The sequence below is a fragment of the Somniosus microcephalus genome, chromosome 12 (assembly GCF_052327205.1).
Source record: "Somniosus microcephalus isolate GS21.2 chromosome 12, FLI_Smic_1.0, whole genome shotgun sequence".
Taxonomy (NCBI): Eukaryota; Metazoa; Chordata; class Chondrichthyes; order Squaliformes; family Somniosidae; genus Somniosus; species Somniosus microcephalus.
Window position 1 is genome coordinate 20,296,156 of NC_140998.1, and position 72,089 is coordinate 20,368,244.

The following is a 72,089-nucleotide window of genomic DNA, read 5'->3' on the forward strand; positions in this document are numbered from 1 at the left end:
CTGGAGCCCGCAGACAAACTTATCCCATAAGGTGTCTGCCAGTCCTGCTCCGAACTGGCAGTGCTTCGATAACTTGCATAGTTCCGTAAGATAGTCAGCATTGCTCTCATCTTTGTGCTGGTTTCTTTTATGGAACTTGAATCTTTCTGCTATCAGCAGTGGTGTAGTGTTTAGGTGTTCCTGTAAGATATGAACAATCTCCTCAAAACTTTTCTCCATTGGTTTAGCTGGGGTAATTAAATTCCGCAATAGGCCGTACGTACTCGCACCCATCAGATTTAATAATACCGACATCCTCTTTCCATCAGCCACCTCATTTGCCTTGCAGTACACTTCAATTCTTTCCACATACGTGGTCCAGTCTTCTACCTCGTTGTCGAAAGCAGTGATACTGCCACTTTTCGGCATCTTGGGCGATTTAAAATGGCGCCTCCCACGCTTTTGCTTCTTCCCCTTACTGCCACGCTGCTCCTAGCATTCTACGGGGTAATGGCGGCAACCTGCAGCTTCGGCACGTCTCGCTTTCCTTCCCCCCCGTTTAGTTTCTCTCCGCTGTCCTGTTCTCGAGCACCGACTGCGCCCTGTGCGCTCCACCCTCTTGTTTTCTTTTCCCGGTGACGCTGCGCGGCCCGATTTGTAGAGCCGCTCGATCGAGCTTGAGCCCGCCGCAGTCCAGAAGGGTCAGCGCGCTGCCTGCTACCAGCACGATTCGCTGGAACCACAGTCTCTCCCGCAATTCTCCAAACACCGATGGATTCTTTGGGCGGTTGCCCTCGGTCGATGCCCGTTGCTCAGACTACGACCTTCCAGGACCTTCCTTTCAGGCGAGATCCCCGTGAGATGATGCCACACTGCAGGTGAGTTCGAACTTACTCGTCGCCACTGTAGAGTCCGCGCCTCAATAATACACGGACTTCGGGAGAACAGTTTAACAGGTACTTTACTGAACAAGAGGCAGCTTGAAACTGAAACTACAGAAGCCTGCTAGGGCCTTTTATACAGGGGTGGTCACTGCCGGCACTGCAGTCTAAGACCAGTTATTCCCTTAAAGGTACATACACAACACTATCTTTCTATTTTTCTATGTTTCTAATGGTTACGGGACGGTAAATCATTCCCCAGCATTTTCGGGGGGGCCACCGCCAGGGGGGAGGCCTCAACATTTCCCGCCCCCAGCCCCAAGAGTTGAGTTCCATTCATTCTCGGGATGTGGGCGTCCCTGGCGAGACCAACATTTATTGCCCTTCCTTAGTTGCCCTGAGAAGGTGGTGGTTGTGATAATAATAATAACTTCCGGGAAGTTATGTCATCACTTCCTGTGAACTGTGAACTATGAACTATGAACTGTATACATACCTCACTTCCTGTCATATGTCACTTCCTGTTGGACTGGTATAAATACTGGACTGTTCAGTATTGTAAGAGGCTTCTGCCAGAGGCATGGTAAAGACCTCTCTTGTATATAGTGTGTTTATAAATTACTTAAAGCTTACTTTAAAGTTACTTGATGGTAAGACTCCTTTTTCTTACATCAATTTAAGTAACTTAGTATTTACACTCACAAATACTAGACCTTCGGACAAACTCGGAGTTAAGGATCCAGGGAACCACCCATCATGGAGAGAATCCTTAGACCTATTCGTCTGGACTTGGACCCGAATACACCAGCAGCTGGCAGGGTATGGAAGCATTGGTACCGTACTTTTGAGAATTTTCTGGATGAATGTAAAGCGGATGCTCCTACTAGATTGAGGATACTTATCAACTATGTGACCCCAAAAGTGTTCGAATATGTTGATGAATGGGATAATTACGATGAGGTGATTCGGGCACTTAAGAAACTGTATGCCAAGACCCCAAATGAGGTCTATGCTAGACATCTACTGGCCACAGCCCAACAAGGGCCAGGGGAATCAATTAACAAATTCCTGCAAGAACTTCGCAGGCTCAGCATAGATTGTAACTTTCAGGCAGCCTCAGCTGAGCTGTACAGCGAAGAAATGATTCGTGATGCTTTCATCTGCGGGATTGCCTCTCCATTTATACGCCAGCGTCTACTAGAAAGTAAAACACTTGAGCTACAAAAAGCTTTTGACCTAGCTTGTTCTCTGGATTTGGCAAAGAGAAATGCAGACCTCTATCAGCTGCCCAGATCTCGATCTGCTGCTGTAACTGCAACCAGACAATTCAAGCGGTCTCAGGTGAACCCTATCATGGGGGAATCTAATTCTGATAATTCTGATGAAGAAGAGGAGGATGACCCCACTTTAGCAGCCTCTTGGCAATCTAGGAAGGACTGCTTCTTTTGTGGAGATGCTTTTCACCCTAGGAAAACCTGCCCTGCTCGCAATGCAATCTGCAGTTATTGCAAAAAAAAAGGACACTTTGCTAAAGTTTGCCTATCAAGGGCCTCTACGAGGGCCAATCCAGCTAAGGCCTACCGAACTGCCCCAATTAGGGCCTATCAAGATGCTCCAGCTAGGACCTATCAAGCTTCCTCTCGAGCTCTCTCCCGAAGAAGCACACCGAGAGTTTTAGCCACTCTCTGTGCAACGACACCAATTACTGCTGCTTGCCCACAGAACCTGTCTCATGCAGCCACAAAAATTTCAATTAAAGGGCATACCTTAGATGCCTTAATTGACTCAGGAAGTACTGATAGTTTCATTAAGGAACAGATTGTTGCGAAATTGAAACTACATGTCTTCCCATCGGACCAGGCAATTGCGATGGCTCAGTCATCACTTAATACCAGAATCTCCGGCTTTTGTGTTGTTGATATGACACTTCATGGTCGTATGTATCCCTCCACCCGACTTTCGGTGCTCAAGGACTTATGTAGTGATCTCCTCTTAGGGCTGGACTTCCAAAAACAGCATAAGAAACTCACCATTGAGTTTGGTGGATCCAAACCCGGACTTACTATTTCTAATATACCGTCTAAATTACCGTTTTGTGCATTGTCAGCAGCTTCACTTGATGAACCCTCATTATTTGCCGGTATTCCGCCTCGATGCAAACCAATAATAACGAAATCGCGGCGCTTTAATCAGGAAGACCAATCTTTTATTGCGGCTGAAATCTCTCGACTTCTAGCAGAGGATATCATCGAACCATGTTCGTCGCCCTGGCGGGCTCAAGTCGTCATTGTCAAGAACCCTCTAAAACCTCACAAACAGCGACTATGCATCGATTATTCGCAAACCATCAATCAATATACCGACTTGGATGCCTACCCATTGCCACGCATTGATGATATGGTTAATAAACTGGCCGAATACAAAGTGTTCTCAACTTACGATTTAAAAAGTGCCTATCATCAGGTACCCTTGAAGGTCTCAGATAAGCAGTACACGGCCTTTGAGGCTAATGGACGGCTGTACCAATTTCGTCGCCTCCCATTCGGGGTTACTAATGGAGTGGCTGTCTTCCAACGGGCAATGGATGGCCTGGTTAAGCAGGAAAACCTAAGGGACACTTTTCCCTATCTTGATAACATTACCATTGCAGGTCACGATCAACAGGAACACGACGCCAACCTCCAAAAATTTCGGGATGTTCTCCATCGCCGTAATTTGACCCTGAATGAATCCAAATCTGTTGAGTCGCAACCGACCATCAACATCCTTGGCTACTGCGTAGGCAATGGTATCATTAAGCCAGACCCAGAAAGACTTCGCCCGCTCCAAGAGCTCCCGTCACCTAAGAATCCGGCTTCTTTACGTCTGGCTCTCGGTCTGTTTGCATACTACGCTAAATGGATTCCTCATTTTTCGGACAAAATCCAACCCTTGCTGCATGCTAGATCATTTCCACTGGGAACAGCGGCTGTTGCAGCCTTTAACCTTCTCAAAAAACAGTTGGAGAAAGCGGCTCTTCACTCCATCGATGAGAATCTCCCTTTCGTGGTTGAATGTGATGCCTCGGAGGTGGCGATCTCAGCTACTCTGAATCAGGAAGGTCGTCCTGTAGCATTTATGTCCAGGACCTTACAAGGTGCCGAGCTACATTATCCTCCGGTTGAGAAAGAAGCCACAGCCATCATAGAGGCAGTACGGAAGTGGAACCATTTTCTAGCTCGCCAGCACTTTACATTGATCACGGACCAACGATCAGTCGCCTTCATGCTCGATAATCGAAAACGAACCAAAATTAAGAATAATAAAATACAACTTTGGAGGATGGAACTGGCCTCTTTTGGTTATACCATTCTCTATCGGCCTGGCAAGGAGAATGTGGCCCCGGACACCCTCACACGGGCATTCTGCTCCACTATGTCATCCTCTACTCTCACGGATGTCCACAATGGATTGTGTCATCCTGGCGTTACGCGCATGCTACATTTCGTACGATCACGGAATCTCCCTTTTTCCACTGGAGATGTAAAGAAAATATGCTCAGAATGCCGGCTTTGTGCGGAATTAAAACCTCAGTTCTTCCGCCCCTCAGATGGTATACTCATACATGCAACCCAACCGATGCAACGACTTAGCATCGATTTTAAGGGCCCAGTGCCCTCTTCAACTCGGAACACATATTTGCTCACCATGATCGACGAATATTCACGTTTTCCATTTGCCTTCCCCTGCTCCAATATGCTGGCGTCCACAGTAATCTGCTGCCTTGAGCAGGTATTTTCTCTCTGTGGCATGCCGGCTTATATTCACTCAGATCGGGGTCCATCCTTTATTTCAAGGGAACTCAAGGACTACCTCTCAGAACGGGAAATTGCTACAAGCAAAACAACACCATACCATCCCATCGGAAATGGGCAGGTAGAGAGGTATAACGGTATCATCTGGAATTCCGTACATCTTGCTTTAAGATCTCGGGGCCTACCAGACCAGCAATGGGAAACAGTGCTTCCGGATGCATTGCGCTCTATACGGTCCCTGCTTTCTACAGCCACAAATACTACACCTCATGAGCGGTTCTTTGGATTCCAGCGTCGCTCATCTCATGGGACATCACTCCCGTCATGGCTAACTACTCCTGGACCTGTATTACTCCAAAGATACGTTCGGACGTCTAAAAATGACCCTCTCGTAGATGAGGTCGAACTAACCGATGCCAACCCCACCTATGCAAACATACGATATTCCGACGGCCGAGAATCTACCGTATCATTATGGGATCTGGCTCCCTGCCCACCAGGACCTAGTGGGACATCGGGTGATGGCATTTCACCAGGAAACTCTTGGGACCTATTGGGTACCCCTCTCCAGGATCCTGATCGGACACCAACTAGCTTGGTGCCGGTAGAACCCCTTACTCAAGGCTGCGGCCCTCCCAGTACCGCGCATGAAAGTACTGATCCGCCACAGACCAGCTCTGCACCTCCCTCTGAACAGAGGCAGTCCGACTTTGAACCTATTGGGGCTCGTACTCGAAGCCATGATCTCCCCGACCCTTCACAGGGCAATCCAGGCCACACAGACTCGGACCAATGGCCAACCGCATGTAAGCGGACCAGCGACCCTCTACGACGGGAATCCAAACGGGTGCGACTCTTCCTTGTTCGGCGGCTGCGGAACAAAAGGTAGACCACAGCCTCCTAATCCTGCAGGAGGGAAGAATGTGATAATAATAATAACTTCCGGGAAGTTATGTCATCACTTCCTGTGAACTGTGAACTATGAACTGTGTACATACCTCACTTCCTGTCATATGTCACTTCCTGTTGGACTGGTATAAATACTGGACTGTTCAGTATTGTAAGAGGCTTCTGCCAGAGGCATGGTAAAGACCTCTCTTGTATATAGTGTGTTTATAAGTTACTTAAAGCTTACTTTAAAGTTACTTGATGGTAAGACTCCTTTTTCTTACATCAGTGGTGGTGGGCCTTTCCCCTTGAGCTGCTGTGTCACGGGGCTGATATACCTGAGTACATAAGAACATAAGAAAGAGGAGCAGGAGTCGGCCATTTGGCCCCTCGAGCCTGCTCTGCCATTTAATGAGATCATGGCTGGTCTGATCTTGGGCTCAGCTCCATTTCCCTGCCCGCTCCCCATAACCCTTAACTCCCTTATTGTTCAAAAATCTGTCTATCTCCACCTTAAATATATTCAATGACCCAGTCTCCGCAGCGCTCTGGGGCAGAGAATTCCACAGATTTACGACCCTTCGAGAGAAGAAATTCCTCCTCATCTCAGTTTTAAATGGGAGACCCCGTATTCTGAAATTATGCCCCCAGTTCTAGATTCCCCCACGAGGGGAAACATCCTCTCTGCATCTACCCTGTCAAGCCCCCTCAGAATCTTATATGTTTCAATAAGATCACCTCTCATTCTTCTAAACTCCAATGAGTATAGGCCGAACTGTGCTCAACCTTTCTTCATAAGTTAGCCCCTTCATCTCAGGAATCAACCTTGTGAACCTTCTCTGAACTGCCTCCAATGCAAGTATATCCCTCCTTAAATAAGGAGACCAAAACTGTACACAGTACTCAAGGTGTGGTCTCACCAACACCCTGTACAGTTGTAGCAGGACTTCCCTGCTTTTATACGCCAACCCCCTTGAAATAAAGGCCAACATTCCATTTGCCTTCCTGATTACTTGCTGTACCTGCATGCTAACTTTTTGTGTTTCATGTACAAGGACCCCCAGGTCCCTCTGTACTGCAGCATTTTGTAATCTCTCTCCATTTAAGTAATAATTTGCTTTTTTATTTTTCTTAACAAAGTGGATAACCTCACACTTTCCCACATTATACTCCATCTGCCAAATGTTTTCCCACTCACTTAGCCTGTCTATATCCCTTTGAAGATTCTTTGTGTCCCCGTCACAACTTGCTTTCCCACCTATCTTTGTATCATCAGCAAATTTGGCTACATTACACTCGGTCCCTTCATCCAAGTCATTGCTATAGATTGTAAATAGTTGAGGCCCGAGCACCGATCCCTGTGGCACCCCACTAGTTCAGAGTGTCTTGCTCGGCCACTTCAGAGAGTAGTTCAGAGTCAACCAGGTTGGCGTGGGATGGGAGTCACATATAGAGGCCAGACCGGGTAAGGACGGCAGGTTTCCTTAGTGTACCTGTTGGGTTTTTTAAGATAATCCATTACTGGTAACATTTTTTTAATTTCCAGATGTTCCAACCTGATGGCCAAGAAGACAGCTCACCACCACCTTCTCAAGGGACGGACAATAAATGCCAGCCTTGCCAGCGATGCCAACATCCCATGAATTAATAAATAAATACTGAATTCAAACTGCTGATATGGCATTTGAACTCATATCCTCCAGGATTACTAGTCCAGTAACATAACCACTACAATACCGCACCCTTATAAGTGTCACGCAATAGTATCTATCCTCAGTTGAACACTAGCGAGCAATTGGGTGTCGTTCCTAATGTCCTAGAAAAATCGTGTGCAGTATCCCTTTAGTGCTCCTATGCTCTCCTCAGAATATTGAGCAGACCAAAAGGATCTCGCGCCGCGCCCAAGTGTTTATGCACTTTTCTAGGTGATTAGTCAACCTTTGTAATAGTCAATTTGACACCAAGCAATAAATTTGCTCTCTCCGGTCATATTATTTCTGACAGATGTTCATGTGCACGGCCTGTGTTATAATAGAGTGCAGAAACCAGCCCACTGTTTTTAATGACTGTGTCCTCTCACCGTGACCAGGGGGCAGTAGGTTATTCTGGAGAGCAGTTTTGTTTCATTGGGAAGCCTGAGCGAAGGTCAAGGACCTATAATGCAGGCCACCACCAAGGCAGAAAGGAACAGTAGAGAAGAACAGATGGGTCAGGAAGTGGTTGCTTGGTGACATCAAGTTTGGATCTGAGGATCTGTAGTTGGCAAGACTGAGAGAGGAGGGGAGTCTTTGAAAAGAAATGTAAGAAGTCACACAACACCAGGTTATAGTCCAACAGCTTTATTTGAAATCACAAGCTTTCGGAGCGCTGCTCCTTCATCAGGTGAAGTGGAGAGATGCATATAGGCACAGCATATATAGTCAGGGAATACTGCCAGATGATTACAGGTAATCTTTCTAACTGCCCTTTATCACACCTTGGCAGAGAGATAATCACAGCAATCAAAGGTGTGAATGGTGTCCAAACAGGTCAGTCAGGAAAACATTACATCAAAGAACAATGAGGTGGGGTCACAAGGGGTCAAATGTTGCAGATGCTGTGGTCTGTATGAAAAACAAAAAACAAACAAAAAACAATAAAAAAGAATTCTTTTTTTTTGCTGGAAATCACAGCAGGTCCGGTCGCATCTGTGTAGAGAGAACAAGCCAACAACGACTCGAGTCTGGATGATTCTATGTCAGGTGGGGTTACATGTAGCGTGACATGAACCCAAGATCTCGGTTGAGGCCGTCCTCATGAGTGCAGAACTTGGCTATCAGTTTCTGCTCGACGATTTTGCGTTCTCGTGTGTCTCGAAGGCCGCCTTGGAGAATGCTTACCCGAAGATCAGAGGCTGAATGTCCTTGACTGCTGAAGTGTTCCCCGACTGGGAGGGAACACTCCTGCCTGGCGATTGTTGTGCGGTGTCCGTTCATCCGTTGTCGCAGTGTCTGCATGGTCTCGCCGATGTACCATGCTCCGGGGCATCCTTTCCTGCAACGTATGAGGTAGACAACGTTGGCCGAGTCACATGAGTATGTACCATGTACCTGGTGGGTGGTGTCCTCACATGTGATGATGGTATCTGTGTTGATGATCTGGCATGTCTTGCAGAGGTTGCCGTGGCAGGGTTGTGTGGTGTTGTGGTCGCTGTTCTCCTGAAAGCTGGGTAATTTGCTGCGAACGATGGCCTGTTTGAGGTTAGGCGGCTGTTTGAAGGCGAGTAGTGGAGGCGTGGGGATGGCCTTAGCGAGGTGTTCGTCATCATCGATGACATGTTGAAGGCTGCGAAGAACATGACGTAGTTTCTCCGCTCCGGGACCACAATGTCTTCACCTTCGACAACCAGTTCTTTACCCAGTTCTCTTTTATTGTTTTTTGTTTGTTTTTTCTTTTTAATACAGACCCCAGCATCTGCAACATTTGACCCCTTGTGACCCCACCTCATTGTTCTTTGATGTAATGTTTTCCTGACTGACCTGTTTGGACACCATTCACGCCTTTGATTGCTGTGATTATCTCTCTGCCAAGGTGTAATAAAGGGCAGTTAGAAAGATTACCTGTAACCATCTGGCAGTATTCCCTGACGATATATGCTGTGCCTATATGCATCTCTCCACTTCACCTGACGAAGGAGCAGCGCTCCGAAAGCTTGTGATTTCAAATAAAGCTGTTGGACTATAACCTGGTGTTGTGTGACTTCTTACATTTGTCCACCCCAGTCCAACACCGGCATCTCCACATTTTGAAAAGAAAGAAAGACTTGCATTGCTATTGCACCATTCACGACCCCAGGATATCCAAAGCACGGTGGCATAGTGGTTAGCACTGTTGCCTCACAGCGCCAGGGACCCGGGTTCGAATCCGGCCTCGGGTGACTGTCTGTGTGGAGTTTGCACATTCTCCCCGTGTTTGCGTGGGTTTCCTCCGGGTGCTCCGGTTTCCTCCCACAGTCCAAAGATGTGCGGGTTAGGTTGATTGGCTATGATAAATTGACCCTTAGTGTTAGGGGGATTAAATACGTGGGGTTACGGGGATAGGGTGTGACATGTGTTGGTGTAGGGGTTACGGGGATCGGGTGGGATATGTGTCAGTGCAGGCTCGATGGGCCGAAATGGCCTCTATCTGCACTGTGGGGTTTCTGTGATTCTGTGATTCTGTGAAAGCACTTTACAGTCAATGAAGTGCTTTTGAGGTGTAGTCACTGTTGTAATGTGGGAAACGCAGCAGTCAATTTACGCACAGCAAGGTCCCACAAACAGCAATGAGATAATGACCAGCTAATGTTTTAGTGATGTTGATTGAGGGATAAATATTGGCCCCGGGACACCAGGGTTAACTCTCCTGCTCTTCTTCGAAATAGTGCCGCGGGATCTTTTACATACACCTGAGAGAGCAGACGGGGCCTCTGGTTTAACGTCTCATCCGAAAGACGGCACCTCCGACAGTGCAGCTCTCCCTCAGTACTGCACTGGAGTGTCAGCCTAGATTTATGTGCTCAAGAGTGAAACATGAACCCACAACCTTGTGACTCCGAGGCAGAGTGCTACCAACGGAGCCACAGCTGACACTCCAGTACATTTAGCCAAGTGAAGATGAAGAGCTTGTAGAACAGTACTTGTACCCAGCCCCTGTTAATAAATTAACCCCACCTACCCACCCTCTTGCAACAACTGTCGATTCCTTCTCCCTCCTTAAATGGCCTTGGCGAGGGTGCAGCAGAGATTTACTGGGATTGTACCGGGGATGAGGGACTTCAGTTACGTGGAGAGACTGGAGAAACTGGTGTTGTTCTTCTTAGAGCAGAGAAGGTTAAGAGGGGATTTGATAGAGGTGTTCAAAATCATGAATGGTTTTGATAGAGTAAACAAAGAGAAACTGTTTCTAGTGGCTGAAGGGTCGATAATCAGAGGGCACAGATTAAAAATATTTGGCGAAATAACCAGAGGGAAGACGAGGAAACATTTTTTTAGGCAGCGTGTTGTTGTGATCTGGAATGCACTGTCTGAAAGGGCGGAGGAAGCAGATTCAATAATAACATTCAAAAGGGAGTTCGATAAATTACTTGAAGGGGAAAATTTACCGGGCTATGGGGAAAGAGTAGGGGGAGTAGGGTTAATTGGATAGCTCCACCAAAGAGCCGGTAACGGTACGATGGGCTGAATGGCCTCCTTCTGTGCTGTATCATTCTATGATTCTATGAAAACACCCGTCTAACCCATCTATAGTGTCCATTTCAATGGCCTTTCTGTGCTAACTTAGTGTTGAAGTCTTATTAACCTTTGGGTGAAGAGCTCTGCTTAAATTCCTTTCTTCCACCTCAATTCCTAATGTTTACCCTGAGTAAACTTATCAGGAGAGGCAGGTTTTTTTTGCACGAGCTGATTGTCAGAGACAGAATTGTCCTCTCCCGAAGTCCCTTACAAGGTCAGTAAAGTGTTTCCCGTGAGTCAGTATGTGGTGCCACATGTCCAAGCTAACTTCTGCTAAGAATGGCGCCACCAGAAGTGCCACAGCTGCCGCATTGCCCCCCTGACAAGAAACAGGGTGTCCCCGCGGGCATGAAACCAGCCAGTGCGATCGGTGAGAGTGGTATGATCTGCTGAGCTCCAGATATAGCCTTTGTTGTAGAATCGAAAGATGCTGCAGCTCAGAGAAGCCATCTGTGCAGTCAGCCTGCGTAGAAGATTTGCTAACTTATGTTCCAACCAGTATTCTCTTCTTGAGCCCCGCTATAATCTGATTAGGCCGTGTTCATGAAACGTGCTGAAGCCGTGCCTTTCGACAGTTAAGCTGCAGGGTTGTCAAGGGTGTATTGCCAGCGCAAGCTGCATGCACCTGGATTGCCACACCATGCCAAATGCTGTAAAGTGATATTTCTGCCTAATTACTCAGCTCTCCACTGTTTAACACATTGGGCAGGATTTTCATTGAGCCGTGGAGGCGGGATTGGAGGCGTGCAGGGGAGTTAAAATCCCGAAATCAGGGGTCCCGACCCCTTCCCGCACCCAACCCGCCTCCATGCCAGTTTCAAAGGAGGCGGGTATCCGCCCCGCACTGGGACCCGCCTACCCGAGCCGGGAAGGGATTAGTGCCAATTAGTGTCAACAGGTAGTTAACAGGCAGTTTTTAGCCTAATCCCTATTTTTAAGGTTGAAGTGTGGGATTCCCGACGGCTCCAAACCACGCCAAGTTAGAAGAGGCAGGCCGTCGGACTGAAGGACTTGGAGGGGTCGAGATGTCAGTGTTCAGGTGAGTGATGTGTGCATGAGTGCAAAGGTAAGTGTGTTTGGTGTGTCTAAAGTGATTAAATAAGTTTTACATAACTTTTCTTACCTTTTTAGCCTTCCTTCCTTTAGGTTCCAGGAGTCCCTCATCTCATCAGCACAGAAAGCAGAATGGCTGTGAACTGTCAAAAGTGACAGCCTTCAGCTTTCTGTGCAGGAGAGATTTCTAACTGTGGAGAAGGACTCAGGTTAGAAGTAAGACTGTCAGTGTTTAACAGCTTCAAACAGCTGTGAAACGCTGATATTTCATCTGTCAAAACCTCTTGACAGATGAAATTTCAGCCTGTGACGTCATCTGTTGCCGGGTGGCCCTTAATTGGCCTGCTGAGCCAGCTGGACAGGCTCAACAGGGTCAATCAAGTTAAAATCGCGTGGATTGGCTGCATCTCGATGGAGGCGGGACTACAACCCTGAAAGTTGTAGTCCCGCCTCCAACCCGACTCCTGAATGAAAATCCAGCCCTTTAAAGCAGTTGCTCAGTGACAGTCCGTTGCAGTTGCCTGTGCAGTGACATTGCGAACGGCAGGGTGAGGGGGCTAGGGGCAGGATTTGCTCAGGCACGGTGGGGTGCGGCCGGCGCTACAACAACAACGACTTGCATTTCTATAGCGCCTTCAACGTGGTGAGATGCTCCACGGCGCTTCGCGGGAACGCAATCAGACAAATAAAAACTGACACCGAGCCAAAGTAGGAGACATTAGGACAGGTGTCCAGAAGCTTGTTCAAAGAGGTAGGTTTCAAGGAGTATCTTAAGGGAGGTGAGAGAGGTGGAGAGGGGCAAGCTCCTCAGGTTCATTCACTCAATCTAATGAGTTAGGCCATGCATGTGCGAATCTAAATTAAATTAAGAGATGAGGATGATTTCTATAGAGAGAGGTTGGAGGGTAGAGGTGAGACTGAGATTGACTATCAGATGAAGACATTGTCCTAGAAATTCGGGTCGGAGGCTTCCCGCGGGTGCAAGCCCCTGACCTGCACTTACCTAGTGCGCCGGCCGTTGTGCTGTGGGCCCACGTGGGATTCCGATCCTGGGTCTGCTCCAACTGCTGGCGCGCAGTGCTTGCGTATCCCAGGGGCGCAGTTAGTTTGAAGTGTCCCCTGGGATCACGTTTTTTTTAAAAATTCATTGATGGGATGTGGGCATCGCTGGCTAGGCCTGCATTTAGTGCCCATCCCTAATTGCCCTTGAGAAGATGGTGGTGAACCACCTTCTTGAACCGCTGCAGTCCATATGGTGTAGGTACACCCACAGTGCTGTTAGGAAGGGAGTTCCAGGATTTTGGCCCAGCGACAGTGAAGGAACAGCGATACAGGTCCAAGTCAGGATGGTGTGTGGCTTGGAGGGGAACTTGTAGGTGGTGATGTTCCCATGCGTCTGCTGCCCTTGTCCGTGGGCCATGGAGAGCCAATGGTAGCAGGGAATCTCTATTCATAGATTTGACAGGAAGACCTGTCAAATCTATGAATACAATTCAGCCCCAAAACATAACTAAAACTTCAAATAAATTTGAAAAAACCACTTTTTAAAATAACTATAAATTACATAAAATAACTATTTTAAACAATAATTTAAATTTTTGAAAAAATTAATTACAGTTTCTAATGGGGCTAAAAATAAACTTACCTTTCTTTAAAGTATTTAAAAATAATAAACCTGTGGAAAAAATGTTTTAATTTTACTTAATTCGCCACTTACCTTGTTAAAAGCAGGCCTTGCGACTGCTTTTTAAAAGTGTAGCTCCTGGAGACTTACCGTCCCGGAGAAACCTGCAAAAAAAACGGAAGTTCCAGGCGTACGCGCTACCTCTCTGGTGCACGTGTTTGACCTGTGAACCCCTTCCTTTAAGGGAACGGAAGTTCCAGTTTCCCGCGCATGTGCAGTGCATGCACGAAACCGGCACTTTCGTTGGGCCTACGGGTGAGTACCCAGTGGGTACTCACCCGTGGGGACTCGAAGTTCTGGCCTAATGTTCCTGTTAAGCTGTGCGGCTGTGTCACCGCGCTGCGGTCTGGAGGTCCCGCGCAAGCCACTCGCCGGCTTTTAAATGGAAAAAAATCGCACATGCGCGATAATTTGGATGGGCCGCGCAGCCCGTCAAAGGGGCCGCGCACCAAAAAAGAAATTAGCGGGAACATTGGATGACAAGCCCTTCTCTGTGTCCTGCCCAGCAGCGTGAAAGAAAGGTTGGAAGAACCTCCTTAGATATGGGAGCAGGACTGAAGTCTTGGGCTTTAGAAAGAGATGGGAGTTGTTGACGGTAGAATTGTTTGCACAAGGGAGGAAAGTGAACTTCAGAAAGTTGAAAGAATTAGTGTTCATCGGGCTCAAACAAATTTTTTTTTAAAAAAGCAACAAGGAGGAGGTCCTGTTGGCAGTTCATAGGATGTCAAACAGCACAGTACGGCTATACAATTAAATTGACCAGAGCAATAAATGACCTTTCAGCTCACCTATGATTTCCATTAAGATTGAGGCAGAGAAAAAGTAGAGTTATGGTTTTAAGTGTATTGAAGGTCAATCGAGGTTTTTTTGGCGCAGTGTTCAGAAGTAATTCTCTGACCCAGTGCATAGTTTGCTGAAAGCACCGTCTCTCGTGCCCTGTCAACGCTTATTCAGAAACACATTAACTGACCGTTGTCATTGTCCACCATTGTCAATTTTCATCTGGCTCCGTGGTATATGCTAATGACATGGTACAGCTCCAATATGACACAACAAGACGTAATGTTACAGTCACCTCAAGACACTGGCAGCTGTGGCTCAGCAGTTGTACTCTTGTCTCTGAGTCAGAAGGTTGTGGGCTCAAGTCCCACGCCAGAGCCTTGAGGACACAGCCTAGGGTTTTGATGCTCCCATGAACTGAGGGACTGCTGCACTGTCGGCAATGATGATGTGATGTTAAACCAAGGCCCTCTCAGGTGGGTGTAAAAGATCCTGTGGCAGTATTTCGAGGAAGAGCAGGGAAGTTGACCCCGGTGTCCTGGGGCCAATATTTATCCCTCAACTAACATCACTAAAAAACAGATTATCTGGTCATTACCACATTGCTGTTTGTGGGAGCTTGCTGTGGGCAAATTGGCTGCCGCATTTCCCACATTACAACAGCGACTACACTTCAAAAGTACTTCATTGGCTGTAAAGTGCTTTGAGATGTCCTGAGGTGGTGAAAGGTGCTATAGAAATGCAAGTCTTTCTTTTCAAAGACTTCTCCCCTCTCTCAGTTGTGCTTTGATACTTCCGGAGGTCCTGAACATGCAAGGCTTTCTTTCTTCTTTCTTTCAGTTTGACAGCTCACTCAAAGGATGGCACCTCTGGCAATGCAGCGCTCCCTCGGTACTGCACTGAAATGTCAGCCTTGATTGTGTGCTGAATTGTAAAACGCATTAACACTGTGCTATTACAGGAGACTTTGGTTTATCCGGAGGTTTTATGTCCGGAAACCTCGATCCACCGGCAGAAATCAGGAGCCGTTTTGTTAGGTTTTTTTCCTTCTCGTGGCTTTTTTTTCAACAGTCAGGCTCTGGAAAGTCTCTCTGAAGCTGTTGCTAAGCTACAGAGACGCTTCCAAGGTACGGGCCGACTGTTTGAAGCTGTTGCTAAGCAACAGTGTTTGTTGCCAGATACGGAGATGAAAACCTCCGTATGCTTCAACATTAACGCTGGTATGTCCGGCAGTTTTGATGGGACGGCAACAGCTCGGTCCCGTCGGTGCAGGATATCACAAAGTTTCCTGTAATTAGGAAAATTAGATGAAAACTTTCTTAAGTTTTTTAACCTTTGGAATGTTTCACCTGGATGGAAACAGTTAGTGAAACTGGAAACTTTAGCAAAACATGATTCATGAGAGGAATGTTACTCTCCTGCTTGGCAATTGTCCTGCGTGGCCAGTCACGATCGGGAATCACTGAAGGATGCAAATCGCTTCCACTTCTCATTAATGCAGGAGTCCCTCGGGGCTGGGTCATTGTGCCAACCTTGTTTCTGATACCCATGAACAACCTTGTAGATAGTGTCATGGATCCGGTGCCCGGCTCTGTTGATAACACTTCCACCCACGGCCCAATAGCTTTTCCTCATCAAACCTCCGCAGTACCCGATCTCATCAAACAATGAGGTCACGCAACCTTGGTGCTTACGACTTCCATTTAGGTGGGAAGGCTGATGTTTTATGGCCAACACCAACTCGAAACGCTGGCCAGTCCAAACTGGGTGTAACCTGAGTTCAAGCAAAATGTCAGTCTTCGCAAATTTAGCCTCAAATGGCCCAGCTTGGTTCACTTTAGGTTCTGCATTTACTTCCGATCTCCCTTCTTGGCAAATGTACCAGATGGGGGGTGAGGGGAATTTTTTTTTTTACACAGCAAGCTGTTATGATGTGGAATTCACTGCCTGAAAGGGAGGCAGAAGCAGATTCAATAGTAACTTTCAAAAGGGAATTGGATAAATACTTGAAAGGGGAATATTTGCAGGGCTACGGGGAAAGAGAAGGGAAGTGGGATTAATTGGACAGCTCCATCACGGCCTCCTTTCATGCTGTACGATTCTATAACCTTCCGATCTTAGGCCATTATAAGCGACAATCTGTCACTGGCTATATACTTGAAAAAGAAAAATTTGCAGGACCACGAGGAAAAGAGCCGGGGGAGAGTGGGACTAATTGGATAGCTCTTTCACATACTCGATGGACTGAATGGCCTCCTTCTGTGCTGTATGATTCTATGGGCTGGATTTTCATTGAGGAGGCGGGTAGGAGGCGGGACTACAACTTTCGGGGTTGTAGTCCCGCCTCCATCGAGTTCGAGCCACTCCACGCGATTTTGACTTGATTGACCTTGTTGAGCCGCCCAGCAGGCTCAGCAGGCCAATTAAGGGCCACCCGGCAACAGGTGACGTCACAGATTGATATTTCATCTGTCAAGACCTTTTGTCAAACACTGACAATCTGTACTCTAAGTTAATTCCTTCCTCTCAGGATGATTTAGAGATCTCCCCGGAACAGAAAGCTGAATGCTGCAGATTTTGACAGCTCGCGGCCATTCTGCTTTCTGTGCCGGTGAGATGAGGGACTCCCGAGACCTGAAGGAAGGAAGGCTGTAAAGGTAAGTAAAGGTAATTAAACTTCTTTAAACACTTTACACAGACCAAACACACTTACCTCTGCACTCATGCACCCATCACTCACCTGAACACCGGACATCACGACCCCTCCAAGCCCTTCAGCCCGAAAGCCCGCCTCGCTAACTTGGCGTGGTTTGGAGCCGTCGTGAATCCCACATTTCACCAATGAAAATAGGGATTAGGCTAAAAACTGCCTGTTAACTACCTGTTAACAGGCAGTTAATTCGCACTAATCCCCTTCCCGCCTCGGGGAGGCGGGACCCAGTGCGGGTCGGGTACCCGCCTCCTTTGAAACTGGCATGGAGGTGGGTTGGGGGCGGGATGGGTTTGTGCCCCCTGATTTCAGGATTTTAACCCCCCACACGCCTCCAATCCCGCCTCCACGGCCCAATGAAAATCCTGCCCTATGATTCTAAATCTCATTTCTTAAGTTTCCAGTAAAATCATTGACCCTAGCACTGTAATGCTCTAAAAGACTAAACAAGGAGAGCAATCATTGTAGCATTCAGCAGCACAGGAATAAACAAGCCCCCAATGGGAAACATGAATTGAAAACTCAGTAACGAAAGTAAGCAGAAGACTTGTGTGTGATATATATCTACACTAATGAAGAAACAAATGTCTTAAAGTGTGTTCCAAGGTGCAACGCACATTGGAGTTCAGATGACTTTGACTGACTGGGCTGCCCGTGTCCTAACTCGCACCAAGTCCCGTTCGCCCATCTCCCCTGTGCTCGCCGACCTACATTGGCTTCCGGTCCGGCAACGCCTCGATTTCAAAATTCTCATCCTTGTTTTCAAATCCCTCCACGGCCTCACCCCTCCCAATCCCTATGACCTCCTCTAGCCCTACAACCCCCCCCCGAGATATCTGTGCTCCACTAATTCTGGCCTCTTTCGCATCTCTGATTTTAATCGCTCCGCCATTGGTGGCCGTGCCTTCAGCTGCCTAGGCCCTAAGCTCTGGAATTCCCTCCCTAAACCTCTTTGCCTCTCTATCTCTTTCTCTCCTATTTTAAGACGCTCTTTAAAACCTACCTCTTTGACCAAGCTTTTGGTCATCTGTCCTAATATCTTCTTATGTGGCTCAGTGTGAAATTTTGTCTGATTATGCTCCTGTGAAGCACCTTGGGACATTTTACTATGTTAAAGATGCTATATAAATGCAAGTTGTTGTTGTTGACTGCTCTTCCAACTGCTGTTGAGCACATACTGCATTGGTGCACACTCCCAGCAGTTTGTTATTCTCCCTATGATTTCCACGGGATTTTCTCACTCGTATCCTCAAGAAGTGCTTTCCCTGGAACAAATGTAAGAAATCACACAACACCCAGGTTATAGTCCAACAGCTTTATTTGAAATCACAAGCTTTCGGAGCGCTGCTCCTTCGTCAGGTGAAGTGGAGAGATGCATAAAAACACAGCTTATATAGTCAGAGAATAATGTCAGATGTTTACAGGTAATCTTTCTAACTGCCATTTATCACACCTCGGCAGAGAGATAATCACAGCAATCAAAGGTGTAAACACACTGAAGTACATGGTATTTTGATGTACCGCTGTAGCAGGTCTTCCTATTATAGCCTCTCCACAGCCTTTTTCCCCAATAAAGGGACAAATTGTACTATTCGAAGAAGAGCATGGGCGTTCTCCCTGATGCCCTGGCTCAAGTTTGTCCCTCAAGCAACACCTAAAATCTGATCATTTATCATGTTGCTGTTTGTGGGAGCTTGCTGTGTGCACATTGGCTGCCGCCTTTCCTACATTACAACAGAGATTACACTTCAAAAAGTGCCTTGTCGGCCGTAAAGCGCGTTGGGACATCCTGAGGTCGTGAACGAACGCTGCAGAAACGCCAATCTTTTCTTTCTTTCTGTTTGAGCTGCGTGTTAAAAAGATGGGATTTCTAAAACCATTAGTCGATCTTTCCTGTCTCAATCCTTCTGCAGCTCAAAGCGTTAACAAATTCAGTCGAAATGACACATCAAGTAACTGTGGTTCAGGGGATTTCATTGTCAATAGTTTCAAATTGAATTGAGAAGCGATAGAGTTTTTTTTGAAGAGCCACTATGAATAAACTTGCTTGTGCTGAATATTCACTTACTAAATGGCTGGTAGATTAAAGACTCACAGAATAGGATTTTATATTAACATGGTACCTGAGAAAGCTATATCTTCGTTGCATTTTAATGCATGCAAATAGTGGAATGGATGTTTCATTATCACCAAGTACTGTGTTATCATTGAAACGATGGAAGTGAAATAATACAGTATATGGATGTCAATGTGTTGATAACAGAAAATGAATATGAACATTGCGCTGTTATGGACCAGCTGAGAGGACTAGATAAGGAGAAAAGAATGAGATTAATTCATTATTTAACAACTAGTGCTTTGTAAAGAGATGATGATTGTGGGTCGGGGAAGTGTTGATTCAAAATTGAAACCTTCATTTTACTTTTTATTCAGGGAAAAGGGGAAGATAAAGCAGGTGTAGTCAAATAATCTGTTATGGGTGCTGTGTTTAGGTGTCGGATTTGGCTCAGTGGGCAGCACTCTCGGCTCTGAAGCAGAAGGTTGTGGGTTTAAGCCCCCCTCCAAGAGACTTGAGTACAAAAATCTAGGCCGACACTTCGGTGCAGTAGTGAAGAAGAGCTGGCACTGTCGGATGTGCCGTCTTTCGGATAAGACGTTAACCAGAGGTTCTGCCCCTCAAAAGGCAAAGAGGAATCTCCTGGAAATGGCGGTAACCTGGTATCCACCATTTTCCTAGGGATTATGGTGGGAGACCAGCCGAACTCCTGTGGAATTTTGGCCCCGCTGTCTAATGAAGTTTGGCCGTCCTCAATTGCACATCACATGAGCTTTAGTTGGCCACCCTGCCTCCAAATACCAATCTGCTATCTGAATACAGCCCGCACGATGAAGTGCGCTTTATTGCCCCAACAGATTCTATCGTTGGACTCTGGTTAAATCCAGCTGTTGTAGCGGTTCGTGTAGATCGCCACTAAATAAGAGAGTTTGACTTCGACGAACTATTAACAAGTTGTTTATTTACAGGAACAGACTAATTACATCAGGTAAGATGGCAGGTAAGATGGCTGACTGTAGGAGCACCGTGGTATAGGTCTTGTCTCAGCGGGGACTCCACGAGGACTGAGTTCGCAGTCCTGTGGGGAGCGTGATGACGTCATCGCGTTTGTGTTGTGACGTCATCACGTTGTTCGCGTTTCCCGCGCTTAGGGCGTCACGTGATGCGCGTCGTTGCGTCGCTGGGTGTTGAGGCCGAAGTCGGGAGGCCGGGCTGTGCCGGTGCTTGCCGCGGGAGCGGAAGATCGCGTCACTCCCGTCGGCTGGCCGTTGAGGCCGAAGACGCTAGGCCGGGCTATGCCGGCGGCCATCCTAGAAGGCTGAGTCGGGCCGGCGGCCGCCGCACACACGTCACGTCGTACGTGACGTGACGTCAACACGTTAGGGTGCATCTTAAAGGGGCAACGGCCCCAACAGGTAAGTTAAAAGGGCAACGGCCCCAAAAGGTAAGTTAAAGGGAATTATGTGTCTTTATGTAAGGTACAACCGGTGGTACCGCCACACTGTCAAGAACTGTTCAAAGAGCTTATCAATTTATAAGCACAATTTTTTATCCAATACAACTGTGATTGTTAGACTAAAATAGCACCAGGCAAAACTTTCTCCTGCTTAAGTAACAACAGAAAATGCTGGAAATACTCAGCAGGCCAGGCAGCATCCGTGGAGAGAGAAACAAAGTTAACGTTTCAGGTCTGGGACCCTTCATCAGAACTGGAAAAAGCTGGAAATGTAACAGATATTAAGCAGGTGCAGAGACGGACGGGGGTGGGGGGGGGCGGGCGGTGGTGGTGGGTAGGAGGGGAGGAAGGAATTGAAAGAACATACTGTGAAAATGTTGCAAATGGGAATGGCAAAATCATACTGCATGAAAAATGGGGGCAGGGATTATTATCTGAAATTGTTGAACTCGATATTGAGCCCGGAAGGCTGTAAAGTGCCTCATCGAAAGATGAGGTGCTTTACACTGGCAAGACCCAAGCTGCCCTGTTTGGGTCCCACCAGGGATTTTGTACTTAGTCGGATTCCGTTCCCGTTCAGGTGGGGCTCGGTTGGTAGTACTCTTGCCTCTGAGTCTGATATATTTACACGCAGATACCTGCACACGTAAGCACACACACACACACACACACACCTGTGAAAGATAAATTACGTCTGGATAATCCTATTTGTGGATGATTCAGGGCCACAGGCTACACTTGTATGGAGCAAAAGAAACCTACTCAGAGTATCTGATTTAATTTCCTGCACTGAAGAACTGCAAGAGAATACAATTGTGTTCACACTTATGAACATGAGTTCTTTTTGCCCCAAACCACATAATAAGTAGAGCATAATAAATAAGATTGGGGTCCAGCGGAAGAAGAATTCAAAACTGAAATGAATAATGTGCAAGTTAGCCAACCGTTTTATGGAGTACCTCCACTCCAGAATCGTGTATACACCATTTCACTCCAATAACACGAATTCAGTCACAAGGTAACGCCAACAACAGCCCAGTGGCTTTTTGGTTGTTTTTTAAAGCAATCAGCAACTTTTGGGTTGCCAGCCTTTAATTCCTGAGGGTGTTTTGGAAGATTTTCTCTGTTGATGAGACGTTAAACCGAGGCTCTCTCAGGTGAGTGTAAAAAATCCTGTGGCACGATTTCGAAGAAGAGCAGGGGAGTTCTCCGGGATTCCTGATCACTATTTATCTCTCAACCAACATCACTGAAACAGATTATCTGGTCATTATCACATTGCTGTTTGTGGGAGCTTGCTGTGCGCAAATTGGCTGCCGCGTTTCCCACATTACAACAGCAACTCCACTTCAAAAAATGTTTCATTGGCTGTGAAGCGCTTTGGGACGCCCTAAGGTCGTGAAAGACATTTTATAAATGCAAGTCTTTCTTTTAGTGGCACAATGTTTTGGGGGATTAGCAAAGCCTTGCTTTGGAATCGTAGCATGAAGATTGGGTCCTCCAATCCCGACATGGCGGATTCTGACCGTGTCCGTTCTATCTCACGCACTTCTGCCCTCTCCCCTGCCCCTCCCTCCCAGAACCATGATAGGGTTCCCCTTGTCCTCACCTTTCACCCCACCAGCCTCCACATTCAACGGATCATCCTCCGCCATTTCCGCTACCTCCAAAGTGATCCCACCAACAAACACATCTTCCCCTCCCCTCCCCTTTCAGCATTCCGTAGGCACCGCTCCCTCCGAGACACCCTAGTCCACTCCTCTATCACCCCCAACAGCCCTTCCCCTTCGCCTGGCACCTTCCCGTGCAAGCGCAGGAGATGTAACACCTGCCCCTATACCTCCCCCCTTCCCACTGTCCAGGGCCCCAAACACCCCTTCCAGGTGAAACAGCGATTTACTTGTACTTCTTGCAATCTAGTATACTGTATTCGCTGCTCACGATGCGGTCTCCTCTACATTGGGAAGACCAAACGCAGATTGGGTGACCGCTTTGCGGAACACCTCCGTTCAGTCCGTAAGGGTGACCCCGAGCTTCCGGTCGCCTGTCATTTTAATTCACCGCTCCATTCCCACTCGGACCTCACCGTCCTTGGCCTCTTGTATTGTTCCACGGAAGCTCAACGTAAACTCGAGGAACAGCACCTCATCTTCCTTTGCAGCCTTCCGGACTCAATATCGAGTTCAATAATTTCAGATCATAACCTCGGCCCCATTACATTTTTGCTTATATTTTATCCACATCTTTGTTTTGGGTCCTCCTTCACCCCCCGCCCCCACCCTCCTTTCCTTTTGTTTCTCTCTCTCACCTGGCAGCTGTCCTTATCCTGCCAGTACACTTCATACCTAATCTCAGCTGCCTTTTGTCTCCACGGGCCCATTACCATCTCATCTGGCTTCTAATACCTTTTATTGTCTCCTTTTCTTCTTTTGTTCGATCGCAGCTTTGCCTTCGATCTTTTAATTTTCTTTCTAGTTTTGAAGAAGGGTTTCAACCCGAAACGTCAACTCAAATTTCTCTCCACGGATGTTGCCTGACCTGCTGAGTTTTTCCAGCATTCTCTCTTGTTATTATGGTGGATTCTGAATCTCAGCCAAGCTGGTGTGAGGACACGCCTAAGTAGTGTAGAAAGTTTATACAGACCCTTAATTTTAATATTTCTTGAAATGCTTTGCCAGGCAAAAAGGTTTTAAAAGTAAAATAAAGTTGGTGAATGTAACAAGCAGTCTTTCACTGATAAGACAGGAAACATGGTTGTGACTGCGGGGGGTGGTGAGAGACAACAGAGAAACAAACCCCCTGAGTATTGTAGACATGGTGGGCTCGAATTTCCAAGCCCCGTGGAGGTGGGTTTGGAGGCGGGAGTGGTGGGAAAATTGCAGAATCGGGGGTCACGAACCCATCCCGCCCCCAACCCGCCTCCGTGCTAATGTCCCAGGAGGTGGGTATCCGACCTGTGCTGGGAGCTGCCTCCCTGAGGCGGGAAGGGGATTAGTGCCAATTAACTGCCTGTTAACAAGTTAGCGAGGCGGACCGTCGGTCTGCAGGGGTTGGAGGGGTCGAGATGTCTGTTGTGCAGGTGAGTGATGGGTGCATGTGTGCAGAAGTAAGTGTGTGAGGTAAGTGTAAAGTGTTTTAATAAGTTTTACTTACCTTTACTTTCTCCTGCAGGCTTCCTCCCTTCAGTTCTCGGGAGTCCCTCAGTTCACCGGCACGGAAAGCAGAATGGCCGCTGAACTGTCAAAAGCTGCAGCCTCTGCTTTCTGTTCTGGAGAGATCTCTAACTGAGTCTGAGTAGAAGGACTCAAGTTAGAAGACAGATTGTCAGTGTTTGACAGCTTCACAGAGCTGTCAAACGCTGATTTTTCATCTGTGAAAAGCTCTTGACAGATGAAATGTCAATCGCTGACGTCACCAGTAACCAGGTGTCCCTTAATTGGCCTGAGCCCGCTGGGCGGGCTTAACAAGGTCAATCAAGGGAAAGTAGCGTGGGTTGGCCACAAGTCGATGGAGGCGGGACTACAACCCAAAAAGTGGGAGTCCCGCCTCCAACACGTCCCCATTGACAAAATCCAGCCCATGGTCTCTGGTGACTTTTCTGAGGTGAAAAGTCAAAACTTTGAAGTTTTGAAATGCAGAATACGACGTAACTCATGAACGGAACCAAGTGGTTTTCTGCCACCTTTGTAAACTTTAGGAGTGAATGAACAATTTTGGGCTGTGATAAGGACAAACTGAATAATAGCCACACAGGATGTGTGATTGTAAACGTTTGACAGCTCAAACAGCTCAGACCAACATTAAAGGAACATTTCACTATCTTTGAATGAATGATTTTCATCAGTGTATGGAAGCATGCATAAAGGAGTTCAGTTGCCCAGTATCTAGACGATTTACTGTTGTTTTCCGAAAGTGAAGGAGAACATGAGAAACTGTTGGAGGAGTTGTTGGGATTGCTTAAAATAGCCGGATTTAAGGTTAATCCCAAGAAGGCACAGATAGGGGAAGAGGAGGTTCAGTTTCTGGGACTCACTATTCGACCAGGGGAACGGGCGATAGATGAGGCTAAGCATAAGGCGGTGCAGGAGTTACCCCGACCAGGCTCGGTAACTGCTCCCCGATCATTTTTGGGTCTGACAGGTTACTGTAGAGAATTCATTGAGAACTACGCCGCTACAGTGGGCCCCTTACTGAGATTATTGAAGAAGGGCGTAGAATGGGAGTGGGATGGGGAAATGTGAGGAAGCCTTTGTCCAGTTAAAACGAGACCTACAGATAGCTCCGGCTTTGGGAGCTGTCGATCCTGGAGAAAGCATTTATTTGGAAGTGGCAGCTACAGATGCCAGTCTGAGGGCCGTCCTTATGCAGGAAGTGCACCGTCACATGAGACCGGTGGCCTGTGCCTCCAGAGCCCTGGCGGCATCTGCTAGCTACCTTTTGGGCGGTAAAACATTTTGCGGTGTTCATAGGAACCCAACCCGTCACTCTATTAACCCATCATACCCCAACTCGTTTACTCTTAGATGGGAAAATTAAAGAGGGAACAGTGTCTAGTGTGCGAATAGCTAGATGGACACTGACGTAATAAAACTCACTACACACTTGGTTTGAGCATAAAGCAAGGCTTTAATCAACTTGTTTCAGAACATGGAGGTCTAGTTGTACTTCACTAGTTCCTTGTCTTACAAAATGTCCCTGGAAAGCTGGCCCCACGCCCGAGTATTTATACTCCTTGGACGGCGCCACCAGCTGGCTGTCCAGCGTTATTTCATGAGTAGTTTCTTTATAATGATGAGATTTATAACATTCTTCCTGCCTAAAAGATTTGGAAGTCCGACGACTTCCTCTTAATGGATTAGGTGGACCATGAATAGCCGCAGTCTTTTCGATCTTTGTTTATGGCTAGAAGGCACGTCTCCCCAGACCGTGTCTTGGTCCCTGGGCCGCTTGATCCATACCGGTGGATCGATAGGGCCCATGTTGCCCTGATCGACCCGAGGGAGGCTGGGGGGATCGTGAGTCCGGGTGCGGGTCCCCACAGGCGCAGAGCTGGCTTCATCCTGTTTGATAGCCGGGGATTGACCGGTGTCCTGGCCTCAGGTGGCCATCCCACGGCCGTCATCTTCGGGGGAGCGCAGAGTGTCGGCATCATCCCCGTGGGTCCCTCTATCAGTTGGGTCCGTGGAACCGGCTGGACAGGGAACCAGGTCCCGGAGTGAAACGGTGGACTCCCGACCATCAGGGTACCGCATGTGTGCGTACGCAGGATTGACGTCCGTGAGTTCTACCTCATCGACGAGAGGATCATTTTTAGACGATCGGACGAATCTTCGGAGCAGCACGGGGCCGGGAGCTGCCAATCATGATGGTAGGGACGTCCCATGGGTGGAGCGTCGCTGGAAGCTGAAGAATCGCTTGTGAGGTGTGACATTGGTGGATGTAGAGAGAAGAGACCTGATGGAATGCAACACGTCAGGGAGCTTAGTTTCCCACTGCTGGTCTGGTAGGTTGCATGACCTCAGCGCAAGACGAACAGTGTTCCAAATGATAGCGTTGTATCTCTCAACCTGTCCGTTACCGATGGGATGGTACGGTGTCGTTTTACTTGTGGCAATTCCCCGTTGGGAGAGATAACTTTTGAGTTCGCTTGACATGAAGGAGGGACCCCGATCAGAGTGGATGAAATTGGCCGTACCACAAAGGGAAAAGACTTGATCAAGGCATTTGATCACTGTGGAAGTAAGCATATTGGGACAGGGGAAAGCAAAGGGAAAGCGTGAACATTCGTCCACCATAGTAAGTAGATAGGTGTTTCACATTGAGGAAGGCAATGGCCCTTTCAAGTCAATGCTGAGTCGCTGCATAGCGTGTATGAGCAAACCATCCAATGGACGGGAGAATTGCGGTTTTAATTCCGCACAAATTCTACAGGAGGAGCATGTTCTTTTCACATCTTCTGTAGAAAATGGGAGATTTTTAGATCGCACAAAGTGCAACATATGGGTAACGCCAGGATGGCATAGGTCAGTATGAAGATCCACAAGAGTCGAAGTTGACATAGAGGAGCAGAATGCCCGCGTGAGGGTATCCGGGACCACATTCTCTTTGCCGGGTCGATAATGTATGGTGTATCCAAAGGCAGCCAATTCCATCCTCCAGAGTTGTATTTTGTTATTCTTGATCTTAGTGCGTTTCCGGTTATCCAGCATAAAGGCCACGGAGCGCTGATCGGTTATAAGTGTGAAATGGCGACGAGCGAGAAAATGACTCCATTTACGTACTGCTTCGATGATGGCCGTAGCCTCCTTCTCGACAGGAGGATAATGGAGCTCGCTACCCTGCAAAGTTCTGGTCAGAAATGCAACGGGTCGACTACCTTGATTCAAGGTAGCAGAGATCGCCACATCCGATGCATCGCACTCGCCCACGAAAGGAAGATTTTCATCAATGGAACGAAGCGTGGCTTTTTCCAGTTGTCGCTTGAGGAGGTTGAAAGCTGAAATAGCCGTTGCCTCCAATGGAAATGACTTTGCGTGAAGCAGGGGCTGGATCCTGTCGGAGAAGTGGGGTATCCACTTCACATAATAGGCGAACATGCCGAGTGCCCAACGAAGAGAGCCGAGATTCGTACGGGGAGGGAGCTCCTGAAGCGGATGAAGTCGCTCCGGATCCGGTTTGACGGCACCGTTGCCCACCCAGTAGCCAAGGATGTTGACTGATGGTACTGATTTCACAGATTTGGACTGTGGCATAGTGGTTAGCACTGTTGCCTCACAGCGCCAGGGACCCGGGTTCAAATCCGGCCTCGGGTGACTGTCTGTGTGGAGTTTGCATATTCTCCCCGTGTTTGCGTGGGTTTCCTCCGGGTGCTCCGGTTTCCTCCCACAGTCCAAAGATGTGCGGGTTAGGTTGATTGGCTATGATAAATTGACCCTTAGTGTTAGGGGGATTAAAATGTGTGGGGTTACGGAGATAGGGTGGGATATGTGTTGAAGGGGTTACGGGGATCGGGTGGGATATGTGTCGGTGCAGGCTCGATGGGCCGAAATGGCCTCTATCTGCACTGTGGGGTTTCTGTGATTCTGTGATTCTGTGACTCATTTAAGGTTAAGTTGCGACGACGGAGAACGTCAAAAAATTTCCAGAGATTGGCATCACGCTCCTTCTGATTATGACCAGCAATGGTGATATTATCTAGATATGGAAAAGTGTCCGTTAAGTTCTCCTATTTGACTCGGCTACCCATTGCCCATTGAAAGATGGCCACCCCATCGGTGACCCCAAATGGAAGGCGACAAAACTGATAAAGCCGACCATTGGCCTCAAAGGCCGTATACTTTTTGTCAGAGTCCTTAATGGTACTTGATGATATGCGCTCTTTAAATCAAAAGTTGAAAATACCTTGTAGTTGGCAAGGTTATTGACCATGTCATTGATGCCTGGTAGTGGGTAGGTATCCAGGTTGGCATACTGGTTAATAGTTTGCGAGTAATCGATACAAAGACGTTTCTTGTGTTGCTTCAGAGGATTTTTAACAACGACGACTTGAGCCCGCCAGGAAGATGAACATGGCTCAATGATACCGTCAGCTAGAAGGCGAGAGATTTCTGCCTCGATAAAGGATCGATCATCTTGGCTGAAACGTTGTGATTTAGTGACTATGGGCTTACATCAGGGGGAAAGATTGGCAAACAAGGAGGGCTCATCGAGCGAAGCCGCACAAAACGGTATTTTGGAAATAGTAAGCTCCGGCTTTGACCCTCCAAACTCGAAAGTGAGTCTTTTGTGTTGTTTCTGGAAATCCTGTCCCAGGAGCACATCACTGCATAGGTTTTTGAGCACCCCGAGCCGGGTGGAGAAATAAGTGCGGCCATTGAGAATAAGGTCGACAAGACAAAAGCCGGAAGAATTGGTCGTCAGAGCCATTTCCCTGTCCGAGGGGTAAATACGCAGTTTTAACTTACTGACAGCCCGCTCACTAATGAAGCTGTCAGAGCTGCATCAGTCGATTAGTGCGCTCAAAATGTGTCCATTTACTGAAACCTTCGTGGCTGCATGGGACAGACTTTGAGAAAAACAGCTGTGATGGGAGGAGGGGCAATTTTACCCTTGACAGCTGTAACCTTAGTAGTGATTCTTGGGGGAGGAGCAGGTTCATAGATAGCAGCTGTAACCTTTGTAGTGACTCTTGGGGGAGGAGCAGTTTTATAGGTAGTAGCTGCAAAGCTAACAGGAGCTTTCGACCGGTATACCTTAGAAAGGGGGCCTTTCTTACTAACAGCGGCTCTTGACTGGCATACCTTCGAAAAGTGACCTTTCTTGCTGCAATGATTGGAAGTTGCGTTACGAGGAGGACAACATTTCCTACAATGGAATGCACCACCACAGAAGAAACACTTCCTTCCAGATTGCCAAGATGCCGCTAGGGCGGGGTCATCCTCAGCGAAGGTTTCTAGGGTAGGGTTGTCATCAGCCAGGTTGGAGTGGTCATCTGTGAGGGCTTCTGCCCGAGGCCTATGGAAGGAGTCACTAAAAGTGATAAGCAGCATCCCGTGCACATGGTGAAAGATAGGTATCTGCATTCCTCTTTGCCAAGTCCAGAGAACATGCCTGGTCATAGGCAGCCTGTAACTTGAGGGTTTTATTCTCCAACAGACGCTGACATATGAAGGGAGACACAATCCCATTAATAAAGGAATCACAAATTAACTCCTCCTGGTACTGCTCAGCTGTAACATCTTTAAGATTACAATCCTTGCTGAGCCTGCGAAGCTTCTGAAGGAATTCGTCCAGTGATTCCCCGGGCTGTTGTCGAGTTGTGGCCAGTAGATGCCAAGCAAAACTTTCGTTTGGGGACTTGACATATAGCTGCTGTAGTATTTGGATAGCGGCGTCATAGTCTACACAGTCTTCGATATAATCAAACACATGAGGGGAGACATAATTAGCAAGCATTCGTAACTTATTAGGAACATTCTCACCACACTCCTCAAGGAAGTTGCTGAAGGTACGATACCAGTGTTTCCATACCTTAGCGGCTGTAAGTGAAATCGGGTCCAGGTCGAGACGGGCGGGTCTGAGTAGTTTCTCCATGATGGAGCGATTACTTGTCTGAGTTCCCTTCTACGGTTCGAGTTGTAGCTGGCTGTTTCCTGACATCACCCAAAGCGCGGAGTTGATATCAAGTTGATTAAATTGACGTAATAAAACTCACTACGCACTTGGTTTGAGCATAGAGCAAGGCTTTAATCAACTTGTTTCAGAACATGGAGGTCTAGTTGTACTTCACTAGCTCCTGTCTTACAAAATGTCCCTGGAAAGCTGGCCCCATGCCCGAGTATTTATACTCCTTGGACGGCGCCACCAGCTGGCCGTCCAGTGTTATTTCATGAGTAGTTTCTTTATAATGATGAGATTTATAACAGGTATTATTGTTAGAAGGCATGAATCTTAAGGTCGAAGCCATTGGAGACCCTAAATTAGCCTTCAACCTTAATTACATGGGAGAATCTCATACTTGTACAGTTGAGGGAGTGTGGGAAATGAAAGGGAGTTTTGAATCAGGGATACACCCCGAAGGGCGAGACATCTATGTGGATGGCTCGAGCTTGCTGTGATGCACCCGTCTGTCCGTCCCCCACTTGCGCATCGTCCTCCACTCCCACGATCTCCAGGACCGCATCCTTCCAGGGGGTGAGGTGGGCTACTGAGGGTGGCCCTCCTCCTGTCCTCGCTCTTTCCCTCTTATTGTGAGCTCTCTTTTCCTGCAATGAGGGAGACAAGTGGAGTTTGAGTGAGAATGAAGGAGTGAGTGTAGAGAATCGATATCATAGATGCTTAGAAGGAGACAAAGATGGAGTGAGGTGGCAAGACCAAGGGCCCTCCCTGTGTGTTGTCAGTTGTTTTCATAGCATCACAGTGATAGGGAGTGTGAGGGCTGCATAGTCGAATAGTTAGGTGAATGTGACCATAGAGAGAGAGGGAATGGGTAAGGGTGCATGGATGTCAGTGTCAAGTGGGATGTGGAGGAAGAGATTGCTAAAGCTGAGTGCTGGTGAGGAGAAGCAATGGAGATCAGATTGAGGGTGAAGGGAAATTCATACTCACTTTTCCAGTGCGCAGAAGGTCATGAAACCTTTTCCTGCACTGAATCCAGGTTCTGCAGGTTACTGACAACGAGTTGACCTCCTCTGCCACCTGGATCCACACAGCCTTGGTCTGCTGGGGAGGCTTCTTCCTCCCTGAAGAAGGGAAGAGCACCTCTTTATGTGCTCTTGCTCCCTCCACTAAAGCTTGCAGGGCAACGTCATCAAACCTGGGAGCAGACCTAGGTCTCTGGCTTGCCATTCTTCTTCCAGGACCCTCTCACTGCAAAGGCCAAAAGGTTGGCAGTCTGCAGAAGAAGCAAGGCTTGTTGCAGACCTTAAATGCAGCAGCAATGATGACGTCATTGGAGGTGACTTTCAGACTGGAAAAACTCATTGGCCATGGGTTCCCACACGTTGGAACTCAATTGGCCAATTAAGTTAAATTCGCATCAATCTCCCACATCGATTTAGAATCGGGTGGCTAACACGAAATGCGGATTACACGACCCCAGCCCGCCCCTGAATCAAAATCCAGCCCGGTGTCTCTGGTGACTTTTCTGAGGTGAGAAGTCAAACCTTTGAAGTTTTGAAATGCAGAATACGACGTAACTCATGAACCAAACCAAGTGGTTTTCTGCCACCTTTGTAAACTTTAGGAGTGAATGAACAATTTTGGGCTGTGATAAGGACAAACTGAATAATAGCCACACAGGATGTGTGATTGTAAACGTTTGACAGCTCAAACAGCTCAGATCGAACATTAAAGGAACATTTCACTATCTCTGAATGAATGATTTACTGCAAAAGACAAGGAAAGCTGTATAAACACGATGGCTCAAGAATATCGGCACTGCAGTCGGAAGAAGGTGGTTTGACCAGTCATCTCGCCAAGGAGGAGCAGGCTGCAGTCGGAAGGAGGGGCCTGGCCAGTCTTTTCACTTACGAGGACCTACACTCAACGCTGGACTGATCATAGGCGGGTGGCTTTATGTATGATTTCCTGTAACATTATTGGTGAACTGTTCGAATAGTGATTGGGGTTTTGAATCTGTCTTAGGAGCAATAAAAGGTTAAAGACAGAACCGGTGTGTCTGGTGTAATTTCTCATAAGTCTCAAGTCCGAACTCTACAACCTGTTGGACAGGGCGAGGGGTAATTCCGCGCATCTTACAGTAGGGTCTCCAACTCTGATTGGCCGTATTCTGGGAGGTTTCATCACATGTCCTTGTGCCCAGCCCCCACACTCCTGCCCGACACGACCATCCTCGGGGCGTCCTGCCTTTCCGCGCCAACTGCAAAGCCAACAGACTCTTCGTTACCTGATTGGATGACTCCTGTCTGTCGGCCAAACTGTCTTTATTTCTCCATCGCTGATATATATTTTTTAAGGCCCCTGTGGTTTTTTCTTTCCCCCATGTTGCCGGCAGCATTGTCCGGGAGATTAATCTTTAATTCCGGGAAACCCCAGGATGATGCGGATCCGGGATCGTATAAGCCCTGTCAAGGGCGACCTTTGCCTTGTGAAGGCCGCGTGCAACAGTTCGGTTCGGAGAGCCTCTACATTTTCCTAGACAATAAGCATGAGAAATGGATGAATAATTCCGTGAAAATAAGGGACTGACTACTTAATCAGGTGTCATATCCGTTCAGGGCCCCTGCCTGACTTGGGGTGTGTGGGGTGGTGGTGGCGGGAATCGGGCCTGCAATTGCACAGGTTCCATGGTTCTAACGCCATGGTCCCTGGGGAAAGAGGAAATGTCAGCGAGAAAATAACCCAGGGGCAACTCTCATGCAACCCCGCTAACGACCATATTCAATGACCACTTCAATTTATATCGTGCTTTTACCAGAGGAAAACATCCCAAGAAGCTTCACAGAGGAAGAAAAGAACAGGATATGAGCCAACGTGAGGGAGTTAGGAGAGGTGACTGAAAGCTTGGTCCAGTTGGAGTCTAATGGAGGGTGGAGGTCAGGAAGATGCTGGAGAAATCAAGACTAGAGGAGACAAAAATCATAGATCTGAGTTTCAGCAGTGGTGAAGTATAGGCAAAGACGGGGAAATGTTGTGGAGGTGGAAGTAAGTGGTCTCGATGATTGATCAGATAGGGATTTTGAAGCTCAGCTCTGAGTCGAACAGGATGCCAGGTTGCGCATGGTCTGGTTCACTCTGAGCAGGCTGGGGGATGGGGCCTTTTTGACGAGGTTGAAATCAATGGTTTTTGGTCTTTCCCGGCGTTCGAATGGAGGGAATTCTAGCTCACCTATGACTTTGCTAGACATGCAGTCTGATAGCATGGAGGTGGTCCATGGGACCAATGGACATGATTGAGAGGCAGAGCTCGGTGTTGTCAGAACACATATGGAAGCTGACCCCATGTATATGTGGGGTTTGAAGGCCAGCTCTAGGCCAAACAACCAGTGAGGTAGAGGGAGTCAGTGCCAAACAAGATAGTTTTGGTCTGACCAATGTCCATAAATATAATTTGGCCCAGAAATGACTGGCAGTCTGATAGCCCAGTGACAAGTGTGGGATCAAGGGTGGAGGGGTAAAAGTGGGTGCCAACACGGTAAAATCAATGGATGAATACATCCGCGAAAATAAGGGACTGAGGAATTACATATGAATGCGTTAAGCATGAGTATGGCAATACCACGCGATGTAATGGGAAGGCTCGGCTCAGTTGACTTGGACACCAGAGGAGAGACGCACTGGGCTGGATTTTCATGGAGGAGGCAGGTAGGAGGCGGGACTACAACTTTCAGGGTTGTAGTCACGCCTCCATCGAGTTCTAGCCAACCCACGCGATTTTGACTTGATTGACCTTGTTGAGTCAGTGTTTGACAGCTTCAAAGAGCTGTCAAATGCTGATATTTCATCTGTCAAAAGGTCTTGACAGATGAAATATCAATCTGTGATGTCACCTGTTGCTGGGTGGCCCTTAATTGGCCTGCTGAGCCCGCTGAGGATCTGGACCATGTTATAGACTGCACTAATGATGGGGACCAGGCTATAGACTGTACTGAGGACCTGGACCATGTTATAGGCTGCACTAAGGATGGGGACCAGACTATAGACTGCGCTAAGGATCTGGACCAGACTATAGACTGCACTGAGGATCGTGACCACGTTATAGACTGCACTGAGGATGGGGACCAGGCTATAGGCTGCACTGAGGATCTGGACCAGACTATAGACTGCACTAAGGTTCTGGACCAGACTATAGACTGCACTGAGGATCTTGACCACGTTATAGACTGCACTAAGGATCTGGACCAGACTATAGACTGCACTAAGGATCTGGACCATGTTATAGACTGCACTAATGATCTGGACCAGACTATAGTCTGCACTAAGGATCTGGACCATGTTATAAACTGCACTAAGTGTAATGATCAATAACATGTCATTCTATAGTGGACACTAGGTGGAGCCGTAGAGCTGTGTAGAGCTGTATATAGCTGTATGTATATAAGACTACACTACCCAGCTGTATGTATATTAAGACTACATTACCCATGAGGCACTAGGCTACCCACAAGGCAGCAGTCAAGATGGATGCCTCTACAGATACTGTACCTAGTCCACATGTGCTCAATAAAGTGTCTAGCAAAAGCTAGCTGTGTTCATAATAAGAATGTCTATTTATTAATGAACATAAGATGGTACCAGGATTGGTGAAGATCTGCTGAAAATTGTGAAAAGCGACATGGAGAATTTGAAGCCACCAGAGCTTTTGAAACTCACAGGAAATATCGACTACAATTGGCAGACTTTTAAACAACAATTCGAACTCTACATTGCAGCCATCGGTTTTGGTACGAAGCCAGATGCAAGGAAGATAGCGTTGTTGCTTACGGTTGCAGGCCCACAGGCGATAGAGGTATTTAATACATTTGTATTTAATCCAGAGGAGAACAGAAAAAAATTAGAAGATGTGCTAAAAAAATTTGATGCACATTGCTCTCCCAAAAAGAATGAGACCTATGAAAGATACATCTTCCGTTCTCGGACACAGCAGCAAAATGAGACTTTTGATAGCTTTATAACTGATCTGAAACTGAAAGCACAGACATGTAATTTCTCTGAGCTGAAAGCATCCATGATTCGTGACCAGGGAATGTCTGTTGAGAGAAACCGAACTAAATTTGGAAAATGCTGTGAAAATATACCAAGCCAGCGAGCTAGCTCGAAAGCACGTGAAGACTTTCAGTGAAATCAATAATGATGCGATTGTAATGAGTGATAATGCTGCTGTCGGTGCTGTGTCCTACAAGGGAGAGAAACGTGGGCAGAACAGAAATGAAAAGCAATCGGAGGATGAAATTTTTAATTGTAAACGCTGTGGTTACAAACACCAGTTAAGACAATGCCCAGCGTTTGGAAAAATGTGCACAAAGTGTAATGGAAAGAATCACTTTGCCAAACAATGCTTTTCAAAAGTAAAAACTAAGAAAGTGCAACGAGTTAATGTAATTGAGGACACTGATTTAAGTGAGACATTTTTTGTAGGAATGGTGTCATGTGACAATATCAAAAAGGATACAGAAAATGTGCAGCCCTCAGAAATGGACAATGCTGAACATAAAGTTAATGCAGTAAAAGAGGACAAATGGTCGACCCCACTGCAGGTAAATGGAGCATTAGTTACCTTGAAACTAGACACTGGGGCAAAAGCAAACTTAATCAGTATGAGTGACATTAGCAATATGAAAGAAAAGCCCAAAATACAGAAAAAGTCAGTACTACTGAAGGACTATAATGGACAGAAAATAGATAGCTTAGGTGTATGCAGACTTAAAGTGACAGTCAAAGACAAAGTGCATCATCTCATGTTTTCTGTTGTGGCTGAAAGACTTGATTCACTACTGGGTGACAAAGCTTGTGAGGACTTAGAACTGGTCAAGAGAGTCTACCGTATAAACTGTGCCATAAGCCGACCAGATGACTCGGTGGATTCTGTAGTGAATAATTTCCAGGATGTGTTCAAAGGATTTGGAGTTCTACCATTCACTTACAAGATCCAGCTAAAGGAGGATGCTCAGCCAGTGGTACATGCTCCATGAAGAGTTCCAGCACCCCTGCGTGACCGGCTCAAGAATGAACTGGACAGAATGACCACACTAGGAGTCATCAGGAAAGTCGAAGAGCCAACAGGCTGGGTTAACTCCATGGTATGTGTAAAGAAAAAGAACAATGATCTAAGAATATGCATGGACCCAAAGGACTTAAATGCAAACATAAAACGTGAACACTACCAGATTCCCAAGCGAGAAGAAATCACCAGTGAAATGTTAGGTGCCAGATACTTTACAAAGCTCGATGCCTCACAAGGATTTTGGCAACTAAAACTGGATGAAGAGAGCACCAAATACTGTACCTTCAACACACCATTTGGCAGGTATTGTTTCCTCAGAATGCCTTTCGGGATAATATCTGCATCTGAAATCTTTCATAGAGCGATGGAACACATAATTGAAGGTCTGGAAGGAGTTTGGGTCTATGTTGATGACATCATCATCTGGGGCTCCACACTGAAAGAACACAATGAGAGACTGACTAAAGTGCTACAGAGCATACGCTGGAATGGACTGAAGCTCAACAAAGCCAAGTGTCAGTTTGGCGTCCAGGAAGTCACTTTCCTAGGAGATAATCTATCTGGTAAAGGAATAGAGCCAGATATGGGAAAAGTAAACGCCATACTCAAAATGCCCCGACCCACTGACAAAAAAGGAGTGCTATGCATCATGGGGATGATAAACTTCATTGGAAAGTTCATTCCTAACTTGTCAGCCAAGACAGCCTGTCTGCGAGACCTGCTACATAAAACAAATTAGTTCGCATGGACAGAAAGACATGAACAAGAGTGGATAAACCTCAAAACAGCACTGACAACCACACCTGTACTCACCTTCTTTGACCCAACAAAAAGAATCAAAGTGTCAACGGATGCATCAAAAGATGGCCTAGGTGCGGTCTTGCTTCAAGCAGAGGGTGAAGATTGGAAGCCTGTTGCCTATGCCTCCAGGTCTATGACTGATACTGAGTGTCGATATGCCCAGATTGAAAAGGAATGTCTAGGCTTGGTAGTTGGACTAGAAAAGTTTCATGGCTACATATATGGACTTCCCACCTTCACAGTTGAGACAGACCACAGCCCTCTGGTTGCCATCATAAAAAAAAACCTGAATGAGATGTCTCCAAGGATTCAACGACTCATGATGAAGCTGCAAAGATATGACTTTGAACTGATCTACACACCAGGCAAATACATAGTGTTAGCAGATGCACTATCCCGAGCACCCACAATGAGTCATGTGAGCTCTACTGAAGAAGACGTGGATGTTCATGTGAGTATGGTCACTGCTGCGCTGCCCGTGTCAGACACAAAATCAAAGCAAATAGCAGAAGAAACAGTAAAAGATACAGGCCTAGAAATTGGGTTGGTAGCGCATGCGCTGAGCGCCTAAAGAGACCTAGAATTGGGGCGAAGCCCTATGTTGGGGCGAGCACTATGAGGATAGCGCCGACTCAGAAATTGACTATACATTTAGCGCCTGCGCTAAGTGTTTGCGCGCGCCCACGCGCGCAAACGGCTCATGACGTCACTTCAGTGTACAACGCCTTTTAGGAGCGCCTGAGCACATATTGGGTGGCGCCCGGAGCCTTAGCGCCCAGCGCTATTAGTGACAGTTCGAAGGAGGGCTAACAGGCCCTTCTCGGAGTAGGGGGGCGCTATTTAAAGGGGACAGCTCTAGTGCAGAATCTTCTGCCACTTGGCCTGCTCATTGCGATCGCTGCTGGAGAGAGTTGGCGAGCTAATGTGGAGCGGTGTTCTGGGATTTGAGTTTTACAGTACTTGGGACCTTCAACCCTGTCCGAAGCACTTACAGCACTACACCTAAAAGCCTTTTGACCAACTGGCATCCGAATGGGAGCTTGTTTGGAGGGCGACGGCCTCATCGCCCAACACTGTGAAGGGGCAGAGAGACGGCGGGAGAGATGGCCGGGATTGTCCAGAAGGAGGAGAGGCAATGGAGGTCGGCCAATCCGACGGCAGGCTGCGAGGGTCTTTAGGCAGCAGGTGACAAGCCTTGACATGTCGGAGGAGCAGTGTTTGCGAAGGCTCTGAATCTGGAGGGACATTGTTACTGATCTGTGCCACCTGCTTGGTCAGGATCTGCAGCCGCGTGAACGCTGCAGAACCTCTCTGTCCGTGATGGCTACACTGACTGAAGACCTCCATTTTTATGCCAACGGCTCCTTATCACAGATATCACAGAATCACCAGTGCAGATAGAGGCCATTTCGGCCCATCAAGCCTGCACCGACACATATCCCACCCTATCCCCGTAACCCCACGTATTTAATCCCCTAACACTAAGTGTCAATTTATCATAGCCAAATCAACCTAACCTGCACATCTTTGGACTGTGGGAGGAAACCAGAGCACCCGGAGGAAACCCACGCAGACACAGGGAGAATGTGCAAACTCCACACAGACAGTCGCCCAAGGCCAGATTTGAACCCGGGTCCCTGGCGCTGTGAGGCAACAGTGCTAACCACTATGCCACCGTGCCCCCCTTTCAGTCAGCCATTGGGGACAATGCGACTGTCGCTCAGGCTGCAGTCTGCTGTTGCATCCGGCAAGTGACAGATGCCCTTTATAGGCAAAAGCGTCCATTCATTACCTTCCCTCGGACCCTGCACAAGCAGGCGGAGGAGGAGGAGTATGAGGAGGAGGAGGAGGAGGAGGAAGAGCAGGCGGAGGAGGAGGAGGAGGAGGAGGAAGATGGAAGGGCTGCTGAAAGTGGAAGGTCCATTCATCAGAGGCTCCTCTGGACTTGTCTCGACACCCCTGTGGCAGAATGATGAGAGTCCATATTCAATTAGAGGGTGAGAAGGTTGGATCTCAAACAAGCGTGCTAAGCTTGAATAAAGGAGACTATGAAGGTATGAGAGCGGAATTGATTAGAGTGGATTGGGAAAATAGATTAAAGGGTAAGACGATACATGATCAGTGGTGTACATTCAAGGAGTTATTTTACAACTTCCAAAAAAAATATATTCCACTGAGAAGAAAAGAGTGTAAAAGAAAAGACAGCCATCCGTGGTTAAGTAAAGAAATTAAGGATAGTATTCGACTAAAAACAAGGGCATATAAGGTAGCCAAATCTAGTGGGAGGATAGAGGATTGGGAAAACTTTAAAAGACAGCAAAAAATAACAAAAAGATTGATTAAGAAAGGGAAGATAGATTATGAAAGTAAATTAGCAAAAAATATAAAAACAGATAGTAAGAGTTTTTATAGTTATATAAAAAGAAAAAGGGTGGCTAAAGTAAATGTTGGTCCCTTAGAGGATGAGACCGGGAAATTAATGGTGGGAAATATGGAGATGGCAAAAACACTGAATGAATATTTTACATCAGTCTTTACAGTAGAAGACACTAAGAATATCCCAACACTGGACAAACAGGGGGCTAAAGGGGGGGAGGAGCTAAACACGATCAAAATCACTAAGGAAGTGGTACTCGGTAAAATAATGGGACTCAAGGCGGATAAATCACCTGGACCTGATGGCTTACATCCTAGGGTCTTGAGGGAAGTGGCGGTAGGGATTGTGGATGCATTGGTAATAATTTTCCAAAACTCCCTGGACTCGGCAAAGGTCCCGGCAGACTGGAAAACTGCTAATGTAACACCCTTATTTAAAAAGGGCAGTAGACAGAAGGCTGGAAACTATAGACCGGTTAGCCTAACATCTGTGGTAGGTAAAATTTTGGAGTCCATTATTAAGGAGACAGTAACAGGACATTTGGATAATCATAATTTAATAGGACAAAGTCAGCATGGTTTTATGAAGGGGAAGTCATGTTTGACAAATTTGCTGGAGTTCTTTGAGGAAGTAACGTATAGGGTGGATAAAGGGGAACCAGTGGACGTAGTGTATTTAGACTTCCAAAAGGCATTTGACAAGGTGCCACACAAAAGATTATTGCTTAAGATAAAAAATCACGGGATTGGGGGTAATATTCTGGCATGGATAGAGGATTGGCTATCTAACAGAAGGCAGAGAGTTGAGATAAATGGTTCATTCTCAGACTGGCAATCAGTAACTAGTGGTGTTCCGCAGGGGTCAGTGCTGGGTCCCCAACTCTTTACAATCTATATTAACGATTTGGAGGAGGGGACCGAGTGTAACATATCAAAGTTTGCAGATGATACTAAGATGGGAGGGAAAGTAGTGAGTGAGGAGGACATAAAAAACCTGCAAGGGGACATCGACAGGCTAAGTAAGTGGGCAGAGATTTGGCAAATGGAATACAATACTGGAAAGTGTGAGGTTATGCACTTTGGCAGGAAAAATCGTAGAGCAAGTTATTATCTTAATGGCAAGAAGCTGGAAAGTACTGAAGTACAAAGGGATCGGGGGGTCCTGGTGCACGAAGCTCAAAAGGTTAGTATGCAGGTGCAGCAAGTGATTAAGAAGGCCAATGGAATGTTGGCTTTCATTGCTAGGGGGATAGAATATAAAAATAGGGAGGTATTGCTTCAGTTGTACAAGGTATTGGTGAGGCCGCACCTGGAATCCTGCGTGCAGTTTTGGTGTCCATACTTAAGAAAGGACATACTTGCTCTCGAGTCAGTACAAAGAAGGTTCACTCGGCTAATCCCGGGGATGAGGGGATGGACATATGAGGAGAGGTTGAGTAGATTGGGACTCTACTCATTGGAGTTCAGAAGAATGAGAGGCGATCTTATTGAAACATATAAGATTGTGAAGGGGTTGGATCGGGTGGATGCGGGGAAGATGTTCCCGATGATGGGTGAAACTAGAACTAGGGGGCATAGTCTTAGAATAAGGGGCTGCTCTTTCAAAACTGAGATGAGGAGGAACTACTTCACTCAGAGGGTGGTAGGTCCATGGAATATGCTGCCCCAAAAAGCTGTAGAAGCTACATCATTACATAAATTTAAAACAGAAATAGACAGTTTCCTAGAAGTAAAGGGAATTAAGGGTTACGGGGAGCGGGCAGGAATTTGGACATGAGTCTAGGTTCGGATCGGTCATGGCCCTGTGGGTAGCGGAGCAGGCCCAGGGGCCGTGTAGCCTGATCCTGCTCCTATTTCGTGTGTCTAGTTCTGTTAGATTCAGGAGATGGTTCTGTGATAGTGGATTGGCGGTTAGGATCAGATCAGCCATGATCTTATTGAATGGCGGAGCAGGCTCGAGGGGCCGATTGGCCTACTCCTGCTCCTATTTCTTATGTTCTTATGTTCTAACCTCATGGGCACTTTGGATGTTTGAGGGCCTCTGCATGCCAGCATCACTGAAAGTAGTCACATGCACCAAGCAACATTTAAACTTCTGTTTATTGACACAAAAGTCTTTCATTACAGCTAAACAACGTAAAGTGAGCAGAAACCATCACTGCCAAAATAAAAGTGACCTGTTCGGCAAAGCAGTAAAACTCAACAAAAATCTGCACCTATAACAGCAGGTGAGGGTGTCCGTGAATTTGGACAAACAAACGTCTCAGCACCTCCCTCTACAACTGGCCCCTTGAGGGACAACGACTTCTCGTTCGCGCCCGGCCCCTTCCCGCCCTGCTGCTCCTAAGTAATTGCACCCCAGTGGCGGCCTCAAGGCTGGGGGACGCTTGCCGACTGTCTGGAAGCGCAGAAGCCCCTGAGGCACGGCCTGGCCGACCTCTGGGCTTGGAGTTTGCGGACGTGGGATGCTTGCTTTGAGCATGGCTGGGAGCAGTGTGGCCTGCAGGTGGTGGCAGCTGCAATGCAGGCGTCCCAGCGCTGGCATGTGCAATGGTCTCCTGCCGAGAGAGGACACCTGTACCATTGTCGGATGACACACTGGCTATCTGAGGGGAGCGGCTCGGCTCATCCGCCACAATCGCAGGCTCCACGGATTCCTGGCCTTGTACGGGAGTGGAAGGGCCCGGGGTGATCCTATCTGATGCAGAGAGGGTGGCTGCAGTGAGACATCGCGTTGCGTCAATCTGGCTGTGGAGGAGCCCAGCAAGTGAATGCATGGCAACAGTGAGGACCTGTGTGCCAGGTGCCAGTGCTTCGGAGAAGGCCTGGACAGTTCTTCCTATGCCTTCGGACAAGGCAGGAGCCGACCGCTCCACTGCCTCGGACAAGCCCTGCACAGACCTTTCCAGGGATTGTCTGAAGCCCTGAACAGTCCTTTCCATTGCCGACTCAAAGCCGTGGACAGTCCTCTCCATTGTTGGGCTGAAGCCCTGGATAGTCCTGTCCATTGTGGCCCCGAAGCCCTGGATAAACCTGTCCATTGTTTCCCCGAACACCTGGAGAGACCTCTCCATTGTTGCGCCAAAGCCCTGCAGAGTCCTCTCCATTGTTGCCCCGAAGTCCAACATACTCCTAGCCAATGAATCTATTGACTCAGGCATCTTCTCCACTGCAGCCATCAGCTCCGTGTGTCTGACCCGGGCCTGTTTGCTCATCTCTGCCAGGCGCCGGACCTCATCTGCACTCTGTGCAGCAGTCATGACGACCTGCTTTGCCCTGCGGGGAGACGGTGGCCGAACTTGCCTATCCCCCCTGCGTTGCTCCATGCCGCTTGGTCCGGCAACTGGTTCATCCTCAGAGCCACCCTCCCTCCCCTCCAGGGGACTACTATCCCCAGTCTGCAGATGTCTCAGCTCCCCGGATTCTGCAACGGCTGGTCCGGATTCCTCCTGGTCCTCGCCTCCGGTGGCACTGGCACTGGCAGCTTCAGCGCGTTGAGCCCGAGTTGGTGCTGCTTCATCTGAAAGTGGGAGGTGGAAGAGTGGCTTTAGCAAAAGGACAGGTTTGCTGAAAGGCATGCCAGGTTGCGGCATGGCTCTGACATGGCTGCACACTGAGGATGCATGCTGGCGGGGGGACCAAGTGGAAGGCAACAGGTGGAAAAGGTGAGAGTCTTACCCTCGCTGTCGGTAATGGGGTCGGCAGATGCAGTGGTCACTGGACCAGACAGACGTCCTCCAAGTATCTGGTGCACTCTCTCCTCCAGATCCGTGAGAGTGACCACTTGTGCAGGTCCGCCACCGGTTCGACACTGTTCTTCTCTAATCTGCGCCATCTTCGACTGCAGGGGAAAGAAGGGGAGGTTCTGTTACATGAGGCCTTGAGACATCATCGCATGCCCCCCATTGTGCAAGAGCCCTTACATGAGGCCTTGAGACATCATCGCATGCCCCCCATTGTGCAAGAGCCTTTACATGAGGCCTTGAGACATCATCGCATGCCCCCCATTGTGCAAGAGCCCTTACATGAGGCCTTGAGACATCTGTCCATGTGTCTGCCTAGAAAGGGCCATGGGTGCATACTGACAGATGGCCAGTGGCACATCATTGCAGCAGGGTGCCCGAAGTCAGCTGCAGATGGAGGGAAGCACAAGTTTGGTAAACCATCACTCACCCTAACGATCCGTGTGAGGTCGTTGAATTTCTTCCTGCACTGAACAGGGGTCCTGGTCGCCATGCTGCTGGAGTTGACCCTCACAGCAACCTCCCTCCAAGATCGTCGGTAAGCCTTCTGATTTGGCCTCTTGCCATTATCCGGGTACAGCACCTGTCGACGGTGTTCAGCTGCAGCCACCAATTGGTCCAGAGCCTCAGTGCTGAAGCGCTCTGCTCTCTGCCTAACCTTCTCCATAATGATGAACTTTGTACCGCCAGACAAGGGCGAGCGCCGAATCTGAGGCCTACAGGGCGTTGGGTGTTGAAGCTCAGTCTGACTGACCCACCCCTTTAAGAGACGGCCGGCGCCTGCAGGTCTCGTGCTTTGCAGTAATTGAGTTCACCTGCGCTGCGCCCGTCCGCGTCGAAATTGAGTAGCGCCTGACCTTTTGCGCCTTAAGAGCACCGTGCAATGGCTGATTTAGCGCCTGAATCCCCTTTGGGGGCGATGCAACCCAATATCGCCCCAGGCGCGGATAGCTCTTGTCTGGCTATAAACTTAGCGCATCGCCAGTTCTAACGCCTCAAGCGGGGCTATACCCAATTTCTAGGCACAGTATTACAAACAGTAATAGAGAACATTCATCATGGTTGGCCAAAAGGTTCCTGTCCAAAATATTTTCACATAAGGTCAGAATTGAGTGTCGCAAGTGGACTATTACTAAAACAGAACAGAATAGTCATTCCACAGGCTTTACATCAAGACATGCTCAAAAGGATTCATGAGGGACACCTCGGAATTGAAAAATGCAAAAGGAGGGCAAGAGACACTGTTTATTGGCCTGGCATAAATAAGGACATTGAGAACATGATAGGCAAATGTGAGACATGTCAGAAACACCAAAACAAACAAGCAAAGGAACCAATGATAGTAGCTGACATACCAACAGCACCATGGCAAAAGGTTGGTATGGACCTTTTTCATTTAAATGGTAAAGACTATCTAAAAGTGATTGACTACTATTCTAACTATCCTGAGATGGCGCTGCTCTCAAGCACCACAGCAAGCAGTGTCATAATGCATGTGAAATCCATCTTCGCCAGACATGGAATTCCCAGGATTGCCGTTAGCGACAATGGTCCGTGCTTCAACTGTAAGGAGTGGCAACAGTTTGCAGCACATTATGACTTTCAGCACATCACATCCAGTCCTTTGTATGCTCAGACAAATGGTAAGGCAGAGAAAGGTGTTCAAGTTCTCAAGCAGCTACTGAAGAAAGCGACAGAAAGCAAGTCTGATCCTTATCTCGCCCTGCTGAGCTACCGAGCCTCACCTTTAGACTGTGGTTCTTCACCTGCTGAACTACTAATTGGTCGCAAGTTGCGCACCACGCTACCCTGCTGTGCAAAAGAACAGCAAAGTGAGGAACTGAGACAGAGACTTCAACTGTTAAAGCTGAAACAGAAATCATACTATGACAAGTCATCCAAAACTCTAAAACCATTGACAAGGGATGATGTTGTCAGGATTGAGGATCCAGATGCATGGAACAGGAAAGCTACAGTTCTTGAGGAAGTAGGACCAAGGTCATACACTGTTAGAACTGAGGAAGGACAGATTCTCAGGAGGAACCGCCGTTCCCTCCTAAAAACACAAGAGACTATTCAAGACCAGATTGATGACAATGCCACAACTGTATCTTGTCATTCACCGCCAGAACAATCTCATGAAGACACATCAGACTTACCTGTGTTGAGAAGATCCACACGTGAAGTAAAAGAGCCTGATAGACTTAATCTTTGAGTAGAATGTAAAGCTTTGAAAATGTGTTGACTGTTTTGAAAATGTTTATGTTTATAGAGCACTAACAAAAGTGTTACTGATATTATCTTTATTTTCTTGAAAGTTGATTGATATTGATTTTGTTAAACCTCAAAGAAAGGGGGATGTAATGATCAATAACATGTCATTCTATAGTGGACACTAGGTGGAGCTGTAGAGCTGTATATAGCTGTATGTATATAATACTACACTACCTAGCTGTATGTATATTAAGACTACATTACCCATGAGGCACTAGGCTACCCACAAGGCAGCAGTCAAGATGGATGCCTCTACAGATACTGTACCTAGTCCACATGTGCTCAATAAAGTGTCTAGCAAAAGCTAGCTGTGTTCATAATAAGAATGTCTATTTATTAATGAACATAAGACTAAGGATCTGGACCAGACTATAGATTGCACTAAGGATCTGGACCACGTTATAGACTGCACTAAGGATCTGGACCATGTTATAGACTGCACTGAGGATCTGGACCATGTTATAGACTGCACTAAGGATGGGGACCAGGCCATAGACTGCACTGAGGATGTGAACCAGGCTTGTAGGGGATGGTGTGTGGTCAGCTTCCCCTCTGAATTCTGAGCAGTTCGAATCGCTCCCACTCCCTGGATTCTAGACCTTGGGCTTATTTGGGGGTTGTGACAAAAGTGCAGCAGGTTTTGGTGCAAGAAACTTTGATCTTTATTCAAGAAAGAAAATATAACACAGCAATCTTCTACACTAATAAAAATGTGGAACACTTCGATACACACGAGGGAAATTACAGTAGAAAAATACCTCACCCCCCCCAATCCCACTAACTAGCTAAGTTGGACTCTAGAGGACCAGGGATAATGCTCACCAAAACGAATCCTTGACTGTTGAGCTGGTTCGCGGTTTCGGGGTTTGCTGGATGCGTTGGTCAGTGTCTGCCGTACCCCATACGTGGTAGAGGACTTCGACTATCTGCTGGTCAGTCTTCGCGAGTCCGCTGATGCGGTAGGGTGCGTTTTGGACCTATGGGGTGAGTACCCACTTTTCTTCGGTGGAGATAGGGTTTAGAGTTCCTTTTAAGTAAAAATCTTACCCGGGGTAAGTCAGAAATAGATTGTAGAGTGGAAACTTTCGAATCTTCGGTTTTTCTCCTGAGTTGTTTTCTTTGGTCGCGGTGGCTCAATATTACCGGATTGGTTGGTGGTAATATTTTGTTGGTAGTTTTGTAAGGCTCTTGTTGCCACGGGGTGTCCGACGATGTCCTGGGTCACTGAAGCTGTTGAATTTGGGTGTACAGTAGAATGCTGTCCCGTTTCGATGCTTCGGTTTCTCTTGTGTGTTGCTTCTGGGGCGAGCTTTCTGAGAGAGAATTTCTTGAGTTGTCTCGAACTTCTGGAGAGTTGACTTTCTTTAGAAAACAGGCCTTTAATTATACTAATTGTGGCCTCCTAATCTGCATGCCAAATCAGTCCCGGTTTATTGTTTGATTTGGGCAGGCTCGTTAAGGTAACTTGATTAAAAAAATGTGGAAAATGGTTTTGGGATGTTGTACTGTTTAGTCAATGAGTTGTTGATCGCCTAGTTCATTGTCACAGTTATACTCAGGTTTCGAATATCCTGTCTGAGCCTGAGATTTCTATGTAGGTTGGCAAAGTGATTTGCATTTTGCATGTTTTGGATGGGTCCTGTGTTTTGGGTGGGGACTGCTCCTTCGTGGATCGATTGTTAGGATGAATTGAGGTTACACAGTTCCCCAGACAATTTGATTTGACTCCAATATCCAAACTGTCTTTACAGAGGTTGATCCCATTTCCTGTTGCAGCCTTTTCTCCCTGTACAAGTCCAAACATGCCTTTTTATTTTATCATCCTGAAACTTGTTTAGAAAGAGTCCAAAGTGTAGGAGCTGGCATGTGGCCAGTCAGTTGTGCCCCTGACTGCCTGTGAGCGGTTCAAATCGCTCCCACACCCCTGGGTTCTAGACACCAAACTTAGGTGCAGGTGGCGATACAGATAAACGGGTAGACAATTGGTTTGGTACAAGAAAATCGTGAAATTTATTAAAACGATGATAAAAATTACAAATACTGAGAAAATCACTATGTAGTTACAGGCTTATCAAAAAGAAAATACACTCAAATGGGAGTGGGGAACACACGGCACATCGAGGAAAAACAAACTACATTAACAATCCCCTTATCCTTATCCCACCCCTATACCTAACTAGATTAAGCTAAGAGGGGCCAGGAATTCATGCTCACCGAGTCAAAATCTGCTGAGTTCAAATGGTTGTGGGGTTTGGGGTTCGCTCTTTGTGCTCTCTGGGGCCTGCTGTCATCACGTGGTCTCAGGGCACTTCAAGGGCGTCGTCCAGGTAAAGTAGCCCGAGGTTAAAGTCTTTGCTTGGGTACTTTACCTCGCAGGGATGATGGTTCTTCTTCCTCGGGCGGCAGCAGCTGAAGTTTGCATGAAGATAGTCGCCGGTCGGCTGGATTGAAGGCCCGATTATTCGAAGCGTTCTTCAATCTTCTTTCAATTCGTCTCGTCTCATCTCATCTCATCTCACCTCGCCTCGTCTCGTCCCACCTCGTCTGGCCTGGTTTGCCCGTGTTCGCTTGGTGTGATGCCGGGCGTCCTTGATGGGTTCAGGAAGACACGGGCAGTGGCCAGGCGGCAAGCACGGGAGGGAAAAGAGAGAGCAAGAGCCAAGAGGGCAAGAGAGCGTTGGTTACTGATGGGCCTACAATTATACTCGTTCGGATGGCCCTTATCTGCGTGCCAAATCAGGTCAGTCCATTGTTTCACACTTGGCGGGCTGTTTTAAATGATTATACCAATCTAAACTAACTGGTTTTAGATTGCAGTTTATCGCACTTAATGGCCCGATGTCCGGGCTGTATTGTCATTAATGCATTTTAATCGGCCTGTGCAGCCTTGGTCGCTTCCCTAAGCTGTTTCCGATTATGTATGCAGACAAACTAATGGCCCTGCGCTTAGGCCTAACTGGGGTGATCTGTTCCAATCTGACGAAATGCATATTCAGTGTTTGCTTAACTGTCCAGGTTTTCAAACACAAAAGTCCTTTTTCACAGAAATGCATTTTGAGCTTCAATTTCCCAAAGCAGCTTGTTCTGTGCTGCAGAGTCCAAGCTTTTAAAATCTTACAGGCTTTTGGTCACGAGGTGCGGATGCCATCTTTTGGGTACCCTTTTTAAATTGTCCATAGGGTCCCCTTTATTAATAACCTTGGGGAAATGTGGGAATTTTGCGAATCCTACACTCCTCCCTGTGATACTAAAACTTGCTTGAAGTATCATCCTTACAAGGTGAGCAAAATTTTTTGACACTCCATAGTCAACCTTCCCCTGTAATTACCTATCCAATACACCCACGACACGTGCACTTCCCATTCCGTGAAAATGTAGTGTACATAAGTATACATAGAATAATTACAGTCTTTTACACACATCCAAGCATGGAGGGGGCCAACACCCCTGCACTACTTGGTACACACACATCTTTAGTAACAACGCATTGCAAAATCTTTATTAAAAACAACAAACACAGAAAAAATCAATCTTTAATCAAAAATACAAAGAAAAACTCAAACAGGCATATCTCCCTCCACCTTCACATAATGTTCCTTCCAGATCTTCTGGTTTCGGAATTCTAACAACTGAGCTTTTCCCTTGCACTGGATGCAGACTAAATACAACACTATCCCTAACTGGCAAACCACGAGAATGTGGGAAGCCAGTCTGATCCACGAAGGGACCTCTATATTATTGAAAATGTCCCACCAGGGTGGAATCACAATATGCAATATCTTAGTCCCTACCTTTACTGTTTTCTGCTCTAGAGTGTAAAAATGTTTCTGTGAAACTATAACGGCTTTGAGTATTTTGGTAAGGTGTTCAGGGAGAGGGGGAATTTCATAGCCAAATTGCGCTACGTACTTCTGCAAATTGGTAAAATTCTCCTTCACAGTGAGGTGAACAATGGAGGGTTCACAAATGGGGACAATTCGCTCCTGGGCCACTTGAACTTCTGTCTCGGGTTTAAAGCAGAAACTGCTGTCACTGACCGGACACCAGCTATGCTGTCCATGCTGGTAGTGGGACGCACCTGTGGTGACACAATATGTCCCACCTCCTATATATGCTGCCTGCGGGGGAGCATGGCCTTGTGCCATTGCCTCCATGGTACAATTTATAGGTTTTGCGCCAACAGCTCTGAACCCGCACTGCGGTTTTGAATATGCATTCAAGTGCTGGGGACACAGGATTATGTGTGCTCCCCGGCTCCGGCACCCTGAGAGGTCAGTACCTGTCATAGTGTGCTCCCACTTTATGACGTAAGGTGGGACCGCTGTGAAACGAATGTGTGCACCCCCTTGAATGACTCCAATGTTCTCCACCCGGTATACCGGTGCAGGTTGGGCTGTCCTACCCATGACCGGCATCCTAACTACTACTCCCATGATTGTGTGGTTGGACCGCCCACAATCCACTGGGACTGGGTAGGCTTCGGAAGCTAGCCGGAGTTGGCACGGGCTTAATGCATTCTCAAATGGATGGAGGGCTGCGAGGTGTTTGTTGCTGATCCAGGAGGGGACTAAACCCTGTTTTAAATCCTCCAGATTACTGCGGCCCTCGCCCAACAACCACGCCCCATACAGCACGCACACCTCATTCTGCGCAGCCTGGTCAGAAGCATTTCTGTCCTCCCTTATGAGGGCAATTACCGTCTTTGCGTGCTTTTCCAACTCCGCTATAATCTCTTTTAAATGGACCGTCATGGTCTGGTCCCCGTGTAACTCCGAGCCCACTACCTTGTTCTCATCCATTAATATCTTCCTTAACTGTGTTTTTAAACCGTTTATCTGGGTCTGCAGCTCTATGTCATCTAAACTGTTGATGACAGAGGACCCAGTATTAAATGCAGTAAAAACATCATTCCATACTCCCCTTCTTTGTCTCCCTACATTTCTCAAAAACTCGCGGTGTGTGGTGTACAGTTCGGTTTTGTCAACATGGGCGAAATTGAACTCATAGAACTTCTTGAAATGTCCTTTAATAGGGCCTGGTATAGCTGCTCTGTTTCTTTGGGACACCACTCCGGTAAATGTACCTCAGTGAGATTTAAAATCACGGAGGCTACTGCGTAGTGTACCCCCTGGTACAGCATCTGATCGGTAGGTACTAGTACCAGTCCATTCCCTGGTCCCTTGGTGGTGGTGGGGCACCCTTCCCTGGATAACCTCGCCACCTGCGCCGTGGGCAGGGGCTTTCGGGGGCGGGTTACAAGCTCAGTGGCATTGACTGAGATCGGGGAGTATGGGACCGCGCACGCCTTCAGGCTGGTATCCCACTCCATCCCCTCCCCGGTGTCTTGCCACTGTCGGTGGAAAATAATGGATATGCCCGAGGGGCAGACCTTCTCTGACCCCCACATACAGATGTAAATCCCTTGATCCGGTTCCCACCACTTGTCCCAACACACAGTTAATCCCCCATGAGTCCCTGTAATCATCCGGTGGGTATTGTTCCCCAACCGTTCCCATTCGACTGCGGGGTTTCTCATATCTTTGCTCAGCTTTCTGAGCCACCACCACCTATCCGGAGGAATGTGTCCCTTGCACGTTAAACATACACGCTTCCCTACGGTGACGCTGGACCTTGTGGTAATGACCCGTACCCTGGGGCACAGGAGGGAGGCCTCCCCGTACGTGAACCTGGTCTGGCTGGAGTACTGAGACGAATTGGACCCCAGCCACCCTGGCCACCTTCCCTTGTGGACGTAGACGGCGGTCTCCTCGGCATCCCGTTCGCCGCTTCTGTCGGTTGCTATCGGCGCTCTATCTCCGGAGCACCCATAGATGTGGGAGTCCTCTACATCACCCCCTTTTCCCAGGCTCAGTCCCATCAGGGCGAGTAGGATTACGATCCCCTTCATCCTGAAAGTCTCTCTGCAACAGATACAAAAACATGCAGCCAGGTCCCCAAGAGATTCTCTGGCTTGGGTGAAGCATAGTTGGGCCTTGCGGCCTCGACTCAAATACACACACTCTTAGCAGATTACTACTTAATTAAAAATTACCCATCACCTTACTTAACTTAAGCTAAAACACCCAAACTTAAGCTACAATACCTAACCTAAAATTAAAAACATAGATTACCTAAACTATATACATCCGCCGCCCGTCTCCGGGCGGCCAGGCTAATTCCTGGTGGGACTGCGGCACACCGCTTCCTCCGGCGTGGCCGCACCGTCCTGTACTGTTGGTCCCTCGCAGCCCGTGGCTGCTGGCTGAAGACCTCTGTCCTTGGACCTCCCCCAACTCGGGAGGCTGTCCCTTTAAACTGGAGAGCTGGTGACCATGGCTTTCTCGGCTGGGGCGTCCGCGGGGGCTTTCTAGGGACTTTGGCGGGTGGGGCTTTCTTGGCCGATGGGCCTTTAACCCGAACCGCTGCTCCCTCAGGCTTGACCTCTCCCGAACCTGGGTTACGGGCAGGTAACTCTCCGCAGCCTGTTGCTGCAAGCTGAGAGTCTCCGCCCCCAGGTCCCAAACCTGGGTCCGGGGCGGGGTTTTCGACCTCAGGTCCATCCTCCTCTACACCTGGGTTAGGGGTGGGGTTTTCACCCTCGGGTCCCTCCTCATCTGGATCCCAGAAGAGCGGGGGAGTGTCTCAATCAGTGGGCGGGATGGCCCCTCCCTTTAAGCAAGCCACAGCGCCTGCCTGCGTAGTCTGTGAACTCGCTCCTGCTGCAGGCTGAGGATCTCTATCCTCAGGCCCTACCCCAACTGGCTGTTTTCTCCTTTCAGGTTTAAACAATTTGCACTGATTAATATAACCAGCAGCCTGTTTTAAAACCTCGTCCGCTGCCCTGAACGGGCCTTCTAGGGACTCCCCGTTCTCTTTCCTTACTGGGACGGCCTTACAGGCGGGATCTTGGGTTTGGACCTGCTTTAGGTCCGGGGCCAAAGCTACCCCCTGGGTGCCTCCCTTGTCCCGGACTGCGGCTACCGGGCCTGCTCTACAGGGATCCCAGAACTCTCCTTCCCTGGCCCTCTGCTCGGCTACCTCGTTGGTCCTTTGGTTACCCTTCCACGTGGTAGGGAGGGATCCTAAAACTATGGCCAAAAGTTTGGCCATTTCCCCAGCCTGCTCGTTCCCTGTGACTCCCATTAGGCTAAATGGGGCCTTGTTAGACCCGGATGGATTGGTCGGATCTTCCGAGTGGACCACCGTGCTGGAAGCTCCAGTGTCCACCGAATATCTCCCCTGCACCGTCTCCACCCGCATCTTAACACAGGGCCTGTACCCCTCATCGTTTTCAAGGGGACACAGGTCGACAGGCTGCGTTGGTTCTAGTCAGGGCTGTGGGTTGGATGGGGCTGACGGGGTCAGAGCACCGGTAGCGGCTGCTACTCTCCCCTGGCCAGTCAATATGGACCTCATGGCGTCCAAAAATGACTCGACCACTGCGGGAGGGATTCCTGCCTCTGCCTTTTGGGCTGGGGCTGTGGAATTCTTTCCCTTGTTGTCTTTCCAAGGGGTTTTGCACTCCTTCCTCCAGTGTCTGTCCTTCCCACACCCGTAACAATTCGTCTTTGTGTTGGGGGGGTTATTCCCTTCCTGGTGCCACTCTTTCCTACCCAGTCCGGGTTTTACCTCGTGCATCTTCCCCTTAGGTGGGTGTGCATCGGTTCCCCTACCGTTTTTATAGGCTAGAGTCAACTGTCTGATCACCGTAAGTTCTATGGTCTGGGGGTTTTTGGGGTCGAACCAGACTTCTGCCTTGGCCTGGACCTGTGGCAAGCTGTTCGCCACCAGACAACGGAGCCAATGGGCCAGGGGATCCCCATTCAGGAACCCCCGGTACGGCGCCCCCGGGCAAGCCCTCCATTACACCGGCCATAACCGGTCCGCGAAAGCCTGCGGGGCTTCCCCTGCGAGCTGGACCGTCCTCTCCACACGGGAGAAAGGACTTCCCTCATTCATCCCCATGGCCTCCAGAACCGCCTCTCTAAGCTCCTCGTACCCGCTGTGCCCCCTCTTACACTCGTCAGAAAGGGATTGGAGGAGACTACTCTCCAGGGAGAATAGCAGCATCTTGGCCTGCTCAGCGCCATCGCAGTCGTTGACGCTGGCTGCCTGCTCTATGTCCCTGAAGTGGACCGAGGGGTCTCCCTTTTCGGAGAGCTTTGGGATATGATTTACCATAGCCCTAAGCTGTTGGGTGCTATAGGGTAATACGAACTGGTTTTGGAGGGGTCCCTCATCGTCACCATTGACAGGTGGGCCGAACCTCCGATGCCGTGCTGGGCACATCGGTCCCGGCTCCAACCTCTCTGGCGGGGGTTGCTCCACCTCCGCTTCCACCTCTGGCTCCACCCTCCCCTTACTGCCAAACCTCGCTGAAACTTGGCGCTACGGGTGGTGGTCGTGAGATCTCCTCTTAACTGGGTCGTCCCCGGGCACTACCGGTGACGTTGGAGCTGTCCTCCCCTCGTTTCCCATAAAATCCGCCTGGCCTGCCTTTGGGCTTATGAAGCATACCATGCCTTTTGCCTTCCGGAGGGCCCGGCTCAGATTTTCTATCCGCTCTTTACAAAGGCCGTGGTCTGCCTCCTCAAACCCCTGTTCGCTCGCTAGCTTGTAAGCGGCCTTTACCTCCTGTACTTTCTCTTCCTGTTCCCTAATCTGCCTTGCCAAGAGGGCGTTCTTCTCCCGCAGCCTTAACTCATGCCCCTTGGCCTCGGTGACTTGGCACCGTAGGTATTCCAACTGGGCCTTGTGTTCTCCCATCAAATACACTCTCTCCTGATTCAGGGCCTGCAAAGCTACTAATAACTTCTCCCCTGCTAGAGCCTTATCCCGGATCTCCAGGGCTGACTCCCTTAACTCGACTGCCTGTGCTGCAACGAGCCTGTCCAAAAGCTGGACCTGCTTTTTGAAACACATCAGCCAGACTGCCTTCTCTAAGGACTTCTTGTGTTCCTTTCCCTCTGTCCACTTAGCTGCTGCATCTACCGGATGCCCAGCCCTTAACAGAGTGGTGATCCACTTCTTTGTGATATTCACCTTGCTAAACACATAATCAGAAATCCTTTCCTCCATCATGGTTTGCTCATCCGAACCATTGTCTACTGTATCGCAACGCTGCTACCGGGGTCCTGCCGCGGTCGCCATTTTCTGTAGGGGGTGGCATGTGGCCAGTCAGTTGTGCCCCTGACTGCCTGTGAGCGGTTCGAATCGCTCCCACACCCCTGGGTTCTGGACACTGGATTAGGTGCAGGCGGCGATACAGAAAAACGGGTAGACAATTGGTTTGGTACAAGAAAACCGTGAACTTCATTAAAACGATGATAAAAATTACAAATACTGAGAAAATCACTATGTAGTTACAGGCTTATCCAAAAGAAAATACACTCAAATGGGAGTGGGGAACACACGGCACATCGAGGGAAAACAAACTACCTTAACAATCCCCTTATCCTTATCCCACACCTATACCTAACTAGATTAAGCTAAGAGGGGCCAGGAATTCATGCTCACCGAGTCAAAATCTGCTGAGTTCAAACGGTTGTGGGGTTTGGGTTTCACTCTTTGTGCTCTCTGGGACCTGCCATCGTCACGTGGTCTCAGGGCACTGCAAGGGCGTCATCCAGGTAAAGTACCCCGAGGTTAAAGTCTTTGCTTAGGTACTTTACCTCGCAGGGATGATGGTTCTTCTTCCTCGGGCGGCAGCAGCTGAAGTTTGCATGAAGATAGTCGCCGGTCGGCTGGATTGAAGGCCCGATTATTCGAAGCGTTCTTCAATCTTCTTTCAATTCGTCTCATCTCATCTCATCTCATCTCACCTCGCCTCGTCTCGTCCCGCCTCGTCTGGCCTGGTTTGCCCGTGTTCGCCTGGTGCGATGCCGGGCGTCCCTGATGGATTTGGGAAGACACGGGCAGTGGCCAGGCGGCAAGCGTGGGAGGGAAAAGAGAGAGCAAGAGCCAAGAGGGCAAGAGAGCAATTGTTACTGATGGGCCTACAATTATACTCCTTCGGATGGCCCTTATCTGTGCGCCAAATCAGGTCAGTCCATTGTTTCACTTTTGGCGGACTGTTTTAAATGATTATACCAATCTAAACTAACTGGTTTTAGATGGCCGTTTATCGCACCTAATGGCCAGATGTCCGGGCTGTATTGTCATTAATGCATTTTAATCAGCCTGTGCAGCCTTGGTCGCTTCCCTAAGCTGTTTCCGATTATGTATGCGGACAAACTAATGGCCCTCTGCTTAGGCCTAACTGGGGTGATCTGTTCTAATCTGACGAAATGCATATTCAGTGTTTGCTTAACTGTCTAGGTTTTCAAACACAAAAGTCCTTTTTCACAGAAATGCATTCTAAGTTTCGATTTCCCAAAGCAGCTTGTTCTGTGCTGCAGAGTTCAAGCTTTTAAAATCTTACAGGCTTTTGGTCACGAGGTGCAGATGCCATCTTTTGGGCACCCTTTTTAAATTGTCCATAGGGTCCCCTTTATTAATAACCTTGGGGAAATGTAGGAATTTTGCGAATCCTACAAAAGTCTTTTTCCTTAGGGTTTTCTTCTAGCTTTGGGGGATCTGTGAATTTTGAGAATCTTACAGGCTATAGACTGCACTAAGGATCTGGACCATGTTATAGACTGCACTCATGATCTGGACCATGTTATAGACTGCACTAAGGATCTGGACCAAATTATAGACTGCACTAAGGATCTGGACCATGTTATAGACTGCACTCAGGATCTGGACCATGTTATAGACTGCACTAAGGATCTGGACCATGTTAAAGACTGCACTCAGGATCTGGACCATGTTATAGACTGCACTAAGGATCTGGACCACGTTATAGACTGCACTAAGGATCTGGACCATGTTATAGACTGCACTAAGGATCTGGACCACGTTATAGACTGCACTAAGGATCTGGACCATGTTATAGACTGCACTCAGGATCTGGACCATGTTATAGACTGCACTAAGGATCTGGACCACGCTATAGACTGCACTAAGGACCTGGACATGTTATAGAGTGCACTAAGGATCTGGACCAGACTATAGACTGCACTAAGGGTCTGGACATGCTACAGACTGCACTAAGGCTCTGGACCACGTTATAGACTGCACTAAGGATCTGGACCATCTTATAGACTGTACTGAGGATCTGGTCCACATTATAGACTGCACTAAGGATGTGGACCACGTTATAGACTGCACTGAGGATCCGGACCACATTATAAACTGCACTAAGGATCAGGACATGTTATGGACTGCACTAAGAACCTCGACCAGACAATAGACGGCAATAAGGGTCTGGACAAGGCTATAGACTGCACTAAGGATCTGGACCATGTTATAGACTGCACTAAGGATCTGGACCAGATTATAGATTGCACTAAGGATCTGGACCATGTTATAGACTGCACTAAGGATCTGGACCATGTTATAGACTGCACTAAGGATCTGGACCATGTTATAAACTGCACTAAGGATCTGGACCATGTTATAGACTGCACTAAGGATCTGGACCATTGTTACAGACTGCACTAAGGATCTGGACCATTGTTACAGACTGCACTGAAGATCTGGACCATATTATAGACTGCACTAAAGATCTGGACCATGTTACAGACTGCACTAAGGATCTGGACCACGTTATAGACTGCACTAAGGATCTGGACCATGTCATAGACTGCACTAAGGATGTGGACCATGTTATAGACTGCACTAAGGCTCTGGACCATGTTATAGACTGCACTGAAGATCTGGACCATGTTATAGACTACACTGAGGATCTGGACCATGTTATAGACTGCACTAAGGATCTGGACCATGTTAAATACTGCACTAAGGATCTGGACCATGTTATGGACTGCACTGAGCAGCATTACAAAGAAGAACGCAGTTAGGAGTGCAACTGATAGTTTAGGGGTAAATTTGTGAGTTGTTGATATTTTTCTATTTCTTTATCACATTAGAAATGTTATTTTTGGGGTTATGCGGTAGGTATTGTCATGGTAACTATCTCTGAGAAAATCATTTTTGCTAGAGTGCGATTGAGCAGAAGTTTTTTTGGCTGTAATGCGATTGGGAAGAAAGATTTGATGAAATTTGATTGGTGGATAATGAAAGTAGAATATAAGCAAAATAACCAAATGCAAAATGAAGAAACCACTGGCCTTGATTCAGCGTGAAGTTTACTAAACAGATTTTTAAATATTTGTATGCAATTTTTGCTATTTAAATACAGACATTAACCTGTTTGTTTAGTTAAAACAACAGATAGATGAGTTATGGACAAACATATTAAACATCGCTCCATTAATGTTTGCACAGCATCATTTCAAGTGCCACGATGATTGAATCAATGGGAAAGCAAAGACACATAACCAGTCACAGAGAAGAAAATTGACAGACAGACTCCATGGACTGAACCTTGACAGGGGTGGGCTGCGTAAGCGGGGAGGTGGGGCGGTGGGGGGAGTGGGGGACAGGCTGCGTAGGCAGGGAGGTGCGGGGGGTGCGGGGCGGGGTGGGGGGTTGGCATAGTTTCAGTCGGGAAACCCGGAAGTACAGCTTTCCCCGCATGTTGTGGAGATTTGGCGCCACAGCGTGTGTAGTTTTGCTTTGACAATTCCCCGCCCAGAAGTCGGCCTGATTGACAGGCTTGGCTTCCAGTCAGGCGGGGAGCATGCCGGAGCCGCAGGTGAGTCGCCTGCTGCCACTAGTGCGATTATGAAGGGGGTTCGATCCCTGACCTGGGGGGGCTGGGGGTGGGGGGGGGGGTGCGCCAGCCCGGAGGGAAGCACTTGCTACTCCTTGAAGGTGTCCTTGCCTCCCTTCAACTGCCGGGTTTCCCGAAGCCTGGGAAAACCGGATGGCCACGGTTAAACCCGCAAAGCAGGTTAAATCAAAGGATGCCAACTCATTAAAATATTTAATTAGCCAACCCTCCTCCTGTGAGCAAGTTGGTGCACGCTCCTTGTTCCGCCTCTGTTAAACCCGGAGGTAGGCAGGTTTGAGATTTTAAAAGTTTTATCATCTCACCTGACCCCAACCGCCCGTTTTTGGGAGTTAAGATTCAGCCCCATGACTATGACACAGTCAGGATGGTCATGACAGGCACCAATTTCATGAATTAAAGCTCTGTAAACAGAGTCCATCATTACTCAGTCAAGCCAAATCTATCCATGTAAAACCTGAGCTGTTACAGACCCAAATGTTTGATAGTTTTATGGTTGGTCATGGAGGGAGTGAAACCTTTTAACTCCATCACTGAGCAGTGGCTGCGTAAATGTACAAATACTAATTGAAAATCGGTTCTGCATGATCACAGGCATACGTCACAGGGTTGCCCAGTCATGGTTGTATTCTGGCATAGAACCTATAAGACAATGGGTTAAAATATCGGAGAAACAAGCTCCTTCAGATACACAATCCAACAAACGTCTCCTCCTTGGGGCACCCTCAATGTGTTGAAACTAGGACTCATCACACTATCTTCCCATTCTTTCCTTGGTCTGAGAAACTGTGGAGCTGCTTATGTCTCTCAGTCACCCGTTCCTCCCACAGTCTGTAGGCCTTCCTGGCATCAACAGCCACCATTTCTTCATTTCTCACCTTCTCTCCTTAGTCTCAAGGGAACGGTAGCGCAGTGGTAATATCACCGGGCTAGTAATCCAGAGGCCTGGACTAATGATTTCAGAGATGTGAGTTCAAATCTCACCAGGGCAGCTGGGGAATTTAAATTCAGTTAATTAAATAAATCTGGAATAATTACTACCACCAGTAATGGTGACCATGAAACTATTGGATTGTTGTAAAAACTCATCTGGTTCACTAATGCCCTTTAGGGAAGGAAATCTGCTGTCCTTACCTGGTCTGGCCTGTATGTGACTCCAGACCCTCTGAAATGGCACTCAGTTGTAACAAACCGCTACAAAAAAAAATGAAACCAGACGGTCCACTCGGCACTGGCTACAGACATGGCAATGGCACACCCAGCCCAGTCGACCCTGCAAAGTTCTCCTCACCAATTTCTGGGGACTTGTGCCAATATTGGGAGAGCTGTCCCACAGACTAGTCAAGCAACAGCCTGACATAGTCATACTCACAGAATCATACCTTTCAGCCAATGTCCCAAACTCCTCCATCACCATCCCTGGGTATGTCCTTTCCTACAGGCAGGACAGACCCACCAGGGGTGGTGGCACAGTGGTATATGGGAGGGAGTGGCCCTGGGAGCCCTCAACATTGACTCTGGGTCTCATGGCTTCAGCCAAGGAAACCTTCTACTGATTACCACCTACCACCCTCCCTCAGCTGATGAATCAGTACTCCTCCACGTTGAGAAGCACTGAGAGTAGCAAGGGCACAGAATGTACTCTGGTTGGGGGACTTCAATGTCCATCACCAAGAGTAGCTCGGTAGCACCACTACTGGCTGAGTCCTGAAGGACATAACTGCCAGTCTAGGACTGGGACAAGTGGTGAGTGAACCAACACGAGGGGAAAAACCTACTTGAACTCGTTCTCACCAATCTACCTGTCGCAGATGCATCTGTCCATGACAGTATTTGTAGCAGTGACCACCGCACAGTCATTGTGGAGATGAAGTCCCCTCTTCACACTGAGGACACCCTCCATTGTGTTGTGTGGTACTACCATCGTGCTAAATGGGATAGATTCAGAACAGATCTAGCAGCTCAAAACTGGGCATCCATGAGGCACTGTGGGGCAGCTGCAGAATTATATTCCACCACAATCTGTAACCTCATGGCCCGGCATATCCCTCACTCTACTATACCATCAAGCCAGTAGACCAACCCTGGTTCAATAAGGAGTGTAGAAGAGCATGCCAGGAGCAGCAACAGGTGTACCTAAAAATGAGGTGCCAACCTGGGGAAGCTGCAACACAGCAGTACATGCATGCTAAAAAGCAGAAGCAGCATGCTATAGACAGGGCTAACAGATCAGATCAAAGCTCTGCAGTCCTGCCACATCTAGTCATGAATTGTGGTGGACCATTAAACAACTAACGGGAGGAGGAGGCTCCATGAATATCCCCATCTTCAATGATGGTGGAGCCCAGCACTTGAGTGCAAAAGACAAGGCTGAAGCGTTTGCAACCATCTTCAGCCAGAAGTGCCAAGTGGATGATCCATATTGGCCTACTCCTGAGGTCCTCACCATCACAGGAGCCAGTCTTCAGCCAATTCTATTCACTCCACATGATGTCAAGAAACAGCTGAGCGCACTGGATACAGCAAAGGCTATGGGCCCTGACAACATCCCGGCAATTGTGCTGAAGACTTGAGCTCTGGAACTAGCCGCGCCTCTAGCCAAGCTGTTCCAGTACAGCTACAACACTGGCATCTATCCGACAATGTGGAAAATTGCCCAGGTATGTCCTGTCCACAAAAAGCAGGACAAATCCAACTCGGCATTTTACTGCCCCATCAGTCTACTCTCAATCATCAGCAAAGTGAAGGAAGGTGTCATCGAAAGTGCTATCAAGCAGCACTTACTCACCTGCTCACTGATGCCCAGTTTGGGTTCCGCCAAGACCACTTGGCTCCAGACCTCATTACAGCCTTGGTCCAAACATGGACAAAGGAGCTGAATTCCAGAAGTGAGGTGAGAGTGACTGCCCTTGACATCAAGGCAGCATTTGACCGAGTGTGTCATCAAGGAGCCCTAGTAAAACCGAAGTCAATGGGAATCGGGGGGGAAACGCTCCACTGGCTGGAGTCATACCTAGCACAAAGGAAGATGGTTGTGGTGGTTGAAGGTCAATCATCACAGCCCCAGGACATTGCTGCAGGAGTTCCTCAGGGCAGTGTCCTAGGCCCAACCATCTTCAGCTGCTTCATCAATGACCTTCCCTCCAACATAAGGTCAGAAATGGGGATGTGCGCTGATGACTGCACAGTGTTCAGCGCCTTTTACAACTGCTCAGATGAAGAAGCAGTCCATGCCCACATGCAACAAGACCTGAAAGACGTTCAGGCTTAGGTTGATAAGTGGCAGGTAACATTCGCGCCACACAAGTGCCAGGCAATGACTATCTCCAACAAGCGAGACTCTAACCACCTTCCCTTGACATTCAATGGTATTACCATCACCGAATCCCTCACCATCAACATCCTGCGGGGTCAGCATTGACCAGAAACTTAACTGGACCAGCCACATAAATACTGACCAAATTAGTAACAATACTGTGGAGGAGGAATTCCTAGAGTGTATACGGGATGGTTTCCTGGACCAATATGTCGAGGAATCAACTACAGATCAGGCCATCTTAGACTGGGTATTATGTAATGAGAAAGGATTAATTAGCAATCTTGTTGTGCGAGGCCCCTTGGGGAGGAGCAATCATAATATGATGGAATTCTTCATTAAAATGGAGAGTGAAGTAGTTGACTCAGAGACTAGGGTCCTGAACTTAAATAAAGGAAACTATAATGGTATGAGGCGCGAGTTGGCTAGGATGGATTGGGGAATGTTACTTAAAGGGTTGATGGTGGATAGGCAATGGCAAATATTTAAAGATCATATGGATGAACTACAGAATTTGTTCATCCCTGTTTGGCATAAAAATAAACAAAAAAGGTGACTTAACCATGGCTAACAAGGGAAATTAGGGATAGCATAAGATCCAAGGCGAGGACATATAATTTGGCCAGAAAAAGCAGTAAACCTGAGGATTGGGAGCAGTTTAGGATTCAGCAAAGGAGGACAAAGGGATGAATTAAGAGGGGGAAAATAGAGTATGAGAGTAAGCTTTCAGGGAACATAAAAACTGACTGTAAAAGCTTCGATAGCTATGCGAAGAGAAAAAGATTGGTGAAGTCAAGATTGGTAGGTCCCTTGCAGTCAGAATCAGGGGAATTTATAATGGGGAACAAAGAAATGGCTGACCAATTAAATATATACATTGGTTCTGTCTTCACAAAGGAGGACACAAATAACCTCCCAGAGATGTCGGGGAACATAGGGACTAATGAGAGGGAGGAATTGAATGAAATCAGTATTTGTAGGGAAATAGTGTTAGGGAAATTGACGGGATTGAAGGCCGATAAATCCCCAGGGCTTGATAAGCTACATCCTAGGGTACTTAAGGAAGTGGCCCTAGAAATAATAGATGCATTGCTGGTCATCTTCCAAAATTCTATAGACTCTGGAACAGTTCCTATGGATTGGAGGATAGCTAATGTAACCCCACTATTTAAAAAGGGTGGTAGAGAAAAAACGAGGAATTATAGACCAGTAAGCCTGACATCGGTAGTGGGGAAAATGCTAGAGTCCATTATCAAAGATGTAATAGCAGAGCACTTGGAAAACAGTGACAGGATCGGACAAAGTCAGCATGGATTTACAAAAGGTAAATCATGCTTGACTAATCTACTGGAATTTTTTGAGGATGTAACTGGTAGAATAGATGAGGGAGAATCAGTGCATGTGGTGTATTTGGACTTTCAGAAGGCTTTCGATAAGGTCCCGCATAAGAGATTAGCGTGTAAAGTTAAAGCACATGGGATTAGAGGTAAGGTACTGTCTTGGATAGAGAACTGGTTGGCAGACAGGAAGCAAAGAGTTGGAATAAACGGCTCTTTTTCCGAGTGGCAGGAAGTGACTAGTGGGGTACCGCAGGGATCGGTGCTAGGACCCCAGCTATTCACAATATATATAAATGATCTAGACAAGGGAACTAGATGTAATATCTCTAAGTTTGCAGTCGACACAAAGCTGGGTGGGCATGTGTGCTGTGAGGAGGATGCAGAGAAACTCCAGTACTATTTGGACAGGTTGGGTGATTGGGTAGATGCATGGCAAATTCAGTTTAATGTGGATAAATGCGAGGTTATCCACTTCGGTGGCAAAAACAGGAAGACAGATTATTATCTGAACGGCAATAGATTGGGAGAAGGGGAAGTGCAACGAGACCTGGGTGTCCTTGTGCACCAGTCGCTGAAGGTAGGCATACAGATGCAGCAGGCAGTTAAGAAGGCAAATGGTATGTTGGCCTTCATAGCGAGTGGATTCGAGTACAGGAGCAAGGATGTCTTGCTGCAGTTGTACAGGGCCTTGGTGAGACCACACCTTGAGCATTGTGTGCAGTTTGGTCTCCTTATCTGAGGAGGGATGTTCTTGCCATGGAGAGAGTGCAGCGAAGATTCACCAGACTGATACCTGGGATGGCAGGAATGACGTATGAGGAGAGATTAGGTCGATTAGGCCTATATTCGCTACAGTTTAGAAGAATGAGAAGGGATCTCATTGAAACTAATAAAATTCTAACAGGACTAGACAGACTAGATGCAGGAAGGATGTTCCCGATGGCGGGGGAGTCCAGAACCAGGGGTCACAGTCTAAGGATAAGGGGTAAGCCATGTAGGACTGAGATGAGGAGGAATTTCTTCACCCAGAGAATGGTGAACCTGTGGAATTCTCTGCCACACAGGGCAGTTGAGGCCAATTCATTAAATATATTCAAGAAGGTGCTGGATATTTTTCTTGAGGCTAAAGGGATCAAGGGATATGGGGAGAAAGCAGGGACCTGGTACTGGATTTGGATGATCAGCCATGATCTCATTAAATGGCGGAGCGGGCTCGAGGGGCCGAATGGCGTACTCCTGCTCCTATCTTCTATGTTTCTATATGTTTCTACTTTGGCAACAAGGGCAGGTCAGAAGCTAGGTATTCTGTGGTGAGTGTCTCACCTCCTGACACCCCAAAGCCTTTCCACCATCTACAAGGCACAAGTAAGGAGTACGATGGAATACTCACCGCTTGCCTGGATGAGTGCAGCTCCAACAACACTCAAGAAGCTCGACACCATCCAGAACAAAGCAGCCCACTTGATTGGCATTCCATCCACCACCTTAAGCATTCACTCCCCCCACCACCGGCGTACCGTGGCTGCAGTGTGTACCATCTACAAGATGCACTGCAGCAACTCGCCAAGGCTTCTTCGGCAGCACCTTCCAAACCTGCGACCTCTTCCACCTGGAAGGACAAGAGCAGCAGGCGCATGGGAACACCAACACCTCCAAGTCACACACCATCCTGACTTGGAAATATATCGTCGATCCTTCATCGTCGCTGGTTCGAAATCCTGGAACTCCCTCCGTAGCAGCACTGTGGGAGGACCTTCACCACACGGACTGCAGCGGTTCAAGAAGGCGGCTCACCAGTATCTTCTCAAGGGCAATTAGGGATGGGCAATAAATGCTGGCCTTGCCAGCGATGCCCACATCCCATGAATTAATAAAAAAAACGTCTCAGTGGCGTACTGCAATGTGGGCCTCGGTCCCTCACTGAGATTTCTCAAGAACAAAATCTTCACTGTCTAGTTAGGCCTGGGCTCTCGTTTCTCAGAAAGCCAAGATTCTAATTTTTAATGCTAACTTGTCCAAATGATCAGTAATATGGAACCAAAAAAAGCCAAGAATTCCTGAAAATCCAAGGATAAAAGAGAGCGAAGTAAAAAAGGGAAGGGTTGGGGAGCTTTACTGACTAATTACCTGGCACCAGCCTTAGAAAATAACATTTATCTGGATGGTAATCAGACATTGGGTTGAGTTAAGAAATAATATGGGATCAGTATAGAATCATAGAATGATACAGCACAGAAGGAGGCCATTCGGCCCATTGTGTCTGCGCCGGCTCTTTGGTAGAGCTGTAAGGGGGGGGCTTCTTTTAACTGGTTTAAGGTAATTCACCTGGTCTGCAGCCTTTGCCTGCAATCTGACCAATTTCCAATAAACCAATTTTAAAACAGTGGTTTCGAATCGCTACCCCACCTTCCAGTTCTGACTGCAGGACTTATAATTAATGATATTAAAAACGGACACGTGGTTTGGATGAGAGAAAAATCAAGTTTTATTAACTAAAAGAAACTATAATCAAATACCACACGAACACAGTAATTACAGTAAAATTGCTTAAATGGGGGAATGCAGATGGTAAAAACGAGGGGTAAGTGACTACAATGTTGATTAAACAATCTTAGCAATATCCCCTTAATTCACCATCCCCCCAAACTCCTTACTAGGTTACTTTGCTGAGGAGCCAGAAACTCTGCTCACATGTGGTCCAGCGAAGTGAGAGAGAGAGAGGCTCACCTGTGGTCCCAGGAAGTAAAAAAAGAGTGATAGCTTCTCAGCAGCTATCTTATATACCTGGTGAGCCCCCTGTCCCCACCCCCTGCTGTTTGCCTGTCTGGAAAATTCACGCTCAAAAAGTTCCAATTCACAAGAGAAAAGCTGTGATTGGCAAACTCAAAGTGGTTGGACTGGGTTAGTGTGTCTGCACTGTGGGGCCGAAGTGTTCCCACCCACATCCGGAGCCCACCTGGGCTAAAACAAAAGGGAAATTCAACTGCTCTATTGTCCAGAATGATGGGTGATTTAAACCCAATCAATTCTTAAAACGGTTGCAAATCGAAATCCATTCCATGATTTCAGTCTATCATTGTCTGTGAATGCCTTGAATTGCTGTGTAAACATAACAGTTACAAATTGATTGTCCTGCGGTCAATTCTCAAGTGGGCAATTGCTTAAGTCAATAAACAACTTCAAGTGCTTCTGAAGGGAACCTCCCTTTGATTGGCAGGTCTGACTCACAGCCCCTGTATCCTCCCACTTTATACACACAGACCTCTCGAGCTGCTTGCTTGTCCTATTCTTCTTGGCCAATGCTTTCTGTGGCCATTTTAAAACCTTTTGTGATTGCCCAAACTCCAGAGAACGATTTTATTAATAAAGTACTGTCTTCGGATGTGTTAATATTTTCCACAGAGCTCCATGACTCCCGTGTTATCCACGTTCTTTCCATCTCAGAGCAGTCTTTTGCGGTTCTCGGCACATTTTAAAACACTGTAGATCAGTCACATCACCCAATTCTTCGTCCACGATGTGGACCAATATTTTCAATCTTCAGGGAAAATAGGGGAAATTTTGCAACCCCTACAGAGCTGTCCAATTAATCCCACTTCCCCCTGCTCTTTCCCCATAGCCCTGTACTATTTTTCCCCTTCAAGTACTTATTGAATTCCCTTTTGAATGTTACCATCAAACCTGCTTCCACCGCCCTTTCAGAACAGGAAGGTCCCAGCCCGGCTTGTTCCTGGACCTCAGCCTCGACAGCAGTAAGGCCACTTGAACTGACCTCAGTGTCCCAGTGCGAGGTGAGGGAAAATCAGTCAGGTAGTGGTGGGGCAAACAGAACGTCCAGGAGACAGGATCTGCCTGCACAATCCCAGTGGCTAAACATTATCCACCAAAAACAACTTAATTAAACCCCAACCCTTAGTAAAATCTATGAACGTTAGGTCTGCAATTTGGCTCTGAGAGTCTTTTAAAGCCCATATTGATCCCAATCAGATTTTTTAAAAAGTCATCAAATGGTGAAATCGGTTTAAACGAATAGCAAGCCCAATCAGATTTTATTTTAATTACAGTACAACTTTTGACATACTCAATTTGCATATTTTGTCAGCTTAAAATTAAAAACCTACATATTCATCTTTCAATCGGAAAATATTGATGTTTTCAGATCAAGTAAGAGAGACAAAACTAGGAATCCAGTGCCTGGTGGAACGGAGAGCACGGGGGAGCCCCTCAAAGCATTACACTGGACTTTGTTCTTTTTTGTAAGAGTGGACTCTTTGAAGATGACTATTTGAACTCATCTGCGAATAAGGAGTTGGCTAGTTATTTTGCTGAAGTGCTCTCCTCCTCTGTCAAATCATCACGCATCAATTACTTCATTTAGTCTGCATGATATAACAATTTCTTTTTCATTTCCATCCCTTACCCCTCATTTCCTAAAGGCACTAATTCAAGTCGCGGCTTGACTTCACATTATCTTCCCCAAGTGGCGATTCATCCTGCATGAACCAAAACTACATCGACCAACAACAACTTGCATTCATGAAACAACCCTCAATGTAGAAAAACATCGAGCTGAAGTTTATAGAGCGTGGGCGATGGCCAGGGGAGCATTGGAGTAGTTTGAGTCTGGAGATGACGAAGGTTATGGGTGAGGGTTTCAGCAACAGGTGCGCTGAGGCAGGAGCGGAGACAGGCGTTGTTGTGGAGCTGGAAGCAGGCTTTCTTTTGTCGCGGAGAGGATATGGGGTCGGGCGCTCAGCTCAAGATCGAATAGAATGCTACATTCAGCCTGAAACACTGGCCGGGAAGGGGGGATGGAATAAGTAGCAAAGGTACAGAGTTTGCAGTAGGGGACAAAAATGATGGCTTTGGTCTTCCCAATGTTAAGCTGGAGGAAAGCAGTCTGACAGCGCAGAGACAGTGGAGGCGGGGGGGGTTGGGTGCAGGGGTCAAGAGAGGCGGTGGAGCATGTTCGGGCTGGGTCTCATTAGCGTACATGTGGAAGCTGACCCCATGGGCTGGATTTTAATACTGGAGGTGTGTAGGAGGCGGGACTACAACTTTTGGGGTTGTAGTCCCGCCTCCATCGAGTTGTGGCCAACCCATGTGATTTTCACTTGATTGACCTTGTTGAGCCCACCCAGCGGGCTCAGCAGGCCAATTAAGGGCCACCCGGCAACAGGTGATGTCACAGATTGACATTTCATCTGTCAAGAGCTTTTGAGAGATGAAATATCAGCGTTTGACAGCTCTTTGAAGCTGTCAAACACTGACAATTTGTACTCCAAGTTAATTCCTTCCTCTTAGGCTGATTTAGAGATCTCTCCAGAACAGAAAGCTGAATGCTGCAACTTTTGACAGATTGCGGCCATTCTGCTTTCTGTGCCGGTGAGATGAGGGACTCCCGAGACCTGACGGAAGGAAGGCTGTAAAGGTAAGAAAAGGTTAGTAGAACTTCTTTAAACACTTTACACACACCAAAAACACTTACCTCTGCACTCATGCACCCATCACTCACCTGAACAACGGACATCTCGAACCTTCCAAGCCCTTCAGCCCGACGGTCCGCCTCGCTAACTTGGTGTGGTTTGGAGCCGTCGGGAATCCCACACTTCAGGAATAAAAATAGGGATTAGGCTAAAAACTGCCTGTTAACTACCTGTTAACAGGCAGTTAATTGGCACTAATCCCCTTCCCGCCTGAAACTGGCATGGAGGCAGGTTGGGGGCAGGATGGGTTCGTGCCCCCCCCCGATTTCGAGATTTTAACCCCCCCACACGCCTCCAATTCCGCCTCCATGGCTCAATGAAAATCCTGCCCCATGTCTGTGGATGATGTCGCCAAGGGGGAAGCGGGTAGGGGAGGAAGAAGAGAAAGCCAAGGATAGATTCTTGAAGGACTCCGGTGTTAACGGTGTGAGGGCAGCAAGAGAAGCCATCACTGGAGATGCTCTGCTACAATCAGACAGGTGAGCGTTGGCTGTTTATTCACCTATGAACCACACTCGAGTCTGATCCCATCCTCACCCAATGTTCAAGGGTTGAACTCCACGGGTTAAATTACTAAGGAAGTGGTACTCGGTAAAATAATGGGACACAAGGCGGATAAATCACCTGGACCTGATGGCTTACATCCTAGGGTCTTGAGGGAAGTGGCGGTAGGGATTGTGGATGCATTGGTAATAATTTTCCAAAACTCCCTGGACTCGGCAAAGGTCCCGGCAGACTGGAAAACTGCTAATGTGACACCCTTATTTAAAAAGGGCAGTAGACAGAAGGCTGGAAACTATAGACCGGTTAGCCTAACATCTGTGGTAGGTAAAATTTTGGAGTCCATTATTAAGGAGACAGTAACAGGACATTTGGATAATCATAATTTAATAGGACAAAGTCAGCATGGTTTTATGAAGGGGAAGTCATGTTTGACAAATTTGCTGGAGTTCTTTGAGGAAGTAACGTATAGGGTGGATAAAGGGGAACCAGTGGACATAGTGTATTTAGACTTCCAAAAGGCATTTGACAAGGTGCTACACAAAAGATTATTGCTTAAGATAAAAAATCACGGGATTGGGGGTAATATTCTGGCATGGATAGAGGATTGGCTATCTAACAGAAGGCAGAGAGTTGAGATAAATGGTTCATTCTCAGACTGGCAATCAGTAACTAGTGGTGTTCCGCAGGAGTCAGTGCTGGGTCCCCAACTCTTTACAATCTATATTAACGATTTGGAGGAGGGGACCGAGTGTAACATATCAAAGTTTGCAGATGATACTAAGATGGGAGGGAAAGTAGTGAGTGAGGAGGACATAAAAAACCTGCAAGGGGACATAGACAGGCTAAGTAAGTGGGCAGAGATTTGGCAGATGGAATACAATACTGGAAAGTGTGAGGTTATGTACTTTGGCAGGAAAAATCGTAGAGCAAGTTATTATCTTAATGGCAAGAAACTGGAAAGTACTGAAGTACAAAGGGATCTGGGGGTCCTGGTGCACGAAACTCAAAAGGTTAGTATGCAGGTGCAGCAAGTGATTAAGAAGGCCAATGGAATGTTGGCTTTCATTGCTAGGGGGATAGAATATAAAAATAGGGAGGTATTGCTTCAGTTGTACAAGGTATTGGTGAGATCGCACCTGGAATACTGCGTACAGTTTTGGTGTCCATACTTAAGAAAGGACATACTTGCTCTCGAGTCAGTACAAAGAAGGTTCACTCGGTTAATCCCGGGGATGAGGGGATGGACATATGAGGAGAGGTTGAGTAGATTGGGACTCTACTCATTGGAGTTCAGAAGAATGAGAGGTGATCTTATTGAAACATATAAGATTGTGAAGGGGTTGGATCGGCTGGAAGCAGGGAAGATGTTCCCGATGATGGGTGAAACTAGAACTAGGGGGTATAGTCTTAGAATAAGGGGCTGCTCTTTCAAAACTGAGATGAGGAGGAACTACTTCACTCAGAGGGTGGTAGGTCCATGGAATATGCTGCCCCAAAAAGCTGTAGAAGCTACATCATTACATAAATTTAAAACAGAAATAGACAGTTTCCTAGAAGTAAAGGGAATTAAAGGCTACGGGGAGCGGGCAGGAATTTGGACATGAGTCTAGGTTCGGATCGGTCATGGCCCTGTGGGTAGCGGAGCGGGCCCAGGGGCTGTGTAGCCTGATCTTGCTCCTATTTCGTGTGTCTAATTCTGTTAGATTCAGGAGATGGTTCTGTGATAGTGGATTGGCGGTTAGGATCAGATCAACCATGATCTTATTGAATGGCGGAGCAGGCTCGAGGGGCCGATTGGCCTACTCCTGCTCCTATTTCTTATGTTCTTATGTTCTTAATTACACAAACTAGGGTTGTATTCCCTGGAATTTAGAAGGATAAGGGGCGATCTGATTGAAGTTTTCAAGATATTAAGTGGAATTGATCGGGTAGATAGAGAGAAACTATTTCCACTGGTTGGGGATTCTAGGACTAGGGGATATCACCTAAATATTAGAGCCAGACCTTTCAGGAGTGAAGTTAGGAAACACTTCTACACACAAAGGGTGGTAGAACTTTGAAACTCTCTTCCGCAAACGGCAGTTGATGCTGGATCAATTGTTAATTTTATATCTGAGTTGAAAGATTTTTGTTAACCAAAGGGATTAAGGGATATGGGGCAAAGGCGGGTATATGGAGTTAGGTCACAGATCAGCCATGATCTCATTGAATGGCGGAACAGGCTCGAGAGGCTGAATGGCCTCCTCCTGTTCCTATGTTCCAACACTTACCAGTAGAGGTCAGAGCGTGGACTTGAGTGGGAGTGGCGGTAGCGGTGGCAGCGACAGCAGCATAAAGGGAGCTGAGCGGCGATTCACAAGGAGTGATGTCACAGGATAGCTGGTAACTGATTGGTTGGTAAAGGTCACACTGTTTTTTTTCTCAACAAGTTAGGGGCCGGGGTTAAATAGCTGGCATGGGATAAAGCAGGAGCTTGGAGATTAGTAACTGTTAATACTACATTAAATTAGTAACTGTTAATACTATATGATATTAATAACTTGAATTAGAGACATCTTAGTCTTAAGTTTCTGTAAAGTTAGCTAATAGCTGAATAAATAAAGGCATGGCAGGGCAGCTCGGTCCAACGGAATGCACATCATGTGCCATGTGGGAACTCCAGGACACTTCCCGTGTGCAGGAGATGTTGTCAGCTGGGTTTCAGAGCTTGAACAGCAGCTGGTGTCACTGCGGTGCATCCGCGAGGCTGAGAGCTACGTGGATAGCACGTTTCAGGAGGTGGTCACCCCGCAACTAAAGAGTGTGCAGGCAGAGAGGGAATGGCTAACCACCAGACAGAAGAGGAGGACCAGGCAGGTAGTGCAGGAGTCCCCTGAGAGCATCTCGCTCTCCAACCAGTATTCTGTTCTGAGTACTGGTGAGGGCGATGGTTCCTCTGGGGAGTACAGCCAGAGCCAAGTTCACGGCACCACGGGTGGCTCAGCTGTACAGGGGATAGCGGAGGAAGATAGGGAAAGCAATACTGGTAGGGGATTCGATAGTTAGTGGAGCAGACAGGCATTACCGCGTCCAAATACGTGACTCCAGGATGGTATGTTGCCTCCCTGATGCCAAGGTTAAGGGTGTCACTGAACGGCTACTGAACATTCTGAGGGGGGAAGGTAAACAGCCGGAGGTCGTGGTCCATATTGGTACCAATGACATAGGTAGAAAGAGGGATGAAGTCCTGCAGGCAGATTTCAGGGAACTAGGAAAGAGATTAAAAAGCAGGACCTCAAAGGCAGTAATCTCCGGATTACTCCCGGTGCCACGCGTGAGTGAGTATAGAAGTAGGAGGATAGAGCAGATAAATGTGTGGCTGGTGAGATGGTGCAGGAGGGAGGGCTTCAGATTCCTGGGGTATTGGTGCCAGTTCCAGGGGAGGTGGGACCTGTACAGGCCGGACGGGTTGCACCTCAACAGAGCCGGAACCAATATCCTCACGGGGAGGTTTGCTAGTGCTGTTGGGAAGGGTTTAAACTAAGTTGGCAGGGGGATGGGCACCAGGGTGTAGCATTAGAAAGGAGAAACAAAGGGCACAAAGGATTGGGAGGGATGGATCGCACTAAAGTAAGAAATAGTACGGTATTAGGTGAGGTCAGACTAAGAGAGAACACAGGATGGTCTAAGATGGATTTACAGTGCATGTATGTGAATGCATGAAGCATAGTAAACAAGGTTGTGAGCTATAGGCGCAAATAGCCACATGGGAATACGATGTCATGGCAATAACGGAGACCTGGCTCAAAAAAGGGCA